The 72,089-nt window shown below is 41.0% G+C and overlaps 1 protein-coding gene across 1 annotated transcript; it reads right to left on the reverse strand.

The window, feature by feature from the left end:
• Window positions 1–11,631: 11,631 nt before the first annotated feature.
• LOC121402821 (protein kinase C eta type-like) lies at window positions 11,632–12,940 on the reverse strand. Its single transcript, XM_041589563.1, has 3 exons — window positions 12,485–12,940; window positions 12,203–12,376; window positions 11,632–11,932 (listed from the first exon to the last, which is right to left on the reverse strand). Exons 1-3 carry the CDS (start codon window positions 12,523–12,525, stop codon window positions 11,866–11,868), a joined length of 282 nt encoding a protein of 93 aa, XP_041445497.1. The 5' UTR covers window positions 12,526–12,940; the 3' UTR covers window positions 11,632–11,865.
• Window positions 12,941–72,089: the final 59,149 nt, after the last annotated feature.

Consider the following 72,089-nt stretch of genomic DNA (forward strand, 5'->3'; position numbering starts at 1 on the left):
ATAGAGGGGATATATAGAGAAAGTTGTGAGAGGAGAACAGAAAGTGGGGCAGACACTTTGGTACTGAGAGAAATGGTGTGAGAGAAGCAAATGGAAAAAAAAGAGCAGAAAGGGAATAGAGGGGAGGAGCATGTAGGAATATGTTAGATATAAAGATAAAATCCCAGGTGCTAAAAACTATTTTTAAGTTTGTTAGGATGGCAGAAAATGCTAAGCCTGTAACAGTGAGGCTAGCTTTTATTGAGAGAGACTAGCTTCCAGAAGTGTAAGTGTAGGTCCTAACTGTAGGGAAAACTGCTTGCTTCTATTGATGACTGGAGTTTCTCGCCAGGTTTACCTGCAAATAAAAAAAAAAAAGACTCCTACAGGTGCAAAGCAAAAGTTTTATGGTAAAAATAAAATATGCCATGAAAGTAAAACCGACATTGCATATGAAAAGCAAAACGGGACTTTTGCTCCTGACACTTCCAATCCCCTGTTAAAGTCATTCCCAATTGAGGGCACTTGCCATAGCTATCTTACTGGGATTTGGCCAGGTTCTTCTGAATAAATCTAGATCCAATTCATACTATTGAGTTGGAGTTAGAGGTAGAACAATAATAATTCTCAGAGACTGACAAAAAGTGTTATTAAAGAGTGAAATTACTTAAAAAAGATAAGGTTCTAAACCACGAGATAGAGCTGAGTAAATTTTTGGTGCTCTTATGGAGACAACGTTACCATTCGAGGAGGCTTGGTGAGATAACTTTATTTCTCATTATTTAGGAATAGAGGCTAAGTTTACATAACCACTGCTACGCTTTGGCCGCTACTTCCATCTACGTTATGTTTTCTGTTCTCTACTTGCGACGGAACTTATAAATACTGTCTCCATCCATATGGGAACTCCTCGGTATTTTCGCACTTTCCCCGCGTTGGAAATGGAGGGGATACCAAAGTCTTCCGAGGCGGACTTTGAGATACCATCACCCCCATACTAGCCCCAAAGACTTATCCTTTGCGGGCATTATTGTTGATTGACTCACCCATTGAAGAGACTTTTTTCTTCCCCTATCGGGTCTGGGGAGTCACCTAGTTGGCTTAATAAGTGTTTTTCATTCTATTTTGTGTTCTAATCATTTTCCAATTGTAATTTTGTTATTTTACTATGACCTCTACCTCTAATTCTCTCTCTTTCCCTTCCCCAACCCCAATGGAACTCTCGCCTTGTGGAAGCTCCAGCCATGATAACAGCTTGTTTGATATAGATAGACCTCCGCCTAAACCTGATGTAGTCGACTTTAAAATAGCTACTTTAAACTGCAAAGGCCTCAATACTCCGGTTAAAAGACGAGTGGCGTGCCATGATCTGTTAAAAACTGGGGCACAAATGCTGGTGATAACGGAAACGCATCTGGTTAGAAGTAAGGAACCAAATTACTGGCACAAGAATATTGATAAAAAATTTTTCTCTTCAGCTAAAAGTAAAACCAGAGGAGTCGGGGTGTTGCTCCATAAATGCTGCCCGTTTGAGATCACGGAACGCCATTCGGACGCCGAAGGCCGAATTCTTATACTAGTAGGCAAAATCAATGCTATGGCACTCACATTGGTAGCTATCTACGCTCCCAATGAGCGACAATCAGATTTTTTTAATACCTTAGAAACTCTCATAGATAAACATAGGAAAGGTGAACTTGTTGTGGCTGGAGATTTCAACTCGGTGCTTATCCCCACATTGGACAAATCCAAAACCCCTCCTGGCAATCCCATACCTAGAGCTACTAAAAGTCTTTGTAAGTTGAATAAGGCCCAGTCACTTCTGGATACCTGGAGAGTCTTAAATCCAGATTCTAGAGATTACACATTCTACTCCACTCCCCACGACTCTTATAGTAGAATTGACCTTATTTTAGCATCCAAAATGCTTATAGATAAATTGAAACAAACTGAGATTATCCCGTGCGTTTGGTCAGACCATGACATAATGCTCTCTGCTTTCCAACTTGGAATCCCTAAACCAAAAGGGGAGTGGAGATTAAACGAACACCTTTTAAATAATTCTGAGGTTATCCAGGAACTGACTGTAGCAATTCCACAATATTTTTTCGAAAATGATAATGGAGAAGTGACTAAAGAGACAATCTGGGCTGCCCATAAAACAGTGATCAGGGGGATACTTATAAAACACGCCTCTTATCTCCGCAAACAGAGGGAATCCAAAATTAAACAACTTCTGAAGGAAATTATTCTACTAGAATCCTCCCACAAGATTAATCAGGACTCTCTCACGTTGGAAACACTAATTTCCAAAAAGGGAGAACTTAAGCAGATTCTAATAGAGAAAGCTGAAAAATCCTTAACATATACTAAACGTATGTTCTACGAGAAAGGGAACAAAGCAGATTCGATGCTGGCGAGACTTCTGACCAAAAAGACCTCATCAACAATAATTAGGTCAATCAAAAACTCAAAAGGGAAAATTCTCTATAAAACAGAGGAGGTTCTGGGAGAATTTGCACAATATTATTCTAAGCTCTATGACAGAAATAAAACGTCTAAAACAATTGATAATTTAGACAAAATTAAAAAATATTTAGCGCATTGTCGTCTGCCTAAATTGACAATAGAGGACTCACAAAAATTGCAAAGTGATATCACAGGGGACGAAATATCTGAAGCTATCAAACAGAGTAAGGCGAGGAAGGCTCCAGGCCCAGATGGGTTTTCTATGCATTACTATAAAAAATTTTTGAAGGAATTACTCCCGCATATGACATCCTTGTTTAACAATTTGCTACAAAACAAAGGGCAACTTCCTCCGGATATGCTCAGAGCTAATATAACAGTTCTCCCAAAGCCTCCAAAAGACCCAATGTTCTGTCAAAATTACCGCCCCATATCCCTTATTAACAACGATGTCAAATTGTATGCAAAAATTTTGGCTAATAGGCTGGCTGGAGTTCTGCCAACGTTGATACATCCAGATCAGGTTGGGTTTGTCTTAGGCAGGGATGCAGCAGATAACATCAGACGGATGGCACACCTCCTCCACCATGTCGAGAGCCTACATATCCCCAGCATATTCCTGTCACTAGATGCGGAGAAGGCTTTCGACATGGTGGACTGGACCTTTCTACAGGCTGTCTTGGACACTGCAGGTTGCACCGTCCACTTTAGGGAAGCAATCATGTCTTTATACAATGGACCTACGGCTAGGGTTTACAACACGGGACATTATTCGGAATCCTTTGCGATTAAAAATGGAACGAGACAGGGGTGCCCGTTGTCCCCCTTGCTCTTTGCCTTATGCATGGAACCCTTAGCCCAAAGAATTAGATTGAATTCAGATATATCAGGAATCACAATAGGCAAAGACACCTATAAAATTGCTCTCTTTGCGGACGATACCTTGCTTTCTCTTACTCAACCACAAACATCCCTACCGAACCTGTTTAATGAGATCAATAAATGTGCCTCCTGCTCAGGATTTAAAGTTAATAATACTAAATCTGAGGCACTAGCAATATCCCTGCCTAGGCCTATCCAAAAACTTTTAGAATTGAATTTCTCGTTTAAGTGGCAAGGGAAAGCGTTAAAATATTTGGGGATTCACCTAACTCCAAGGTTGGCAGACCTTTATACACAAAACTATCTTCCAATGATTAAAAATCTTATCTCAATATTGCACTCCTGGCATAAGAAGCAGATCTCTTGGTTGGGCCGACTACACTCTATTAAAATGGTAATATTGCCTAAGATTCTCTATCTTTTTCGTACACTCCCTATACCGATAGTTAACGCAGACATAGATTTACTACAGAATGAAATGTACCGTTTCTTTTGGAATGATAAACACCCTAGAGTGGCTAGACAGATCCTCACACAGGCTACCTCACAGGGGGGGCTGAATTTCCCTTGCCTTCGCCATTACTGGAATGCGGCCCAGTTGTCTCAATTGGTTAAAGGTCACTGCTCACCAGACGCTGTCCGATGGGCCTCCTTAGAAACCCAAATATTGTCGCCTCAATCTCCTAAGACTTACTTGTGGGTCCCACGGGAAGCTAGACCCCCCGTGGCTCTTACAAATCCAATTTTAAAGCATTCCATCAATCTTTGGGATAAAATGAGACTTAAATATAAAGAAGTCCTCTGCTCAAATCCATCTCCTTTTACTCCATTGTTTCATAACCCCGCTTTCCCTCCAGGCCAAGATCCGAAATCTTTTGGATGGTGGCTAGACAACGATTTTCTAGACTTTCATAGTATGACCCCTCTGGGGAGTATCTTATCATGGGACTCTCTTCGGAATAACCGCAACATTCCTCTTCGGGAACATTACAAATACTTGCAAATCAGTCATTTTATAAGATCGCAAATGGGGAAAAATCCCAAACCTAAAACACTTTTTGAATATCTGTGTACACATCCTTATAACAAGGGCCAAATATCCTGGATATATGCTAAACTCAGAGCCTATGGCGTACCTGAAAAAAACAAACACATGGAACGCTGGGAAAAACGACTCCATGCAGTTCAAGACATTAAAAAATGGGAATTCACATTAGATCATATAAGGAAAGCATCCATCAACACAGTCATTAAAGAAAACGCATACAAGGTACTGTATGACTGGTACCTGACCCCAGCAAAGTTACACAAAATATATGGATCCGACCCTACCTGTTTTAGGGGTTGTAAAACAACTGGAGACGAACTGCACATATGGTGGGAATGCCCACAAATTTCCAACGTGTGGAAAGAGATATTTGCTCTTCTGAGTACCTTATTTGGTAAGGAGATTTGTCCAGATCCTTGGTTAGCACTCCTCACCTTTAAACCGGATTCCCTTACCAAAAAGGAATACAAATTATGCTCGCAGATATGCCTGGCTACAAGGTGTGCTATAGCACATAGATGGAAAGAGGGCGTCCCGACATTTGTGGAAATAAAAAGGAGAATATGGTGGGTGTCCTCGATGGAAAGACTTACTGCACTGGTCCATCAAAAACTAGACTTATTTACTGCAATCTGGGCCCCTTGGCTCACATGGTGTGACACTCAAAATTTACCGAATCCTGCGAACACAGACACCGGAGCCGCATGTTTTTGAAAAATGTCTTGTTTTATTTTCAGAATAGTTTGATATACTACTCAGGTGGTTTTTGTAATGTGTTTCAACGGCGAGAGTTCCCACTTTCCCCCCCCTTTGTACCCCCCTTCCTCCTGTTTTTCCTTCTTATTTCATATAATGTTTCTTTTTCTTCTTCTTTGATATTTCTTACTGTTATGAAAACAGCAGACTGAAATGTACATGCAAAATCTACTCAGATAATGTGATATTGTCGGCATTACAAAAGTATAACACTGCATGTTACCTACATATGGAAGATATCTTTGTCTGCTTAATAAATAAAAAGTTGAAAAAAAAAAAAAGATAAGGTTCAACGCTTCACTTAATTCCCAGCGTCTGGTGCCAGAGAATAATACTAGTGCTTAGCTAGTGGTTATCAGTGAATTATCCAGCCCGTGACAAAATGTACAAGTAAAAATTACCAATTAGTGATGAGCGGAATTTTTTGGCAAGTTTCGCCATGAAAATAACTTCCAAAGACTCCAATGGGGGGAAAAAATATTGCCGTGTGTCAAATAAATATTGTCGCCCATAGACTTCAATGCATTTCTGCAATTTTTTGCCGCTTTGCAAATTTTTGGCAAAGCGAAATGGGTCAGATTTACCCATCAATATTACTAACGCGCATTCTTTTTCCAAATTTGAAACCCAAAATTAGCTTTCTTTTTCCAAATTTGAAACCCAGTACAGGTATGGAATTTGTGATCCGGAAACCCGCTATGCAGAAAGCTCCGAGTTACGGAAAGGCCATCTCCCATAGTCTACATTTAATCCAAATAATCCAAATTTTTTCTCTGTAATAATAAAACAGTACCTTGTACTTTATCCAAACTAACATATAATTAATCCTTGTTGGAGACAAAACCAGCCAATTGGGTTTATTTAATGTTCACATGATTTTTCTAGTAGATTTAGGGGCAGATTTATCAAGGGTCGAATTTTGAAGTTAAAAATACTATTTCGATGGTCGAAGTATCCAAATAATTACTTTGCATTTCGAATTTTTTTACTTCGAAAATTTCCTCGAATTCACTTCGACCCTTGATAAATCTGCCCCTTAAGGTATGAAAATCCAAATTATGGAAAGATCCATTATCCGGACAACCCCAGGTCCCAAGCATTCTGAATAACAGGTCCCATACCTGTATATGTATTTAAACGTTCAAATTTGCAATCTTCACCCTTTTTTCTATTCAGTATGTCACAACCATTTTGTAAACTACATCCATTTTTAAGGATAGCACAAATACTCTTAATGAAAGTGATTAAACTAACTGTCTAGTTTTACAATCTGTGTGAGCTCTTCAGAACCTGTGGGTAAGTTCCTGACACAAATGACATCTTCATGGTGAGTGTGGGGTGAAGGGAGTTATACCTGTTTTGGGATCATTAAAGCATCTCTTAAACTGAAAGGCCGATTAATATGAACAGTCATTTTTATGCTAGTATAAACCCAGCTTGGATGTTCAGTAGGTCCATCATATTTTTTATAGGGAGGCATACAAAATTATTTTGACTATAATTCTGCCTTGTTCATTTTATTATTTATGGGCATAGCTTCATATGGTAGTGTGGTTCTCAAGCAACATTTGTAATAAACTGTCTGTTTGATAAAGATAACTCTTAACGCTGGTAATGTATTTCTTTATTTATTTTGCACTCTGCTCTTTTTCTTTAGCCTTTGTAGGATGACTTCTTGGCAGGGCTGGAACTAGGGTAGGCAGAGTAGGCATGTGCCTAGGGCACAAAGCTGGGTGGACGTTAGGCACTTACCTTCTTTGCCCCTAGCCCTGTTCCCTTTTTGTGAATGCGCACACGTCTTTTGGGTGCTGAGACCGGCCAGGTTACTTAGGGCGTCTGTCTGCCCTGGCGCTGCTTAGTAGAAAGAGGGTATTACAGTCTCTAGCAGTGCTATCCAACTGGCCAGATGCGCCCCGCCACCCCCCCCTTGTGTGGCCCATCACATGAAAGTCTGCCATTTGTCATTCATATTTAATATATTTAAATATATTGCAATATATGGACAAACAATCCCTGTTTTGTTTGAAGGGTAAGGCATTTTAGTAGCTTACGGACAAAATGTTTCAATATCCATAATATATTGATCATGGGTTGAGTGCAGAGGACCTTTTGTATTTGTCTTTGAATTTTATGGTAACAGCCTCATTGTAGCCCTGCTTAATGTTTTGAAAAATTAGTGGTGAGCACAACTTTCCCTTCTCACAATACCAGACCCTAAAGACTCTCTCTTCTGTATTCTCCTTATGATTACATGCTATCTTTATGCCACACGACACCAAATGTTATATTCTAACTACCCCTTTTTATCAGAAATAGTTTGCATTCATCTCATCACCTTTCACTGACTGGTTTCTAAGGCAAATGGGACCGTTGCAACAACACAGCAGCTTCTAAACAGATTGGCAGATTCTAAACTCAATTGGTATTGGGTTTATTGGCTTCACACTTCCATTTGCCTTTCCCTGTACATATTAACCTGGCTTTTTTAAGGAACAACCAACCCTTTATACCCAGCCCCTTAATACCCAGAATAAAGACAAACACACAGAGAGGCTTTGTGGTTAATCTGTGTAAATCACAGCTTTATTGATGGAATAAATTAGGCTTTTTGATCCTGAGGAAGGCAAAAACCCTCGGAAGCTCGGCCAATATGCTTCACTAGAGGGAAAAATTCCTTCCTGACTCCTTATCGGCAATCGGATTTGCTCCCAGGATCAATGCCACATTTAATCAAGGCAAACAGGGTGAGGGACATAGAAAGGAGTATGGCAGCATATACATGAGCGCCTTTAAGCTACTAGGTGAACACTGCATTTCATTCCATTTTACTAGACCCGAGGCAGTCTGCAGACCCGGCTTCTGCAGTCTGACGGATGGAGTGAAAGGGAATGCAAGGGCTACAGAGTGGCTTAAGGGTGCACCTATATATATAAAGCCATGTTTTGAATAAAAGGGGAGGCACCACTGGTGGAATTGTGGTAGAAGGAAAAGAAGCAAAGGGGAATATGGGAGCATATACATGAGCACCGTTAAGCTGCTAGGTGAATGCTGCATTCTTCTTCATTCTATTAGACCCCCCAGGCATCCTGCAGAACCCGGCTTCTACAGTCTGAGAGATGGTATGAAAAGGAATGCAGGGTCTACTGAGCGGCATAAATGTGCTTATGTGTATTCAACCATATCCCTGTCCCCAGTATGTACTGCTTGCCCCTTCTGGCAGCTGTGATTCAGATGTTTGTGTGTGCGTGTGTATGTAAAGATGTATATATATATATAACATGTTTTAACGTTTTTAACTATTTACAAGAAAAATTATAGAAGAGGAGTAGGTAAGGGTGATAAATGGTGAGGGATATATTCTTATTTAACAATATGTACATAATGGCAGCCTACTGCCTCAAAAATGTGCCACTCTGTAGGAGGCATTGCCAAAAGTCCAGTTCCCGGTTGCTGGTAGGTTGATGTCTATAGACCTGGAAAAGGAGAAACAGTAAATTTGTGGAGCAGCCACTAACTTGATCCCTTTATCCTGCCTTCCATGTTCCAGGCTGTGTTGGATTCTTGTTCTTTTACATCATTAGCCTGGCAAGATGATGTCTGTTATTCCTTCTTGGACTCCCATCTTCTATTTGCAGCTAACATGCTGCATAAGCAAAGTCATAGAAAGCGTCTGAGATTTCTTCTGCCATTTCAGCACAGATGCCTTTGGGTGGAGTTATATTGGGAGCCAGCTTTGTAAATCTCTCATCAAAATATTTCAGGTCCTCTGCGAGGACAACTTTCCCTTCTCACAATACCAGACCCTAAAGACTCTCTCTTCTGTATTCTCCTTATGATTACATGCTATCTTTATGCCACACGACACCAAATGTTATATTCTAACTACCCCTTTTTATCAGAAATAGTTTGCATTCATCTCATCACCTTTCACTGACTGGTTTCTAAGGCAAATGGGACCGTTGCAACAACACAGCAGCTTCTAAACAGATTGGCAGATTCTAAACTCAATTGGTATTGGGTTTATTGGCTTCACACTTCCATTTGCCTTTCCCTGTACATATTAACCTGGCTTTTTTAAGGAACAACCAACCCTTTATACCCAGCCCCTTAATACCCAGAATAAAGACAAACACACACAGAGGCTTTGTGGTTAATCTGTGTAAATCACAGCTTTATTGATGGAATAAATTAGGCTTTTTGATCCTGAGGAAGGCAAAAACCCTCGGAAGCTCGGCCAATATGCTTCACTAGAGGGAAAAATTCCTTCCTGACTCCTTATCGGCAATCGGATTTGCTCCCAGGATCAATGCCACATTTAATCAAGGCAAACAGGGTGAGGGACATAGAAAGGAGTATGGCAGCATATACATGAGCGCCTTTAAGCTACTAGGTGAACACTGCATTTCATTCCATTTTACTAGACCCGAGGCAGTCTGCAGACCCGGCTTCTGCAGTCTGACGGATGGAGTGAAAGGGAATGCAAGGGCTACAGAGTGGCTTAAGGGTGCACCTATATATATATAAAGCCATGTTTTGAATAAAAGGGGAGGCACCACTGGTGGAATTGTGGTAGAAGGAAAAGAAGCAAAGGGGAATATGGGAGCATATACATGAGCACCGTTAAGCTGCTAGGTGAATGCTGCATTCTTCTTCATTCTATTAGACCCCCCAGGCATCCTGCAGAACCCGGCTTCTACAGTCTGAGAGATGGTATGAAAAGGAATGCAGGGTCTACTGAGCGGCATAAATGTGCTTATGTGTATTCAACCATATCCCTGTCCCCAGTATGTACTGCTTGCCCCTTCTGGCAGCTGTGATTCAGATGTTTGTGTGTGCGTGTGTATGTAAAGATGTGTATATATATATATAACATGTTTTAACGTTTTTAACTATTTACAAGAAAAATTATAGAAGAGGAGTAGGTAAGGGTGATAAATGGTGAGGGATATATTCTTATTTAACAATATGTACATAATGGCAGCCTACTGCCTCAAAAATGTGCCACTCTGTAGGAGGCATTGCCAAAAGTCCAGTTCCCGGTTGCTGGTAGGTTGATGTCTATAGACCTGGAAAAGGAGAAACAGTAAATTTGTGGAGCAGCCACTAACTTGATCCCTTTATCCTGCCTTCCATGTTCCAGGCTGTGTTGGATTCTTGTTCTTTTACATCATTAGCCTGGCAAGATGATGTCTGTTATTCCTTCTTGGACTCCCATCTTCTATTTGCAGCTAACATGCTGCATAAGCAAAGTCATAGAAAGCGTCTGAGATTTCTTCTGCCATTTCAGCACAGATGCCTTTGGGTGGAGTTATATTGGGAGCCAGCTTTGTAAATCTCTCATCAAAATATTTCAGGTCCTCCGGACCTTTTAGTTGTGGAACAAAAGGGGGCTGTGCTTTCTGCTCCAACATAGCATTCCAGTCGAAATCCTGCAACGTAGACAATAAGAAATGTAATTCAGAGGCACTTAATGTTGAATTATTATCCCAGGCATGATATTGCTTAATGTTAATGTGAAACTGGGGAGATGACTCTTCATTGCTAGACAAGGTGGGACCGTAGCCGCAAACTTTCTATACAGCTATTATCTGTGCGTACAGCACAATAGATCCTAGAATATTTGTCACTGTAATGACAAATGAAAGGCGAAATATTGGTAATGATAAATTGAAACTTACTTTGAAGAAAGGATGTGCCGCGACATCAAAAGCCCCATCCACAGCAGAGCCCAGCCGATCTTCTACATTCTTTTCTAAGAGCTAAAAAGAGAAAAGTGGTGTTACCCACACAGGAGTGTTCTGCCTATATGGGATAATAAGTCACAATTAGCTGATCTGAATCTATTGATGTTACTGGGACAACTTACCTCTGATATTAGGCTTCTTGCATCTGTGTGCAGGGTTGGTGGGTACACTGGTTCCTGTTCCATAATTGAATCAAATAGACATTCCTGGTCTTTTCCAGTGAAGGGTCTCTAGAAGACAGAACATCAGCATTTTTATAGCAGAATGGATACAGTAGTGGTTAAGTGATGCATATGTGCAAAGTACTGGTGTCATTGAGTTTGCAATGTGTTTGATCCCTGCGTCGCTGTTACTTTTATAAGCAGAGAAAATAATGAAAGATGAGAGTCTCTGGCACTTCCAGAAAGATCTTATTTTTACTGTATTTTACATTTTCATTCAAACTACTAATTGAGCTCTCTGCTTACCTTCCCTAGGAGCATCTCGTATAAGATCACCCCCAAAGCCCACCAGTCCACAGCCTTGGTGTAATGCTCTCCGTTGACAACTTCTGGAGCCATATAGGCAGGGCTTCCTACTGCGCCACTGATGCTGCCGTTGGGTGCAAGTCCTAAAACACGAGAGGAAAGGTAAGTAAAGTGAAGGCCGTCACAGCTGATTTATAAATAGTAACACATACTGACCACAGAACTGGGCACAACAGAACTACTGTTCCAGTCAGATCAGTTCATTTGGAAATGAACATTTCTAAAGTGCATTTATGGTATAGAAACTGTGGATTATAAGGTAAACTTACCATCTATGCTGAGGCCGAAATCTGCAATTTTGACATAACCTCGGCTGTCTACGAGGAGGTTGTCAGGCTTCATGTCTCTGTAATAAATACAAAAGAATGTTATGTAATATCTTGTTCTGTATGTGCCAGAACAATGTATTTCCTGCTAGTCAGCTGAAGACGTAAGCTGTGAAACCAACACTTTTTTTTGCTTACCTGTGTATAATGCCTTTTTCATGTAACTCCTCCAAACCCAGTGTAATACAGGCTGCGTAGAACCTACAAAATAATCAAAATACAAAGTCATTAAACGTTTATCCAGTAGTTTAGTCAGTTGGCTAAATAACGAGATAATGTATGATTTCGCAACAACTTTGTTCTGCCAATCCTATCACCTGAGCAGCCCACAAATGAAGCTTTGAGTGGGAATAGCCATGTACTTCCTTCTGTGACAACTCTGGGCAATATTAATGGTTCTGCTCTGGTGAAATGATTGTCTTACGTCAAATGCCCCCATGTGAACCCCACTGAAAGTACAGTCCTGCTTACCTAGCCCTCGGTATGTCAAAAGTTCTAGCCTTCTGCAAGTGGGTCCTTACACTGCCACCGGCAGCAAACTCCATTACAAAGAAGAGCATATTCTTTGTATGGAAAGTGGCGTATAAATTGACAGTATAAAGGCTCTCCTTGGTGATTTGCATGACGCGTTTCTCTGTCAAGATTCTGAAAAATAAAATCATGGAAATGTGGCATTAGCATTTATTAAAGAACAAATTACAGTAGAACACGGTGCAAAATTGTTGGAATTATGATCATTCCCTGAGAACTGACCCATCAATGTCATCAGAGGTGTAGATCTTCTCTTTGGCCATGGCTTTTACAGCACAATATTTCTTTGTGGTATTGTGCTGAATAAGGAGAACCTGGAATGAGAGAAAGCATTTAGTTAGCCTAAATGAGAAAATAAATGTACCAATACTTCTAATGAACTGAGAAAATTACCTTTCCGAATCCACCTTTGCCTAGTAGGGCACAGCGGCGGAGGTCTTTCTGGCAAATACCGCTGAATTCCAGGTCTCTGAAAAGGAAATTGCAGATTTAGACCCACTTCATAAAACAGAATGTTCTTCCAGTGTTGTAAGCGTTTGCTGTTTCATCTTACATTGGTTCCTGTTCCTCATCCATCGGGGGCTCTGCTTCTTGATGTTCCTCTGGCTCCTTACTTGCTTCTGGAGCAGCACTGGGGCCATCAGGGGATGACTCCTTTGATGTTTCACATGGGGCTTCCTCTACATCTACAGACACCTCGCTATGAGTATAAAGGCAAAGTTAATGTCATTGCTTTTGGACATATTCATTTCCACAATTTTAGTGTCACATACAAATAGTAGAAGTTATTGGTACAGGGTAAAAAGGAATTTCATAAGTACCAATTGGCAGAAAAAGATCTTTTCTATGTAAAAGAATATGTATCATACCGTATGTCTTCTTTTTCTTCCAGCTCTAGTACCGGATGTTCTGTACTTGGGCTGAGCTCTTCAGCAGGGTCAACTGGCATTTCAAGAGATGCTTCTCCCTCCTCGCTGGACTGCACATTATCTGTTGGTACGTCACTATAAGGATAATTAAATTTTAAGTTTAATTTCTTTTAATACATCTTTTTTAAGTTGGAATCTTAGGTTTTTTATCCCTGTTAGTACCATATGTATGAAGGGGAAATTAGCAGCACTACAGAAGGAAAGTAAAGTAAAAAAAAAAAAAGGCCTTATAGCTATATATAAGATTTGGACTCCCACATGGACCTTACCATTTGTCCTCAGTCTCAGATACCTCAGCATGAGGTGTGTCTTCTTCTGACTGGGAAGTCATGCCATCTGCAGGCTTCTCACTTATATTATAAAAGAAAGAACAATTATTAGTTGTTACCGTCATAACATTATCTGTATCAGAAGAAAAAGTTTGGGAAGGCTTAAAACATTCCACATACCTGTTGGAGATCAGCTCCACCTCGGTGGTATCAGGAACTGGTTCCTCTTCAGAAATGGAAAGCTGAATCTGTAGACAAACCAATCTACTTACGTGTGAAGAAGAGTCACTGGAGCACTGTGACATCTCTTGCACTTCAGCTGCAGTGGCCTCCTGCGCTGCTGGGAGTTTGTCACTATGATATGAAGTGACAGGGCCACTTGAGGGACTCTCCAGATTGTCAGTAACATCTGCAAAAGTGAAAGGCCATTTTATTTATTTATCCCAACTCAGTGTGATGTTTCCCTGTAATAATATTTCTGAATTTTGACACCCTGCTATGTTCAGCGATACCCATGGAGTGACAGCAGGAGTCAAATCAAAACAAACTTCCATATCTCACCTGGGCTCTCCTCATTGTCTCTCAGGGCAAGCGCCTCATCCGGTTTCTGAAGGGCAGATTTAAGGCTTTTAAGCTTCTTCTCTGACTCCTTCCAGATCTTGTTTGCTTGAGCTAAGATCTTCCTGCCGCTCGTCGATTCGTCGAGTCTATCAGCCCCAGCTGTCTGGATCTTCCTAACCAGATGTTCTCGTAAATCCAGGGAATTTGGCCTTGACCAGTGATGAGCTTGGTCAAGTGATGAATAAGAATCGTCCTGTAAAGGTGAAACAAAACCCGTGAGAAACCCATAAACATTTAAGTAATGGGGCATGGCTACCTGGTCTATGTGAGCGGACGTTCTCTTGAGGGGCTCCGCTGCTCCCGATCCTTTTTCTCATGTTATTTGCCTAACTACCTGCTGAACAGGGGGCTTTTGGATGTCTTTTTGCTTGGCTGTCTTAAGTCTACAATATGGGGCAAAAAAACCACGGAAACTGCTGCTAAGTTGAGAAAGTTCTCCGCATCGCACCCTTTCCTCAGACTAGTCACCTTCCGAGGGCCCTGCCGTTAATCCGGAAGCTTCCTTAACAGATTTGCTAATGGAAATTAAGGCCAACAGGGATATTTCGACAACTCTTATTATGGCGAAAACAGAGGAGTTGACGGTGGAGTGCTTCCATATTAAAGCAAGATATGCAAAGGCTGCGTGAACGCACTGTGGAAGCTGAGCAGCGTATTAACGCATTGGAGAATGTCTGCAATCCTCTTCCACAGCAGTTACAGGATTTACGGCGTACCGTTTCGCAGTGGCAGGCTAAGGCTGATGATTTAGAGAACGGCCTAAGGCGTAATAATGTGCGGCTAGTCGGCTTTCCGGAACGGGCAGAGGGTGACGACGCTGAGCGCTTTGTGGAGGAATGGCTCAGAGAAACTTTTGCGGTAAACAATCTCTCCTCTACTTTTATAATAGAGAGGGTGCATCGTATTCCTATGAAGGCCCCTATCCCGGGGGCCCCTCCTAGAGCCCTGATAGCCCATATCCTGAATGCCAAGGATAGGGATACAATACTTTCAATAGCCATAGTTAAAGGGCAACTACTATATGAGAACACAAAAATTGTAATTTACCCTGACTTCTCGCTTAAAGTACAAAAACAACGGGCCAAATTCCAGGAAGTCAAGCGAAAGCTTCTGGATCAAAAAATAGTTTATTCTATGCTCTACCCAGCGTGCCTCAGGGTTCAGGCGAATGGAACTACGCATTTCTTTACTTCGCCACAAGATGCTTCTGCGTGGCTGGAAGCAGCAAATGTTTAAAGCATTTCTATATCGGCAGGTTGAATGGAGTGATGCCCACCTGCTACATGTTTATACAACTTGTTTTAGAAAGCCTAGTTGCTCAATTGGATCGCCATAATTTCCTTTAAAAGTTATTATATCAGCTGATGAACGGTTCCACGTATGTGCTACCTTGTGGGCAGATGTCTAAGCAGAACTGCTTCATACTTTGCTACGTACATGGAAGCTTCTCTATGATAAAGCCTGAAATTTGTTATAGAGATCTGTGCTTATTTTGCCAGCATTTGCTATGGTCTACTTGCCCCACAAGTTATTGGGTTTCCTTGTCTTTTCTACGTCCATGACCGATTGTTATTCTGACTATGGATCCCTTGTGGTATATGGGGACTTGTTTGGACTGGTCAGTGAGCTGGGAAAAGCAGCTTAAATTTGTTTTTTTTTATTATTTAGCTATTGCTATATATGTGTTGGGTCCAATGAGTATTCACAATGCTGATACTGTATGTATATATTGGGTGATGTGTGTATCTATATGGTTCTGGTTATAGTGGCGGAGCCCCACCCCTCACGATTCTACCTCCTCGACGCCATTTACGGTGTCCCTACCCAGATTTGCCTCCCCATTGCTTAATACAACATTATTGTTGCTACTGTTGGGTTCTAGGGTTTAATTCTGCTCAAAGTTGGGTCTGAGCGGAAAGGGTGGTAATGTTTTCCGTCATTTTGGCGGTTAGCATGGGATGGGCTGTAAATAGTTCTGTAATTTTTTTCTCAGGTAGCTCAGGCAACAGACACGTAATGGTCATGAAACTTCACGGGAACAATATAGATTATGGCTAAACCCCTTTCAATTTCAACATGGAATGTTCGGGGCCTTAATGACTGTGTGAAACGAAAGCTAGTGTTAGATTTGTCAAAAAAAAGACATCAGAGGTAATTATGTTACAAGAAACTCACCTGTTAGGGAGTAAAGTGTTAACTCTAAAAAGACCGTGGGTTGGTTGGGCCTTTCATTCCTCCTTTTCAACATATACGGGGGGAGTAACTACACTTATCAGAAAGTCAGCGAATTTTCGACTGATTTCTGTACATTCAGATCCACAAGGGCATTTTGTTTTTATTCACTGCTATCTCAACATGAAGGAAACTATTTTGGCTAATATTTATCTTCCACCACCCTATTCTGACAAATGTATTATTCAACTAATGTCTTATGTAGCAGATTATCCAAGGGCCCAAGTAATAGCCTCTGGTGATTTTAACACTGTATTGGATGATTGTATGGATAGACAGCGTATCCGGGGTACAATCCAGTAGATTAGATCCACTAACCTCTCTATGTAAATGTCTACTATGGGCCTTCAAGAAGCATTGAGGCATATACACCCACAAGAAAGGGGGTTTTCCTGTTTTTCAGCCTCTCATATGTCCCTATGATATGGCTTTTGTCTCTAGTGATTTACTGCCTAACATCCATACGGCATTTACCTCCCAAGAGGAATTTCAGACCATGCCCCATTGCAAGTGATTTGGGATAATGGGACCCCTTTGCATTCTCAGATTCAGTCATGGTCCTTTAATCCTATTTGGTTGGAAATTATAAATAATAATGAGGGATTAGAATTTAGAATAGAGTAATTTTTTCATCATAATTTAACTACAGATAATATTGAAATAGCTTGGGATACCTTTAAGGCCTACTTTCGAGGCCTACTACATTCTGAAATCACTGCAATTAAAAAAGCTTCTGCACGGGATGAAACTAATTTAGAGCAGCGAGTTTGTCAATTGACTGTACAGAGTCATATTGATCCTAGCCCACAGAACTTCCAACTTTTAAGACAGGCTGAAACTGAGTATAATTCCCTGTTGCAACAAAAAGCTAAGAGAGGTTTATTGTTTAATAGAGCAAATTATTTTGAACATAGTGAAAGAGCAGGCAAGTTACTTGCTTATCTCTCTAAAACGCATGACCTTTGAACTTTATGATGATCATGGCCAGCTCATCACACAGACTAGTCTAATTAAAGAGACCTTCGCTAATTTCTATAAAACCCTATATATGTCCAAATTGCAAAACAGTGCACAGCAAGTTTCACAATTTCTGAACGAGGCCCAGCTCCCTCAGCTCTCAGAAGAACTAAATCTTTCTTTAGGTCAGGATATTTCTGAGCTGGAAGTATATGAGGCCATTAAGCTCTTTCCCTCCCATAAGGCTCCCGGACCTGATGGTCTCCCTATGAAAGATTCCATAAAGCTCTAGTCCCCCATCTGCCGAAACCTTTTAATAAAGCCATAGCTACAGGTCTTTTGCCACCTTCCTTATATAATTCTACAATAGTGCTGCTTACTAAACCAGGCAAGGACAATAAATACTGTGATGCCTATAGACCCATTTCCCTGCTGACAGCAGATATAAAAATCTTTGCCAAGTTATTAGCGCTCAGGTTAGGACGGATCATTTTAAATTTGGTGCATGAAGATGCAAATTCAGACAACTGATATGGGCTAATTCTCGGTGTAGATTGAAATTAGTAACTTTAATGAGATCTAAGACCAATGCCGGGATATCCTTTCCTGAAATGTTTTTGTATTATTTGTCAGCTCAACTGTCTCATTTCAGTACTTGGCTAGATAACACACACCACCAAACTCTAAAAGATATATGGGCATTACTAACTGGTAAGGAGGACCAGCCTATAGTTTGGATGTTACAAAAAGTACCCAAAAATGTGAAACAGTTACCTGTTCATCCCATGATTCGTTATATGTCCCGGGTATGGTTAATGGCACTACAAATTACTAAAGAGCAACATACAGATGAAAGTTTGGTCTGATAAAGGCATTTTTACAATAGGGGAAATATGGTCTGAACGGGGCATCTTTACGTTTAGAGACAACAGTCTACCGGATTGCCAGGAAATCGGTGGTTTCAACATTTGGGAGTGCGACAAGCCCTTATGGCTACGCATCATTTAAAGGTCAATGAGAATAAGCTGCTCACCTATTTAAATAGATCATCCACTAGGGGCTTAATTTCCAGTTTATATGCAGTGTTATTGCAGGCTAGTAATGATGCCCCATTGGAAACTCTTCTGCTTAACTGGGAAACAGCAGTGGATATTATTCTAGATGAGGAATGGCAAGAGGCCCTTGAGTCTCCTCAAATAGTCTTTGTATGTTATAAATTGAGAATGGTTCAATTATATGTCCTACATAGGGCGTATCTTACTCCAGTAAGATTGCACTTGATAAGCCCTGCTATACCTGAGGTCTGTAATAGGTGCGTTGTGGAAAGGCACGTTAGTACATATGTTATGAGAATGTAATGTTATTAAACCTTATTGGGCTGAAGTTTTTAATCATCTAGATAATATTTCAGGGGTTGTCATTCCTAGAACATCTAAGGTCTGCTTACAGAATATCCTGGGTCGTACGGTCTCTAATCAGTATACCAGAATATTTATTCAAGAATCTCTCTTCTTGGCTAAAAAACTTATAACCCAAAATTGGAAAAGTAGAACCCAGAAATTCAAGTATGGATAAATATCATACAGGATACTTGTAATTTTGAACGTATAATTTACTTTAAAAGGGGTTCTCCAGATAAGTTCTATAAAATATGGGATAAATGGGTTGATACATTTTCCCAAATTCAAACTGTTAATGCTTAGTGAATAATTGGCTATTTTATTCAGCCTTTCATTGTTATATGAATAGGATGCTAGTGGTGGGTATTCTGTTGGGTGTGCAGTGAATTGCTCTTAATAACAAAGGTGTGCAACAGGAGCATATTTAATATTGACTATAATTTTGTGTTTTATATGTTTGTAAACATCTGTAATACTGAATACGAAACACTTTTTTTGTGACTGCTGTGCAGTCTAAAATGTCATTCGTGTCATCATCTAATTTGTAATTTGCCAATAAAAGCTACCTGAATTAAAAAAAAAACAAAAACATTTCATCCCCATGTATCCCATTGACACACAAACTGCAGTGTCTGTATAGAATACTTATTATCCTCGTAATATTGCTCCTTCCCCCCATTCCTCTTAAGCAGTAACCTAAGACTGCCACATGTTGCTTCTTATATATTCACATACCCACCAACTAAATATAACAGTTATTGTAAGTTACACGTGTATCCCCAATGCAGCCTCCTCCCAATGCTCAAAACATTCAATGAAAGGCTTAATATTTCCATCACACTTACCATATCAAAACACTGAGTTTTGCAGGGAAAAGCGCCCATTTTCACTCCTACATGGAAAAAAAAGAGATGTTTATATTTAGGAATTATAAAGAAATTAATTCTAAACAGCACAAATAACTCAGGAAAGAATGAGTGATAAAAGGAATCCTCTAATAAAAAATATATTATTGTACATCACTTTAGGGCTGTGGAACATGGGGGCATTTGTTCCCTTACTAAACCATGGATTTGTCGGCAAACCGACCTAAACACCAAAAGGGCAAAGGCAGAAGGCAGTTTCCAGCGATATTGGTGGATCACCTCATGTGGAAGATACAGCATATTCCACATGTTAGTAAAGGGAAAAACATTATTGAGAAATTTGCTGCCTGGCAGCACAGATTTCCTCATGTACCTTTAATTTAGCCTTAGAACAATAACGACAAGGCTTATAAGGGAATAGGTTCCAGATCCAAGTACCTCTAAGGTGATGGCAAGGTGAAATGTCCTCTCTTGTGGGCAGCAAAGCCTCCAAAAATAACATTCCCCATTTCTATTAGTCACATGTGATTTGGGTTAGAAAGCAGTGTAAAGAGTACAAAATAGGTGTTCAGTAGGGACATAGGTGTCAGGCTATATTAGGGGAATAAGGTCAATATGGGGAATTAGGTAGCATAAAAGAACCCTGAAAGCAAAGTTTTAAGATTACCTCTTAAGTGAAGTTCTTCAGATGACAGAAGATGAGCAAAAAAAACCCAAAAGCCCGAGATGTTTTGGCTTTTGGCTAAAATACAGGGGCCGGCACAAGGCCGGGGAACCCCGGAGGGTCTCCCTCTTTAAATTGTGGCTCTCCTTATATGTGTTCACAGACAAATGTAAAAATCTGAATTAAGGAGATGCCAGAAAAAAAACCATCCAAAATCGCTGATAAATTGCAAAAAAATAAGCAATCCACACACTGTAGCAATCTGTATAGGGAAGAGAATAAATTGACAAATTAACTAATAATTAGAGATAATGCATGTAGCACTTATTTCCTATAAAATACAGAGGAAGGCAGAGATCTGGTCATTTTACCCTAAACTCAATCTTTGTGTCATTCCCAGCAGGTACTGGCCCTCAGTTTATACAATATAGTACCTCATAGCAGCCAATCAAAAATGAACATTGGTACAGTGAGAGTGAAGTACATCAAGAGTCAAGTCAAGAGTGAGTTTGTCATTTCATCCATATACGTTTGTACATTACACAGTGAAACGAAACAACATTCCTCTAGGACCATGTTGCTACATAAGATCACTGTCCAGGTGCAGATTGCCCAGTGTTCACCCCTACCCCCCTGCTATAGGAAACATTTAGCAATTAAATATTATTATTCATTAGTATTCAATACCATGTACCTTGTTGCCCCCCTCCCCCCCCCCACACACACACATATATGGAAGATTTGAAGGGAAAGGGCATGCGAGAAATTGTTATTCTGTAAAAGGAAAAAATATTGCTATGTATTCTATTAAATTCAGTTGCAAGGTTGGTATATCAGAACAGGGCAGATACCCAGGGACAAAACTCTACAAAATTCTAAGGAGCCTGTTAATACTGGGCATAAAAATAAAATATTTATGGGGAGGCACGGGGGTCCCCAAATGTTATCTGTTTATGGACTCCAAGTGGGAAAAGTGTATATTTGCTGTCAGCATAACTGCATAACTGCCAAATCCTGGGTCTGTGTCTCCCAACCAGATTAAAGGCATCTCATAAGCCCATTTTAGGGGAAAATTCTATAAAATCTGTGATCGGAGCAACACTCGTTCGTCTGGGAGGGCATAACCCAACTATTTCCCCTTTATTTCTCTAAAATATGACTTATTTGGCAAAAAAATGTCTCAGAGGGAAAGTACACTCACCACCCTGCCAACCAACGGACTAAACCAACTGTCAATCCTTAGGTGTAATTCACCTCTCATCCTTGCTCTTAAATTATGAGACTTATTAATACAAGTTATTGTGTAAAAGGAAAAAGCATTGCTATTTATTCCATTTAATTCAGTTACATGTGAAGGTTGGTACATAAGAGCAGGGCAGAGGGACAAAACTCTAAGGAGCTTGTCAATACTGGGCATAAAAATAAATGATTTTATCCATTTTAGAGGAAAATTCTCCAAATTGCCTAAAATCAGTGAGAGTATCAATACCTGTTAGCCTGGGACCCATCACCAAACTGTTTTCCCTCTTTTTTATAGCTAAAATGAGCATTATTTGACAAAAAATCTCAGAGGAAATATACACTTACCTCTCGCTGCAATGCCAACCAACGGACTAAACCAACTGTCAAACCCCTAGTTGTTAAGTCACCTCTGTTCCCTGCTCTTAAAGGGGAAGTGTACCCTGTTGATGAGTGGGGTTTATATGGCAGTTATTTCTGTTTAGATGTGCAGTATATACAAAGGTTATTATTTAAGCAGAGCATTGCTTTTTATTTATGGCCTATTGAGTCAGTGCAGTTACTGTGCTGCCATATCTGTAGGGTCCTTTCATTCATCAGCCATGGATTCAATCACTGTGCGCTGGGGAGACTCTTTAATCAGACAGCAGACCCCTGGGGACACAGGAAAGTACAGAGGCCATGGGAGAGATTAGTTTGTGAACCTTCCTTCATCTTTATCCCCAAACACTGTTTCTATGACTATGATCTATAAGAATTTATGCCGGTCAAGATTAATATGTATATAGTATGATATATTCTGCAGCTCATAACAGAGATTATACATCATTCCCATCAGTTCCTGCCCCAGTAGAGCTTACAATGTAATGTCCCTGTCACATTCACACATGCAACTCACTAAAGTCCAGTGACTTGCTAATTGTAATGGAAACTTTTCATTTTAAAGAAATCCCTAAATGTATTGATTACATGTAAATTATTACATCAGGGATGGGCTCTTTAATGCAATGCTGTAAAATTTCAACTGTAGAATTTCAACTCCCAGCATCCCCACTGGAATATCTCACTTGAAGCCCATGATTGAATTACTGGTATTACTAAGCAATTCCTGTACTTGTCTCTCTGTAACTCACTGCTGCTATATGTTTTCCTTGCAGCCTCAAAGAAGCCTCTGCTCCCCACGCCCAATGACAACAGGGTATGTATATTGTTATCTACTGCCCCACGTTCTGCAACACTTACAGCTTTCCCAACTCCAAGGTATCTCTATTCATCTATCTGTTTGTCCGTCTATCCAGTAAAACAGTAGAGCATCCCAGACAAATATTTCCTGTCCTAGAAGCACATCTTCAGCTTTATCCCCAAACTTATTATAGGAGAAACAAACCCTTAATGAAAAAAAAACCCCCAACCCTACATAGACCTCCAACCCCCCCAGACTAGCTGCCCCCCTGGGCTAATTCCCCTAACTCTTTACTTACCCCTCCATGCAGATTCTGTCCAGCGGAGTTCACGGGTGCCATCTTTTTCTCTTCAGTAATCTTCGTAATGAGACTGGTGAAATGGTGCATGCACAGTTGGAGCAAATTTCTGTTTGGCGACAACTGCGCATGCGCCGAAACTCATGAAAATTGGTGAATTGCTGGTCTCATTCCAACGATTACTGAAGCAGCTGAAGATGGTGCCTGTAAACTCCGCTGGAAAGAATCTGCACGGAGGGGTAAGTAAAGAGTAAGGGGCATTTGCCAGGGGGGCAGATAGGCTGGGGGGAGGGGGGTCTATGTAGGGTAGGGTTTTTTTTTATTAAGGGTTTGTTTCTTTTCTTTAACGACCACCAGCATAATGGAACACAGTGCCGCACTGGGCCGGCCGAACCATGTTCTCCTGATCGGGCACCCCCTTAAGAAAAACTTTTGTTGCTGCTTTCCTCTACACAAGCATGCTGTGCAAAGGCATTCGCGCAGGCCCACGCCACACCGGCGTTCGCGCAGAGGGAAGCCGGGAGGGGGCCCCCCATGACTGCCTGGAGGGGTCTTCATGTGGCAGTCCCGGTGGGCCCCCATTACTCCAGTCTGACCCTGAATCTGCATGTCAATGTTTATCTAGTTTTCTTTTGTTCTCTTGTCTGTTAGCCTGTATCTGTCTCTCTTCCTTTAGTGTGTATATGCCGGCTGATGAATTCTGAAGTGAGGGTCAGTGTTAAGCCCAGATCTCTGTTCTGGTGGATCAGTCTAATGTTACATTTCTTTTGTCTCTCCTTTAGGAGTGTAGGTGTAGGAGATGTTCAGCGAGGGCAAAATATGGTTAGAAAATCTTTTCAACTAGAAGCTGTGGAGAAAACCTTAGCAGGACTGAGGCTCTTCAAACCCAAGATGTCTTCCGAAAGGGGGTACATGCAGATGAACAACGGCTGGCAAAAGGAATGAGAGATTAGTTTTATATACACTATTAATGTAATGAAATAAAACAGTCACAGATATTCTGGTCCAATACAATAGTGACTTTATAACTCAGCCTGCAGCCTTGTGCCTTTATATTGTCACAGAACCCTTCAATGACCTCTAATATTCTTATATTTTACAGTTGGGGGGAAATTATCCTTTATAGTACATGTGATACATTATCCCTTGTGATACCCAGAGTTCCCTGTATAACACAGCCTGCAGCCTTGTGCTTTAATATGGTCACAGTACCCTTCAGTGACTGTATCTCCTCCATATTACCTTAAAAATGTGGGATACCCAGGTGCTACTGTACTACAATTCCCATGTATTATGAAAAATAAAAGCTTGATGGGAGTTGTAGTCAAGCAGCATCAGGGATTGATTCTGCCATACTGTTCATAAACCCTTTCCCTCAACTCATACCGAATTCAATTCTGAATTCTAGTGGCTATTCAGCATCCTTTCTGAATTGTGTCTTGTAAAGGGAGATACCTATGCTGCCATTGGTTCAGGTTATCTCTGTACAGGCTATAGGCAAATGTGAGGGGCTTTTTTTGCCTAATTAAGCTTAATACAGGGAGATATCATTGCTGGCATCCTTTGATGGTATCTTTATGTTTGAGCTAAAAAGAGAATCAGGAATGACAAAAAATATAGATACAAAATATAGTAAAAATGTACAAAAAACCCACATACAGATATATTATGCTTCCTACACAGATGATGGCAGGTGTCTGGATGCTGAAACTTTTTAACATGTAGTAAACTTGATATCCATAATTTGGGAGAATAGCCACAGATAGGGATGGGCAAATATTTTCGCCTTGTTTCGACGCGGAAATTACGCCTATAGACTTGTATGGAGTCATGCGTCCAGTCCAAAAAAAAAAAGCCACGCGTTAAAAAAATTTCACCGTGCGTTACAACATTTTTTTGACACCCACAGACTTTATGGGCGTTGGAGACATTTCGTGAGCGTCGATTTTTTAACAAAATTGGTCAAATTCGCCCATCCCTAACCACAGATATATTATGCTTCCCACACAGACAATGGCAGGTGTCTGGATGCTGAAATTTTTTAACATTTAGTAAACTTCAACAGGGTGATACTTGTTGTTGGTGCTGATAGCTCAATGTAGATAAGAACAGCCAATGTGCTGATAGCTCAATCATTACCCAGTATGATCTATTTTTATTGGTAATGCCACCAGTCAGTTTCATCAGCTGCATACCAAGGCCAGTACCTCTCAAAACAAATATAAATATCAGTATTGTGACCGGAAGGCCTACTTACTCATATTTAATAAGCCCTCACTAAATACTGGCGTCAACAACATTTACATTGAATAGAATAATTTATCGTACATCAAACAATAAATGTGTATATTGAATTTATATGACTTTTTCCTGTCTTAAAGGAGGTCACAGGAAACTACACACTATGTGGCCAAACTGTTCTGAAATAAGCTTGTAGGCCAATAGGTTAAATATTTTGAAGCTCGGTCCATGCATGGCCAGATTCAGCCAGTGATTGGTAGTAGTGGGGGTATATACTGCAGAGCTTCATAGGCAGCTCTTCTTCACTTCCAGCTGTGTCAATCATTTGGCTTGTCCTCCAGAACAAATGGAGCAATGTAAGGTGGCCATACATGTATGTGACTACTCATATGGTATCTGTCCTGTCCTCTGGCCTGAAGAGTATCACCCACTGAATGGACACCTTATATGTCAATATCTACATGGAATCTATGTTACAGCAGTGGGAGACAAATGACAAAGGAGACTTTTTTTTACACATCTCATGGCTACATTATTCAGCAATTCTGTAATGATTCAGAGAATAAATATTTTAGGGCGATATGGGCTTAATGCAATTAAGAGCTTTGAATTTGAGCATCACACTGAAAAAATCCCAAACAGTTAATGCTTCTGGTACTGTATTAAGACTAACATAAGTATATGATACTCAGACTAAACCTTATTATGGTCCATGGATTACAAAACTGCCACACAGAATTGCATAGGATTGCAGTTAATATGATAAAGACTAAATTAGCATAAACATTTGCCTAAAATATTTCACACATAGTGGCCATTAAAGGAGATCAAATGTCCTGTTAAAGGGGTGGTTCACCTTCAAACAACTAGTTGTTTTCAGATAGATCACCAGAAATAATGACTTTTTCCAATGACTTTCTATTTTCTATGTGTCACCGTTTTTTTCTAATATTGAAGTGTCAAGTGTCTTTTTTCAGCATCTGAACAGCCCTGGGAGGGGGGGTCACCGACCCTATAAACTGTTCTACATGGATACATTTAGTTGATACATTTATTATCTTTGTCCCTGCTGAACAGAATCTCTGGGTTTCATTACAAGCAGCTATTAGAATTGATACAATAGTTGCTAATACTCCAGAGATGCTGCTGAGAAATGTATCAACTGAATGTTGCAAAATGTTAACAGTTTAGAGTCTGCAACAGAATTACTGCGCTGCCAGACTCTAACACCAGAGACAGGGACATTCAATTTTAAACTTAGATTCTGGAAAAACAGTAAAAAAATAAATAATGGAAAGTAATTGAAAAAAGTCTTTATTTCTGGGGAACAATCTTAAACCGTGTTTGGAAGGTGAACAACCCCTTTAAGTTCACATGAGTATCCTAGACAACAAGTCTTACCCCAGCCGGCCTTCAGACTGGATCCCACCAGCCGCAGCTCTAGGATCCCCTGGGCCGTCCTCACAGTTTATAAACCACTGCCATAGAATATCTTTGGGTCCAAGTGTATTGCAGGTGGTCAGAAACCAATATGGGACCTACCAAATCAGATCACACTTCTGTGTCAAAAAGCCCTTAGGTAGTAATATCATGGAGTTTTTTGTATTGATCACAAAGAAGGTAAATGAAGCCTAAAAGTAGCCAAAAATACCAGTTCTATTAAAGGACTTTGTATGAAAAGGCAAGTAATGACATAGAAACATTACAGGCTTTTCTCAAAGGCCTTGTTTCTCCTGTAATCAACAAAAACCTTTCAGTGTTGATACAAACAACACACTCACCTGGCCCCAGGACTTTATTTATAAACATATCACACTTTGTAATATTTGATACCTGCAAATCTTAGGCAAGTTTGAAGAATCACAGAGCACAAAATCTTTTCATTGGTTCAGGAGGCGTTTATTACTTTTTATGTAGCAGCAGAAATAGGTCAAAAAGTGCAACCACTTAACATTCTTTTTATGGTTTCCCAATATCATTTCTTATTTCCGCTCAGGGTCATACAGAGACTTCATGGCCCCTGTCAATAAATACTGAGCAGTTTTATTAAAAAAAGTTAAAAGAAGAGCTCTCTCTGCAATGTATAATTCTGTAACATATAAATATATTCTACATCCTCTTTTTCCAGTCACCGCAGCTCTACAGAGTTTGTGATCACGGTCGCATCACACTGTGCAACAGGCTCCAAACCTTCAAGTCAAGAGAGCAGGTCCAAGAGTAAAGTCATTGATAAAGGACAAGAACATCCAGGCGCTACGTTTCCCAGAAAGATACAGATGTAATTCTCTCCATGTACTAATAAGGCACCATAGGAGATCTGTATAGGAATAATCATCACCGACTCCTCCGTTTCCTGGAATGCAACTAGAAATGTCCGAATGTTGCAGTAGGTTAGCATCTAGTAGCTGTACAGCATTTTGGAATGTGCTGTTGGTCTCCCAGGCACAAGAAAATACATGAAGTCAATTACAGTAAGTGGTACATGTAGTGCATGCCTGACTTGCTTTTTAGTCAATGTATAGAGGCTGATTGTTCAAGCTCAGGGTCAAATCCTGTCCTGATGTGATATACAAGTCCATCGTAATGAAGGTGCTCAGCTACGGCTCCGCTCCAGGATTCTGCGTCTGTTTCCTTAGGCTGAGTCTCATGCACCGTGGACAGCTGGTGGAGTTTTCATAATAACAGTCCCTAAAAGGAAAAGAAAAAAATATCTTCAGCAAAATGAAAGGTTAAACACACTAGTCTCAAACTATGTACCGTCTATAAGTACAGTTGTGTTATCATTTAGTGCTACCGGTTATATGAAGCTGTAGACACAAGTATATCATGTGTGTGTCTACAGCTCTGGAAGACCCAAGGTCACGAGGATCTACAGTTGACTGTATGCCTTTCAATGAATTACTAATCCTGCTTCTCCCACAAATTAAACAGATGCTGTATATTTACTAGATGCCACAGTAATCTTTATATTGTTCTTTGTTGATGAAAACATGGGCAGTGTGGCTTAGACTTAGAAGTTAATGCTATGATTATGTGTGCCAAGTTTAGACTATAGGGCTCATTTACAATGCCCAACACAATGAACCATTTTCTGCAGTATGCCCACTGCATGGGTATTGTGCAAATAGCTATAGGCCTATGAACTCTTTTTCAGGGACCTGCCTTTCCTAAAACTGTATTGGTGAAGGGCAGGTGGGGTGGCCGCCCCCGCTTCTAGCTTGCATGTCATTTAGAAGCGTGAAGTACTGAGCTGCAGGAGGCACAGGCTGCATTGGGTCAGATCCATACCGAGCTCTTGCAATTGCACCCCTAGGGGTCATAACCCCTATATATTGCAACATATATTGCATGTGCCTTAAAGGAACAGTTCAGTGTGAAAATAAAAACTGGGTGAAGAGATAGGCTGTGCAAAATAAAAAATGTTTCTAATATAGTTAGTTAGCCAAAAATGTAATGTATAAAGGCTGGACTGACTGGATCCCTAACATAATAGCCAGAACACAACTTCCTGCTTTTGATTAGGGGTTAGTCTCTGAAACGTTTATGATTAAGGGAGACATTGATGATGTTACTCTACTGATGTAATAAACATGCAGGGATTTGTCCCGCTTCACTTGCCGTTTTTTGTTTGGTAAATTGTGTTGCACATCATACTTTGCCAGGATCATGTATGTGCTCAAGTTCTTCTACTGCTCAGTAGTAGCTAGTGCTTGCACTTGTGTTTGTAAATGAACCCATTCTCAACAAATGCCATTCTTGGAGTTGTACTTCTGCAACTGAACTGACAAATCTTGCCTTTCCCTATCCTACATTATTTTCTATTTCACTATATGCCAGTGCTTTGAGCTTTTGCACATACAACTGAAAACATGTTGTATCAGTCCTTGATTCTTTCTACATTTCTCTTCTGTCTGGCACCTTTCATGTGATTTAAGCAGTAGGCATAATAATCAAATGTTCTGCTTATCAAGATTTCAAAATGCAGTGTATGAGTGGACAGTGGAGTTGCAGAGAGAGAGACTGTATTTATAAAAACACTGCCCAGTACAGCATAGCCCACAGTTAACTAGCATTAACTAACACTTTCATTCTTATATCTATTGCTGCAAAGACAAATATACGTAAGTAAAAGGTCTATATTTTCTCTGACCTGGAGAAGAAGCTGATATTCCATGGCTTCCTTGCATATGATGAAATATGGCTTCATCAGAAGAATGTCCTGACGCAGTTTCTGTGGTTGAGAAGGAAATTGTTACATAACAAAGAAGAGAGAAGACATTGCAGCTAAATTGGAGGGTTGAACTTGATGGACTGCTGTCTTCTTTCAAAGTAAATTAACTACCAATTATGTACAGTGTCACCCAAAGCTACTGATTCCAGCATGGAGCTCATTCTGTGTTGCCTTCTCACAGCTATAAAGTAGAGACATTATTCACACCTAAAGGAACAGTAACACCAAAAAATGAAAGGAATGACAATATAATGTACCGTTACCCTGCACTGGTGAAACTGGTGTGTTTGTTTCACAAACACAATTATAGTTTATATAAACAAGCTGCTGTGTAGCCATGGGGGCAGCCATTCATCTGTAAAAAAGGAGAAAAGGCACAGGATACACAGCAGATAACATATAAGTGCAGAAGAATTCCATTGTATACAAAAGAGCTTGTATGTTATCTGCTGTGTATCCTGTGCCTTTTCTCCTTTTTTACAGCTTGAATGGCTGCCCCCATGGCTACACAGCAGCTTGTTTATATAAACTATAATAATGTTTCCGAAGCAAACACACCAGTTGCACCAGTGCAGCACAACAGTACATTACGGGCATGCTCACATGTTTTTATGCTGCGTTTTTGCAGGTGGTTTTTAAAAAAGACCGACCGCTGCGTAAATACACACAATCCTGGCAGCGTGTTTTCAAGCTTCCCAACAGCACACTATGCTAGTTTATTTACGCAGCGGTCAGTCTTTTTATAAACGGTTCGCAAAAACGCAAAAAAAAAGTGCCCATGCCTTACATGTTAATTATTTAAAAATAACTATTTTTTCCTAGTCACCCATGGCAGCCATTCACCAATGGCAGCCATTCACCAATGGGTTAAATCCACTCACCAGGCCAATGGACAGGATCCTCCCCAAGCAATTAAAAGCGCCCGCCCCCTTATACTCACTGTCTTTTTTTCCTGTCCACGGGCTGATGGTGCAGGTGGATGATTCCCAGCAGTAAGGGGGCTCTCTGCTCTCTCTCTCGGTTCCCCCTTACAGTAGCTGAAGTCCCAGTAGCTCCCCCTGAGTTGGGGTTAGCAAGGGAGGGACCAGGCGTTTGCGTGGAGGCATCCTGTGTCCAGCCGTACCTCCCGTAGTATGCGGGTTAGGGAGGCGAAGGAGGTGTTGCGCAGTGTGGCGCCGAAACCGGAAGTGACGTCACAACTACCGCGAGAGTTTCCTACACTAGGCTGGATGCGGAGCGCTGTATGGGCGGAAGTACCTCAGGCGCCATTTTGGATTCTGGCAGCATGGCGAACCGGAAGTGGGGGTTTTCGCGCCTGAGATGCGCCAAACAGTATTTTAGTGCGTTCAGGTAGGCAGGGATGCCCTTCTTTAAAAAGTTTCTTTGCTACTTGTGATGCTGGGTCCTGCAGGAACCTGTTTATTCTGCTGATACAGCACCTCTATGGAGTCGGGAATGCCGGGCAAACCACCTCACCCCAAAGGGAAAAGGTGAGACGTGTCCTAATGCCTGTGTGCTAAGAGAGAGAGAGAATTGTGCAGGAGGTTAATATTTGTTTTTTCTATATAATTACACAGCCTTCCTGCCACTGAGAAGAAAGATAAAACGCCAGAAAAGGCTACATCAGTTCAAGCTCCAGGTGAACCAGGAGTGTCAGCTTCTCTTGAAAATCAAGCTTTTGCTGAATCTTTGGCTGCGGTCATTAAGCAAGCGGTGGTGCAAGGTTTTCAGGAAGTAGCAACTTCTAAAAAGAGGGCAAGACATGGTTACTCCAGACAAATAGATTCCCTTTCTGAGGTTTCAGAGGGAGAACTTTCGGAAGATTCAGAATTAGATTCTCCTTTAGGTTCGGAAGAAGGGGAGATTGACATGGAGGAGGACTCCAATTTTGATCTGGCAGTGATCGAGCCTCTGATAAAAGCAGTTAGGCAGACGCTGACCTTCCCCATGGAACCTGCCAAATTATCTTCAGCTGATAAGTTGTTCCCGTCTCTGAAGAAGAGGTCGGTATGCTTTCCAGTTCACGCCTCAATTAAAGATATTATTATGGCAGAATGGAAAAAAACAGAAAAAAGACCTCAGACTGCAGGAAAATTTCTTAAGAAATATCCATTTGCAGAAGAGGATTCGAAATTTTGGGATTCATCCCCTAAGGTGGATGCAGCGGTTGTGAGACTGGCAAGAAAGACCACCTTACCGGTGGATGATGCGGCAGCTTTCAGAGAACCGATGGAGAAAAAGATTGAATTTAATCTTAAAAAATCTTTTGGAGCAGCCTGTAGACCGGCAGTGGCACTCACTTCAGTTTCGCGAGCCTTAAAACTGTGGCTAGCTGAGGTAGAAGAAGCAATCTCGTCTAATGTAAAAAGACCTAAAGTGTTGGAAATGCTGGCTGACTGTAAGTTGGCGGTTGATTTTATGTCAGAAGCTTCTATTGATCTAGTCCACTTTATGGCAAGATCTATGGCACTATCGGTGGCAGCAAGGAGAGCGTTGTGGCTTAAACCCTGGGCAGCAGATGCAGCCTCAAAATCCAACTTATGCCAACTGCCATTTGAGGGAGAAATGTTGTTTGGAGAGAGATTGGATACAATCATCAAGAAAGTATCTGGAGGAAAAAGTGTGTTCCTTCCTCAGGAAGGAAGAAACAAAAGGATGAGGTTTGATACATCTTTTCACAGAGAGAAGGAGAGATCATTTAGAACATCCAAACAATATAAGCCAGGGAAAGAATTTAACAGACAGTCGTCCTGGAGATCGGGCCGTCAAAGCTCAAGAGGCAATTTCAGGAGATCGAGAGGTTTCTCCACCTCAGGCTCAACGGCTCAGCAGCAATGAGGGTGTCTTGGCTCAGACGAAAGTAGGAGGCAGATTGGCGCTATTCGCTCAGGTCTGGGCCAGAAACATTCAGGATCGCTGGGTATGCGATACAATAGAAAGAGGTTTTTGTTTAGAGTTTTCAAAAATTCCCAAAGAAGATTATTTTGTAACTTCATCTTTGCAGGAGTCAGAAGAAGCGCAAGGTCTGTTCCAGGAGTACATGGATCAGCTATTTGCTTCCGAGGCAATAGAAGTCGTTCCTCCTTTCGAACAAAGAAGGGGGTTTTATTCAAGATTGTTCCTAGTAAAGAAGGCTTCAGGCGCTATGAGGCCAGTATTAGACATGAGGAGGCTAAACAAATTTCTACAAAAAAAGAAATTCAAGATGGAGTCCCTAGCATCAGTGATACAGGCGATCTCGGTTGGGGATTGGTTTACCAACATCGACTTGAAGGATGCGTATTTTCATGTGCCAATTTGTCAGGACCACAGAAAGTTTCTGAGGTTCGAAGTGGGAGGGGTACATGTGCAATTCAAATGTCTCCCATTTGGCCTATCGCTAGAGCTACACGGCTGGATAGTGAATTTGGAAAAGAGCAGTCTAGTTCCATCAAAGTCTCTCGTCTTTTTAGGGGCTCTTTTCCAGACACAAAGGAATTTGGTAAGTCTTCCTCTTCTAAAACAAAGGAAGATTATTCAGGCGATAGAAGACTTCAGAAGTCAGGAAGTAGTCTCAGTGCGCCAGTGTTTGAAGATCATGGGATTGATGTCCTCAACGATCCAGATCGTAAAATGGTCAAGGTGGCATTCAAGACCATTACAAAATTTTGTGCTCAGGAAAGTGAAAAATCCTCAAGAAAACCTACGAGAAAAATTGACTCTGTCTGAAGAATTAAAAAACGTCCTAAATTGGTGGTGTGTTCCAGAGAATTTGGGAAGAGGTACCCCACTAGAGGAGCCAGACTGGATAACAATTACAACAGATGCATCAGGAGTCGGCTGGGGAGCCTACATAGGAGATGTATGCGTTCAAGGTTCTTGGGAGTCACGTCTCCTCAAATGTCATAGAGTTAAAGGCAATAAAAGAGGCGCTTTTAGCCTTGGCAGACCATCTGAAAGGAAGAAGTGTAAAGGTGTTTTCCGACAATACCACAGCAGTGGCCTATGTGCAGAAGCAAGGAGGTACAAGAAGCCTGGTCTTGTCGGAGGAAGTAAAACCAATTTTTCAGTGGGCAGAGTCTTGCCTAGAAAATATCACTGCAGTACATCTTCCAGGAATAGAAAACCAAAAAGCAGATTTTCTAAGTCGAAGTCGCGTGGATCCGGGAGAGTGGAGTCTTCACGACGATATCTTTCAAGATCTGGTAGATACTTGGGGAGTACCGGATATAGATGCCATGGCTACCATTCACAACAGGAAGTGCAGAAGGTTTTTTTCCAGATTCCCATGCACAGAAGCAGAAGCCGTAGATGGTCTAAGGCAGGACTGGTCAAGAGAACTTATCTTTGTGTTCCCTCCAATTCCCCTGGTCTGGAAGGTCCTAAAGAAAATAGAGCGAGAAAAGGCCAATGCTATAGTAATAGCACCATACTGGCCAAGAAGACCTTGGTTTCCTCTTCTACACAGACTGTCCTTAGGACAGCCCAAGCAGATTCCGAGGTTCCCAGGTTGGTTGTCCCAGGGACTAGTTCAGTTTCACAAGGAAGATCACCTTTGCTTGACGGCCTGGAGTTTGAGAGGGGGAGACTGAGAAAACTAGTGTGCAAAGAGAAGTTAGTAGATTTTCTGTTGAATGCAAGGAAAAGATCTACATCTACACAATACTATAAGATCTGGGAGACATTTGTGAGATCTATGGTGGCAGAAGGGCGAGACCCAGGTTGTCCTTCAGCATCTATGGTGGTCGATTTTTTGTTCGCTGGATATGAGAGAGGCCTTCATTTAAGTACCCTCAAAGTGCAGGTGTCGGCTATTTCAGCACTCTCAGGAAAAACTTGGGCGGTAGATCCGTTGGTCCTGAGATTCTTCAATGCCTTTAAGAGGGTAAAACCACGGATCCGAAGCTTTTCGCCTCCCTGGGATCTTCCGTTTGTCCTAGACAGTTTGACGAAGCCACCTTTTGAGCCTTTAGAGGACGTTTCCTTATGGAATCTTACACTTAAGGTTGTTTTTCTAGTTGCCGTGACGTCAGCATGCAGAGTGGGCGAGCTGGCAGCATTATCAGCTCTGGAGCCATTCACTGTAATTTATGAAAACAAAGTGGTTTTGAGACCTACTTTCAAATTTCTTCCAAAAGTGATATCTGACTTCCATATGGATTTAGAAGTTACACTTCCTTCATTTTGTCCCTCGCCAAAGTCAGAAAAGGAGAGACAATGGCATAAACTGGATTTGGTCAGAGCCCTCACAATATACCTGGATAGAACAAAATCATGGAGAAAGTCGGATCATTTGTTTGTGATTCCTGGCGGTTTCAGAAAGGGGAAAACTCCATCTAAGAAGACGTTGAGTTCTTGGATAGTGGCAGCAATTGCGAAGACGTACAATGCAGCTGGCAAAAAGGTTCCCCGGGGATTGAAAGCCCATTCCACCCGAGCTTTAGCAAGTTCCTGGGCGATGGAGGCCAAGGCATCGCCAGAAGCGATTTGCAGGGCGGCGAGATGGTCCTCCATCAATACATTTATTAAGCATTATAGATTGGATGTTCTTTCCTCCCAGGAAACAAAATTTGGGAGAAAGATTTTGCAGTCTGTTGCGAATATTTCAAAATAAAGTGTGTTATGTTACTGCATTATGTGTCAAGTGTCAAGTCCCTCCCTGTAGCTTTGGTAGTTCCCATTGGTGAATGGCTGCCATGGGTGACTAGGAAAACAGGAAATTTTTTATTACTTACCGTAATTTCTGTTTCCTGGTCACTTTCCATGGCAGCATTCACCAAAAACTACCCACCCCTTGTTTTTGTGTGAGCTGTTCAACTAAGACAGTGAGTATAAGGGGGCGGGCGCTTTTAATTGCTTGGGAAGGATCCTGTCCATTGGCCTGGTGAGTGGATTTAACCCATTGGTGAATGGCTGCCATTGGTGAATGCTGCCATGGAAAGTGACCAGGAAACAGAAATTACGGTAAGTAATAAAAAATTTCCTGTTTTTTGGTTATACTGTTCCTTTAACAAGCCACAATCACAACATCACATGCTTGTTTTTAAGGGACTGTTCAGAGTCCTCACACTCCATAAATTGCCTTCAGTTCAGAAGATCAGTTGCAGGCATAAACCAAATCAATATTTTTTTGATTCAAAAATCCCAAATAGTGGATTCAATGCATCCCTAAAATAAATACATTACACATGTCTAAATACATAAATACATACACAGTCTGTAAAAAAGATTCTGTTTTCAGTTGTCAGGCACTTTAAAGCCCAACCTCTGCAAAAGTTTGGCTAAACACAAGAGATGCTTTTCTAGTTAACCAGTTCATATGATGGACACACTCTGTACTAAAACGTAACTTTTATTTACAATTGCTAAAAACACACTGTCATACACTACTAAACTGCCTCATAAGTAGACCGTATTCATAAAACAACAATTAGTTAAAAATACATTGAGTGGACCGGCGGTGTTCAGTTATTATGGCCAGATTAAATATACTGTATATTGCTGCTTTAATAGCTAATTATATAACCGGGTGTTAATCACTTAGCCCTCCCTTCCAAACGTTCCCTGGTAGTGCTACCGCCTGTCTATACAGAGAACAAGTGGGAGCTTCACACCCACCATCTACCTTTGCCACCCGTCATAGATCGGTAGTAAGAAATATACTATATAGTAGTAAAAAAGTTTCAACCACAGCTCAGTCGCTGAAATAAGTCACCATCAACACCCTTTCCCTGCCTTCCATTCCATGCCCCTGAAGAAGCCGAGGTATCGGTGCAAAATGGTGGGCGGCGGGTGATTAGCTCCCACTTGCTCCCCACGTAGATAGGTAGAATTCACAGGGGAACGAATGGAAGGGAGGGAAAGGGTGTTGATGTCTAGGGATGAGCGAATTTGACCCAATTCGTTTCGACAAAAATTCGCCACCGGCGAAATGTCGCAGACGCCCATTAAAGTCTATGGGCGTCAAAAAAAATTTGTCGCACAGTGAAATTGTTTTGACGCGCGTCTTTTTTTTTGACGCACGTCGCCATACAAGTCTATGGGCGTCATTTTTTCGGCAAAACGAGGCGAAAAAATTCGCCCATCCCTATTGATGTCCCTAAACAGCTAGAGCTAGTCCTCAGAACCCCTCTCATTAGTAAGGACAGGGTGGGCTGTTTGGAGGGCTTGACGGCCCTTGTTTCTCGCCAGTGAGCTTTGGCTTTCACAAGCCAAAACTGGCCCCCTCCACCTTTACGCCCTAGGCACGTGCCTCTTCTGCCTACTGCTAGTTCCGGCCCTGTGATTGCTTCTCATTCTTGAGTTCCAAACAGAATGTTTAAGCCTTAGAATGTTTGTATAGGTGAATTCCACTGCCTGTGACTTCAGTAACAAAGGGTTCAAGCTCATGGGAAAAGGTGTGTGTATTAAAGTGTTTGCAACAGTGTGTGCCCATGATTCCAGTTTGATCCATACTCATTAAAGTGACCCATCAACTCTTTATTACAGCAACGGAATTTTTCAACTTCTCCACCCTCTGACTTGCTGTACTTGTTTAGGTGAGAACATGGTGGTGGCATGTCAGTGCAGACATGTTTAGCAGGTACATCACTCAGCGGTTTGAGTGTGCAGACAGCAAACATTCCACTATAGAGCACATTTTTAGTTTTCTCAGTAGCATAGGGCACTCGTGGTACTCTTCCCTACAGGCCATGCAAGAGTAAACTCAAAATCCCTCCTTGGTTTTGATGAGGACCAGAAAGAGATTTGCTGCACAGGAGATGCTGGTCAATCCGCATTTGCTCACTATTTGAAGTCTTGCTCTGTTATGTTGGGTGAGTGATTTCTACCTCAGTGTATCAATGATATTATTATGAGCATTTTGCATGTAAAATAATTTCCAATTTATAATTATATTTCAACTCAAGGCCCATGATTCAACCCCCTATTACTTACTAAACACTATACTAGAGACTGTAAGGGGCTGTAAGAGGAAGGCTTGTACAATATCACTATTGTTCTACAAAGACAAGCAGCACCTCAACACAGACACTCTCCTGACCACCTTGAAGCATTGGTGCAACAAAGGAAACCTACTTTAGGGACAGTAGAGACAACTGGGTGAGATGTTTTTTGGAAATGTTAGTACAGTATAGACACAAGCATATAAGAAGAGATGATTTGAGGTTCTGTAATCCAAAAACAGACTGATACCTTATGAGAGAGGGCAGGCCCTGACTGGCAATCTATGAATTCTGGCAAATGCCTGAGGAGCTGCTGGAAAATGCCATAGAGGCCATTTAATGAACAGCAACGCTTACCCTGGTGGTCCAATGGCCTTCCCTGGTGCTCTAGTGGTTAGCAGGGACGCACGCAGCAGCTCTGGCATGGACGCCCGCCACGTGCTTCCTGCCTCCTTCAGTACTGGTTCCCCTATGGCGTGCGCACCAGCTCGCTTCTTGGTTTATGCGCCGGCATGATGACGTCAAGCGTAAGGGTGCGAATTTCAAAAGTATAAAAGGGGAATTCAATGTGCATATGATTGCCCGTTTTTAGGTTCTATTTGTTATTTCCTGTGGTGTCCTGCTATTGTGAATTCTAACTGATATTCTGGTTTTGACCCTTGCTCTGTCTATTTATTACTCTGATCCTGCCTGTCTGTGACTACTCTGACCTTTCCAATCCTGAACCTTAGCCTGTCCTCCGACTATTCTACGTTCTCCAATCCAGATTCTGGCCTGTCTGATGATTCTCTGCTTGTGCTACGCCCGGCCTGCCTGTTCCTGGTGGTTTTCTTCCTTCCAGTATCCTGGTGAGACGATCGTGCCCCTTTGCTAGTCTAGAACCGTTTAGCTTTGGTCCTCTCTCAATTAAGACCTGGCGGCATCTGATAAGCCGAGGGCTCCTCCCGAGGTGAAAGGCGGCGGTTAAAGGCAGAAGTGAGAGCCGAGACCAGGGAGCTTAGCTTGGGTTCTGGATATAGGGTGCCGAACGTGACAGGCCACTATTCATTGGGGTGTTTGGGCTTCTGTTCATGTTCCTGGGCCTATATTGAATCCTAGTCCAGGCCTGAGAGTGGGTCAGGAAAGTGACATAGTGAAGCAGCCTGTTAATCCTTGCATTAATAGAAACTGAAAACATATTTCTATAGACTTTTATTCAGCAGCTGTTAAGTTTGAAGTTTCAGCAGTATAGGGTCCACATTACCCTAGAAACCATGCATTGATTTGAATAAGAGACGGGAATATGAATATAGGAGAGGCCTGAATAGAAAGATGAGTAATAAAAAGTAGCAATAACAATAAATGTGTAGCCTTACAGAGCATTAAAGTGACCCCCATTTAAATTCTAGAAAGAGTCCGAAGTAGGGAAATAATTAAAAAACTATAAAAAATAAATAATGAAGACCAATTTAAAAATTGCTTAGAATTGGCCATTCTGTAACATAGTAAAAGTTAATATAAATGTGCAGTGATGTATCTACTGTCTAAGAACCCCACAGTAAGTTTAGGCTGCTTTGCTCTAGGCCCCCAATTGCGTCCCTTTTAACAAATCTCTGGCCACAGACGTTGAGATTTTTTGACTGATTTTCATGTGCTCAGACAAACCAATCTGTCAAATTATCGTGAGGTTAGCTGGTACCAAACGATCGTGCATCTAACGATTTTGGTCCGACATCGGTCAGAAAATCTATCGGTCAGGTTAAAAAAATTTCATTGGTTACAGGGAAATGTATCCATTGTCCAATTATTTGCAGGGCCAAGCAGAGAGCTACCCACAGATTCCTAGCTTCAACTAGACGATATTGCTTGAAATCTTGGTCTTTTTTGTTGATGGACAAATTGTGCGTTTAAACGATCGTTTCAGGTCCTACATAAGTCCTACCAAAAGATCTTTTAAAAAAAACTTGACATCTCTGGCCACCTTTAGAGAAACTACTCTAATCAGCACCACCATCTCGCTATGTGTTCTGTGGGTAAATAGAAGTAAATAAAAGACAGCCGTCTGGGCTGGTCATTCAAAATGCAGAAAGAGTCACAGTCTGGAGACAGAAGGCAAATCATACATTTATTAATTGCTCACAAATATCAGTGTCAAACATTTACATAATGATAAATAACTGAAGTATTCTGAAAGTTTAGGTGCCTGAGATTCTCTCATAGATAGTAGAACAGGTCCTGCTATTTTCCCTTCCAAATAAAAAAAACAATTCGATGAATAGATGCTAAATAATCATTACACACAAATAAAGAGATTGATGTGCTACATAGGGGACTATAGAGGAAAAACGTGCCAGTATAATTCTAATAATGTCAGTAACAGCATTGGGCACAATGGTTTCTGATGCAGTTTTAAGTCTGAATTTCAGCCGACAGTGGGTCTTTGTAAGTGGTGTCTATGCCATAGTCTGTGTAAACCGAATTAGTGAAAACAAAGAAAAGGTAACGTTATATCTGAAGAAATGGAGCCTGGAGCGTTACTCCGCAGAAACCGGTGTGTCCGAGTATTCCGCTCTGGCCGAGGCAAAACAGACAATCCAAATGAAGGGGTACGGACTCAACCGGAGAAAATCCACATCGGAACCAATATTATAAAACTTAAATAGCTTTATTGAAGTATTGATTAAAATCACAAATAGCGGGCAGGGGGAAGCGTAGCTCGACCCGTTTCATGACCTCTGGGTCACTTCATCAGAAGCAGAATTAGTAAAAAAGGCCACATCTGGTGGGTGATGCTTGAAATGACTGGGTGTGCTGCACTCTTGGGGAATTCCTGCACAAAGTCTTTGCCCTGCTCCAAGCTCAGGATCAGTAGGGGATCCAGTGTGGCTCATATTGTGGGGAAAATATAATAAAAACATAATAAAACAACATAAAGTGGCACATACATATGACCCATGCAGCTAGATGCCTGTCTCACGTTCCAGATGTCTGTTTGGCTGATTCCTACAAAACATCACTCCCCTTTGTTTGTGCTGCCCATTTTTCTCTGGCAGCAAAATATCAGATTCCCAGAATAATCCGTTAAATCGATTCATGGGTGGCCAAATTGGGCAAAGCTCTTTTCATTTGTCATCCTCACAGGTCTTTCTTTGTATACCAAGATGACCATTTCCATATTCTCCACCACCAGTTCCTCTCTTAAAGGGGCTGTTCACCTTTAAATTACCTTTAAGTATGATATAGAGAGTGATATTCTGAGAAAATTTGCAATTGGTTTTCATTTTTTATTATTTGTGGTTTTTAAGTTTAGATTTTTAATCAGCAGCTCCCTGGTTTGCAATCTCAGCAATCCAATTGCTAGGGTCCATATTGCCCTAGCAACCATGCACTGATTTAAAAATGAGACTGGGATATGAATAGGAGAGGCTTTAATAGAAAGATGGGGAATAAAAAGTAGGAATAACAATACAATTGTAGGTTGTAGCCTAAAAAGCATTGGTTTTTAGATGGGGTCCGTGAGCCCCCTTTGAAAAGGCAAATAGCTCAAAAACTATAAAATACAAAAAATGAAGACCAATTGCAAAGTTACTAGGATTTTGACATTCTATAACATACTATAAGTTACAGCAAAGGTGAACCATCCCTTTAACTCCTTATTTACTTCATTTTGGGATTCCATTAGAAACCAATAAAAACCCACTAATATTAGTGATATCTATTGACACTTGCAAAGTTCAGTAGAGTGTTAGTGCATTCCACTGCTTGGCAATACAAGTGTTAACTGATTCAGTCTGTTCTGTGTTGTCTGTCGGGAGTGCTCTTCGGCACTGAACAAAATTAGCAGTAGTGTAACTATAGTGAGCCAGGCTCCCTCGCTAAAATCAAGATTTCCAGGGTCCTCACACCACAGCACCCCACCTCCCTCCAGTAAGTGGCAGGAGGCAGCATCCAGGGGAGCAGGAACCAGACAGCAGAACCTGCAGCCACCCAAACTTCCCCCCTTAGTTGTGCAGTCTGCTGAATGGTAGCGATGCCACTGTGATCAAGGAGATGTTTTTTAAAATGAAAATACTGCGTGTGCTTTCTGGGGGGAGGGGGGTCGCCGACCCTGTAAACTGTTCTAAATTGATACATTTGGTTGATAAATTTGTTACCTTTGGCCCTGCTGAGCAGCTGTAAGAATTGATACAATAGTTGCTAATACTCCAGGGTTGCTGCTGAAAATGTATTGTTGCAAAATTGTAGCAGTTTAGAGTCTGCTCCTGAATTACTGAACTGCCAGACTGAAACACCAGAGACAGGAACATTCAACTTTAAACTTAGATTTTGCAAAAGCAGTGAAAATGGAAAGTAATTGAAAAAAGTCTTTATTTCTGGGGAACAATCTGAAATCAGTTGAAAAAAAGTGTCTGGAAGGTGAACAACCACTTTGTCTTATTATTTGTCAGCAGCAATATATGTGTCCTGGCTGTCATCTGGGGTCTGGCTAGGGCCCTAACACATGGCAGCTGGGGTTTTCTCCCTCCCATGCAGACAGAGCAATATCAGGGTCCCTATGGTGCTTGCGAAGGGCCCCACTGTGCTTGTCACTGCAGCACCAATCATTTCGATATATGGAACCCTTATAGTTTTTTCATGCTGGCCCTGCCAGATCATACTGTACAGTCACATGCCTGCTGCTTCTCCTGTCTCTCTCTAGTAATCAATACAGTGTTTTAATTGTTTATGCCACATTTAATACTAAAGCTGGTTGGAGTTATCACATGGTGTCCTTCAGTCTGTGGAATCAGGTATGTTTGTGTAAATAAAATAAATTTATATTTCTGTCTAGAAGTTCAGATAATGTTTGTGTACCTTTTTTTACATACAACCAACCACTGTTGGACTGGCCCACCGGGATACCAGCAAAACTCCCAGTGGGCCCAGGTGTCAGTGGGTCTCTTGCTTCTAAACATGTGGTTATTGGCCATTCCCTATTCCTTTATGGGAACAAAGAGGCTTAAAATTGAAGACTAGGAGAATAAAGAGGTTGAGAGACGGAGAGAAGGAATAATGGTTTGGAAAGTGGGCCCTAAGCCTAAGGTTTTCTGGTGGGCCCCTGGCATTCCAGTACAAGACTGAACCCAACTGAATGAAAGCATGTAAAAAAAGGGGGGGGTATATTTTCTCTTTAAATTCCCATTCCTACATAACATAGGACCAACCCCAGTACAATCAAACCCTATGTTCATGTGATAACTAAACATAACATCATTTTCAATTACAAACAGTGATCTACTTACAATACTAAGGCATCATTGCATAATAAATACTTCCATGAATACTTCTCACTTTATAGCAACAGTGGGTTTAGGCAGAAGTCAGACAAACTTTGAGAAACTAACCATCAGTAATATTTTGTAAGCAAAGAGGAGAACAAAGTTTAAGCCTTGTCCTGCCAGCAATCTGGCCAAGTTAGCTGGCCTTTGGGAAACCTACATTGCTAGGCAATCCTTCTTCCCCATAGTGTAAGCAAATCCTGCGGTTGCAGGGGGGACCAGGAGGTATAGGGGCCCATAAGGCCCTAATTCATATACAATGTCAAAAAACCTTTAGTAAGTTGGGGACCTGAAAAATAATTTGCTGTCGAGCCCAGTAAAATCTAGTTATGCCACTGCATATATCATTGCCAGGAAAAAAAGCAAACGTAAGGTAAACAAATATAAAGAAGAAATATCGAGATACAAGGAAAGCAATAACCTCTCAAACATACAAGTCTTTTGCATTATTATATAGCTTTGCAAATTGCTCCTTTTATGACATCATTTTCTGTTGGCATCACTAATGTGTGGGGGTAGAAAATGTTTGGACCCACACAGACCTAACCCAGCATAACCCAATACAGGTCATCTTGTTGTGATGACTTATATACGTGTGCCTGCCCTTCTCTGATGGCACTGGAAGAGGTGGGCAAGTATATGCAGTAAATAACAATGGATCTTGTTATCATGTCAATATTTGGGGTTGAGACATGGTGAGGATGGTCAGGAAGGGTCTGGGCTGGTGGCTAATAATGTTGGACTGGGGTGTTCAGGGCCCACTGGTGCTGCCACCTCGAGAGTCCTGAACCACAGCCATGGAAGCCACAGACACTGGCACAAATCCCCCTGCCCAATGTACATCTCCAAGTTGCACCACTAACTTTCTTGCCACTGCCTGTGGCCTCCACAATCAGATCTCCCTGCAGGCCAAGTAGCAGGTCTGGTTTAACTGGGCCCACCAGGTGGTGACGAATAAGACCCATCATCCACCTGCGACCTGCTGCAGACATTTAGTCAGCCTGATGTGCCCAAAAGAATTAAATGGAGTCTGTACCTATTAAATGGCACGTGTTTGTAATCACACCTTCAATAAAACTGGCAACACCCACATTGGCAACAGGTACAGACTCCATTTTCTTCTTTCGGGCACAAGAGTTGTACTGGCGGACGAAGAGACCAGAAGGTACCTGCAAAAACCCACACTTTTATTCCAAATGTTTGGTCAGCCTGAACCTGCCTAACCTGTAGGTTTTGGGCCAAGCCACATGCATCACATAATACACATAAGACATATTCATTCTTAGTTTTGCTATTGCTGCTAGTGCTGGCAGGTCTTCAGGAAAGGGAATGCTGTGGGCTGTAGTCTGACCTGGGCACCAAAGCAGAGCTCTGAAGATATACTGTGAGAGCATTCAGCAGTGAGTATACTGGTTTAGAAAGATTAGGGATAATAACCATGTTCCCAACTGAAGGCACCAGGACATTTTATTGGGTAAATGACATTTTTGAATTTACATGTATTTCCCCTAGATCTCTAATGTTCCCTGATCTAGAAGGTATTGGACTAAGTATAACCAGGTTGTGGGTTATGCCATGGAAATTCTAAATAACAGCTTTACAGGACTGACTGTGGCTTTTATTATTGGGGTTGTTACAATTATTTCTTGGGACCTTCCTGACAGTTTACACATTGATTGTGATGGGGAGCAGCTCATAGGCGCTACCACTTCTGCTGCAGCAGTTCCAAACTAAGCCTCGTTTGTTAATGTTCCAACAAGGTATGTGATACATAAATCCATTCATTTCCCGAGCTTTCCTTCCTTAGCTAAAGTCGCCGCTTTGTGTCATGTCCAGCAGGTGGCGCTGTGACTTCACCAGTGTGTGCGCTTCCTAATTCCTCCCGAGTAGGTGTGTTCTGTAATCAGACCGGGTGGATTGTGTACTGAGAAAAGACAGTTCCGGGAGATTTTTGATACATGTGTAGTTTACGCGGATGGCTTCCACACATGGGGATGTAGCTCTGACGCCTCTCCAGAGAGCCATGAAGCTGGCGAACCGAGCAATTCAACTGGACACCAGAAACTGGGTGAGATGGGAAAGCGAAAGTGGATAGTTCCGGGGGTGGGGAGGAATAGTCCCGATCGTGAAGCATAATGACAGGAGCCATAAAAATGTCAACTTTGATGTCTGTAGTGTCAGTGACCGCTGTGGATCCCTGTTGTCTCCTGTATGTCTCTGTAGAAATGGAATATTTGGTACATCCAGCCCTTATGTAGTCACGCTCCTGTTTATTGTGCTCCTGACTTGTGGATGAGGTGCTAGAATGTGCCTGGCCCTGTGCTATTCCATGCAGAGTGTTTGCTATTATTTTAATACATTGCATGGGTCACCAATTGCTTCTCTGCTGCTGGAAATTGGTAGGATTGCCACTTGTCATCTAATGCCATGTTAGCCATGCCAGTGCACTTCCACACCTTATGTCATGTAACCATTTAGTAACAGAAACCCCACGACTGGATCAGTATCATCCTAATGTCACAGTTGTTGCTCATTTCGACTAAAGCCCTCATAGAAGCCAAGCTCCCCTTTATCTGAACAGAGTTTAACAACATCTAGAATATGAAATAATTATTCACCGCCACAGATTCCAGGTGAATCGTAGCCTCACTTTAACTTGCCTTCATGCTGAGCGTTACCTGTCACTACTCCAGGCCTCACAATTGGGAACCCTAATAACAAGCGTTTAGTTGACATTTCTCTGTCCAGTAAGAATAATACCTGATGCTCTTATGGATCTGGATTGTGAGCTCTGTTAGCCCACTCCTCTGATGGGTGAAGCTGTTTTTCTGTGATAGGTGTACTTGTACTTTTTCCAGAAATCAAGGCAATTCTTCCTATGGATTTCCATAGGGCGATTTCTCTTAATATACACTATGCCAACCATTGGATAGCGTTGGTCACAGATATGTCATTGGATCTTTTCTTTTTGTTAAATACATGACCAAATATAATAGTTTTTGTTTTATTTGTTTAGCTAGTGTTTCTTCATCTACTTTTAGGACTTGTTTAAAAATCAGATGATGGTTTAGGTCACATTCATGTAAAAATATTGATATATTGAAGGGTTCACAAATTTTGAAGCACAACTGTAGCTGAGATTAAATGAAGCCTAAAAAAGTGGCCTAGCCAACCAGTTATAAATGTATGTATATGTATTTTGGTTAAATACTACAATTAAAATTATGGTGGCAGTGGTCTCAATTTAATATTTTGCACATCTGGACATTCAAGAGACACTGGTTTACTTGAAAGCCAAATAAAAATAGTGGCTTGACAGTGATGGGTGGGTTGAGCTAATGTTAACTTTTTGAAATAGAAAAATTACATTTTCTGTAACTGAAGTGTAGGCAGCATTAAACCATAGCAACCAGTAAAGTCATTTGGATTTTTCTACTACCCCACATTTTCTGTACCTGGGCAACCCATTTTCTTGTCAAAAAAGAAAAATATATCTTCTTAATTGCAGTACAGGTATGGGATTCATTATCCAGAAACCCGTTGTCCGGAAAGCTGCGAATAATGGTAAGGCCATCTTTCATAGACTCCATTTGATCCAATAATCCAAATTTTTTAAAATGACTGATTTTATCTGTAATAAAACAGTACCTTATACTTGGATACAATTAATCCTTACTGGGAACAAAACAAGCTCTATTGGGTTTATTTAATGTTTATATGATTTTCTAGTGATGTATGGTATGAAGATCCAAATTACGGAAAAATCCATTATCCAGAAAACCCCAGGTCCCAAGCATTCTGGATAACAGCCCCATACCTGCAAAAGATTTTTTTCTATACCTTTTGTGTATGTTAATTAATGTGAAAACTGCATCACAAAAAGTGATGTACGTCTAAACATCTTGTCTGTCTTTCAAGCAACTCGTATATTTTTTGCACTTGCTTCCTTGCTTTACAATGTTTTTTGCAATGATATCCTCATCTTCAAAATATACTTTCTCCCATTATTTTTGAAGTTGTGATCATCAAAGTTATACGTGGTTTATTCGTTTTTTTCCTTTTGCTGCTTAGGGAGCCTATGTGGAATACATAAGGAGTGTCAATTATATGCCCCTAATTTTTTACTCACCCCTCCGTGCAGATTGTGGCCTCAGAGTTCACGGCAGCCATCTTCTTCTTCTCTAGTAATCTTCGCATCTTGACGGCATATTGGGCGCATGTGCAGTTGGAGTAAATTTCCGATCCCGAACAACTGCGCATGTGCCGAAAGTAACGAAAACTTGCGAAAAACTTCAGAAAAAGAAAGAAGATGGCTGCCGTGAACTCCGAGGCCAGAATCTGCACAGAGGGGTGAGTAAAAAATTAGGGGCATTTGCCCGGGGGGGGCAGTTAGGCTGGGGGAAGAGGGAGGGGGTCTACCCAGGGTAGGGTGGAGGGTTTTTTTATTACAGGTTGAATTCTCCTTTAAGTAAAGAAGTAAGGTAGAAATATTACAAATTATGTTTTGAGCTTTTGCACCAGCCCAAGGCAACCACAGCCCTTTCGCAGGGAAGATCTGTGTCTCCAAAGATGTCTCAGTAGCTCGCCATCTTCTTTTCTGCTGATTCACTTACTGAGCTTAGGGACTGGCTCACAATATACAGTACACATAGAATAGAAATGTCACAATATAAGGCTGATTAGTAATTAATACAGATAATTACTACATGGCAGCACAGAAACCAGTGCAACTAGCATGATAATTTAATAATCAGCTCTGTAGCATCAGCTTATATTACAGGTCAACCTCATTTTCTGCTTGATAATTTGTGACGACCCCTAAGCTTAGCTTCTCAACAGCTGCTCAGAGCCCACTGAGCATGTGAGTGTCACAGACACTTTCCAAGTTGGTGACCCCCTGTGACAAGTTTGAAGTTCTGGATCATTGCTGCTATTGAGCAGCTGAAACTTTAGGCTGATGCAATAAGGTCATTATATGAAATATGTCATTTTTAGGCTTTAGTTCTGCTTTAAAGCCTCAGATAATTCTATTACCTGTATGAACCCCTCCCATAACCCTTGTGTGACTGTTTTGTTAACAAAAGGCCATGATGTATTGGCATTATCTGGAAATCGAATTATCTGCCTTGCAAGGACTAAACATGGAGTAGCTTCAATTTACTGAAGAAACAGAAAAACATAGATCTTCTGTTATTAAACCAACAGGCAAAAATTATGTTCAGAATCAGCTCTATTCCTTGAATCAATGTTAAAATTGGTGTATACGGTTTCTTTAAATTTCTAAATGAACAGTCTGCAGTTCATGTTACTGTGTCTGACTCCTGTAGAAGAGAACTTCACAATGCTCCTGAATGATCTCTCTTCTTCCAACGCAAAGATGACATCTGATCATATTCACTTCAGTGCAGGACAGGAGATCTGAACACCTATGCAGAAAAGGCATCTGTGCTTATTGACTGCCATCCAAAGAGGGCAACTGAACTTACTGATCACCCATTCAGAGAGGTTATCTGAACATACTGATCTCCAGTGTAGTGTAGGACATTTAAACTTAAATATTGGCACATACTCCTGCAATAGTCCCATGTGTTCTTTTAATGGGTTGTTTAAATGAACATTTAGTATGACGTAGAGACAATGTAACTGCAAGAGGATGTCATAATATGTACATCGTAGGAACTGCCATGCTGCACTACCCATAAATGTGATCACTTTAGGGAAGGAAAGCCTGATAAATCTGTTGAACTGCATAAAACATGATTTTTTTTATCTGACAGCTGGCAGTGGCCTACTGAGTTTAGATTCCCAAAAGATGCTGAAACTGGCAGAGCAGTGTCTTAAAAGGGCTCACACCACAGCAGAAAAGTTGGGTGAATATGATTATCTTCAGTGAGACTTTTATTTACATTTTATATTTTATTATTCAATTAAATAACTTAGAAAGCTTAAAAGTTGGAAACCTTGCCATGCATTGCAACATATTGTATAGGAAATGGCATATACATGGGTCATTGTATTGTCAAGTGGTGACTCTTGCCTGAAATTATGTATGGGTCGGGTCAGATCCCTTGCAAACAGTCATATTGTACTTTGTGGCCTGAACACATACGTTAAAATGTTAAATTTGTTGAATTCCGTCTTATCCTTTATAAAACTGGGTTTATCCGTGCCAAAATTAAACTGCATATGGATACTCTTGCTAGCACTCTGCAGTATGTTTCATTAGAGATAACCAGTGATTTGTACTGAACTGGAATTTTATACATTCTGATAAATCAACTTTGCGCTTAACAATTTGAACATTAAACACATTGCGCAAAGCTGGAATATAGTCTGTAAGATCATGAAGCTGCAGGGAATGCTTTCATTTGCATGCCAGTGCTATTCCCAAGTTGGAGATCTGTGGTTATCAAGTTTTTTTTAAAAAAAGAGAAACCAGTCTGTCTACAGGGCTTTTTATTGTCACAAAACCAAGTAAACCCAGAGCTAGCGTAGCACATTACCCACAATTACACCCAGAGTTGTGTTTACTTTTGCTTGCATTCACAGATTTAATCACCTCAACTCCTGAATGTCTACATAGCCTGGTGAGTTGGACCCACAGAAATGGAGGAGGCTGCTCCTTCCCACCTATACTGAAGAGGGTGAAGAGGTCTTCAGGTGAACACTGAAGGAACTCTACTCTTGCCTTCAATGACCTCTTTTTAAAAGTGCAGTGACCTCTCAGATGGGTGAGAGCATGCCCACACGTCTGACTGTTCTTGTCAGAATGCACCATGACAGTCAAGCGACTCACTGAGCTGCATGTGGAATCATAGTAAGGGCAGAGCTTTTTTCGCTGAGGAGTTTGCCAAGTGTTGCTTTCTTTCATACAGAGATTTTCAGAGCCAGGACGAAGAAGAAACCAGACAGCAGCCTTCCTCGGAAGTCTCCGTTGAACCATGCATAGACAAGAGGTAATTTTAGTGGTTTCCACTTGCTTGTGTTCTGTCATAATTCATGTAAATAAAGAGGCATTAGATCATTATTATGGTAGAATACCTGCATAAGCTCCATACCAGACAATAAAATAGCTCTATATCTGACCTTATTTGCCAACCATCAACTTAATGAGCATATGAAATATCAATGCATCACTAGAATTACTTTTATTTATCAAACCTGAGAGAGAGAAAAATTGTGTGAGTTGGGGGAGTATTTTATTGATATAAAGACTATATACGCTTTTTGTTACTGTGTGAAGAAAATTAAGAGTGAAAGGTGAGGGCTGTATAGCTCTGTTTGATAAATCTGGAACTGTCTTTGGATTCTCTACTCCAGGCAGGGACACTTGAATATTTGTGCTTGATATGTTAACAAGGTTTTTCTTTCATCCAATTGCAGGGAGGAACTGCCTACAAGTGTCCTTACCAAGGCTGCACAGCTGTATACAGAGGTTCTGACGATATGAAGGTAAAAGGGGGAAACCATTTGTCATACCAATGGAAAATGTTAAGTCTGTTAGCCTGTGTGTCAAATGTACTTGCAAATGACCATTTCACTGAAACAACAGAAACTTTCCTTCAAATACCTCCCAGCTTAAGCACCAAATGAAATGATTACAAACTCTTGTTTTATTCCCCCCATTCTACCCCACAGAAACACATTAAGGAACATCATGAGGAGGTGCGGGAGCGACCATGTCCACACCCTGGCTGCAACAAAGTATTTATGATAGACCAGTACCTACAGAGGCATGTCAAGCTCATTCACACAGGTAAGCAGAAATAGTGTCTCTGGTGAAATCCAAGCAGGATACCATTGATTCCTCCAGTGCTGCAGCAATGTTGGAACATGAGAATACATTCACTTTTATTTACAGAGGAGAGAAACCAAATTTGTGACCAGTGTAGACAAGCTTTCAAGCAACAGAAGCACCTCTCTGTGCACCAGGTGAGACACTCTGGTGCAAAACCTTTACAGCAAGTACAGTCACTCTTATCCCACTACTTAGAGAAAACACACAGGAACTAAACCTAAATCCAGGTACTCAATGAAAAGAAAATGTAATTCTACATAACTCAGATTCAGCTTAAAGAGTCATTTTGCATTTTAAGTTGTTTATAGCACACAGTTCTGCATTTAAATGTGAAGAGAACATGTCATTATTTTACCTGTACAGGGACTGGTGGTAGAACTGTGCAATTTGCTGTTGGGACAACAAAAAGAGAAGTTACAGTTGCAAGAGATTACACATAGCTGTTACTCACGTTAACTTACCTCATGTTAACTTACAATATTTTGCCCAACATAGATCACAAAAACACATGTAGTCCTTACATAGGATGTCTTTTATGAAAGCAGCCCTAAGGATAGATTTGTGGGTAGATTAGAAAACAGTTGATTTTACCTGAATTTCCATGTCTGCATTACATAAACTTAAATTAGCAACACACAAGGCAACTTATAAGACAGAGAATGAATAATTAGAACTGGCCAGTGTTTGCTGAATAAATTAAATGCATTGATGGGCATTACCTTCTGTCTTAAAATGACTGAAAAGCATGAACCAATCTGTGTCGGATTCATTGTCCAGCCCGCAAAAAAGCTCACAATGGCCCCTGGTAAGTAGAGATACCCAGCATACAGTTAAAGCCATAATTCATATGTAGTTGCCTAATGTCACACCTAAGGGGAAAAAAAAACTGAGTGGACAAAAGGTAAGCATGCGTGGCAAGAACTGCTCATTTGGTGAATTTTTTGCCCAATTTCGCCACCAATGTATTAAGCCGAATCAGGATGATCAGAATGTTTTTGCCTTATAACATCATCAGGTCATACTGCAAGCCAGCTCAACACAGACACTTTGCTCAGCTGCTGTTATGGTTCTCCCCATATTAACTGACTGATAATTGAGGCTTAGCTGGAAGAATAACCCATGCACATAGTGACCTTGTACATAATATTAATGAATTGAAAGTCAGCACTATCTCTGAACTTGCAGTGACAGAGATGGCAGAAGCCAGTGCTCAGAGTCTTGCCAATGCCTGAATGCCAATAGGAGTCAAAGAAAGGGAATATTTATAGAGGGAAAAAACACAAATAAGAATTTGTACAACCTTGCTGGTGGCAAACTGTTGCTTTAATACCAAAAGCTAAAGAAGCCACAAATAAGGTGCCCAGGTGATAAACCTCACAGTAGCACGAGACTTTGGGTGCAGCGAAATAACTGCAATTGGGACTTTATTACAACATATTTGTGGCTTTATACATTTGCTTGTAACACACTAGATAAAGGGCCCATGCAGCACAATCATGGTCTGTGTGTAATAAAGTGTTTCCTTAATTACAATCCTAAACTACAGACAAATAAGGAAAGACTTCTAAGTTTATTCAAAATCATACACAGTAGCCCCAAACACTGAAATCCACTAAATGCTGCTATATTTACTTTTTCTAGTTTAGATTTACTTGGGCTCATTACAAACATACCCCCAATCAGAAACATGTTCTCTGATCAGCAGGAATAATTCAAGCAAATATTTTATTCTCTACTTTATAAGGGTGAATTGTTCCACTCTCAGTAATGTTGCCACTCTATGGTTTCCAGTCTATACAAGAACAAGCTTTGGTGCCTACTGTCAACCGAGACACAGCTGTCGTACGTAAAGGACAGGCTCTCCATCTCTATCCCTCCTGAGATTCTACACTCTTTCCCTGGATCCACTCATCTTGGCTCAGCTGCACGTTACAGCCCACAGGTCTAAATTTCTTCTGGGACCGCCAACCTAGGAACACTTCTCTTCTGCTCCCTTGCGTTTCGCTTCATCCCTGGTCTTCAGCCCCAGAGCTACAGTATCAGCGCCACCATCAACCCGGTAAGCACCATAACAGTAAGGCGGGAAACAGGTTTGTGTGCCTATTTATTGTAATATTAATATTGGCTGTAATACTCCAAACTTTATTGGAAACTGGGGATATCTTTTTTGTGCAGAATACCTTGTGTCAGTAAATAGTGTTTGAAGAGCAGAAGGGAAAGTGTGGTAAAACAGGAATACTGAAAAGAGAATAGGCGATAAAAAAGGGATGCTGATGACAGATCAAAGGTATTAAACATCAACTTACCCCTCTATGTGTGGTTGAACTGATTCAATGAAACTGACTACATATAGCAGTTGTCCCATCTTAAATATCTAGAGGTGGGAATCACTCACCCCTTAAATCTCTTCTGTCTCTTCAATAACTATCCTCCCCCTGGAATAGGATAAAAAGATCCTCCAGTAATTGCCCATAATTATAAGTATTTATTAATGTTGTCAACATTTCGGCCTATTAAGAATGACAAGAGGTATTAAACATCACCCTACCTAAACTGCTGCACCTCATACAGTTCCCATCTCTATTACCAGTAAAGATCTGGAGGCCATGCAGGAAACTTTAGCTTTGCCCAAAACTATGGTTCCCCTCGAGCATTCAGAGCCCCCTGGGCAACGAGGCTGGGGGGCTGTCAAGTCGGATCTGCGACACGATTGTCGCAGATCCGACTTCAAAGTGGCAAACGCTGCTGCAAAAGCGCTGCTGCTCTCTGTCGCACATCTGCCCACACACTTCCTGCTCTGCAGTGACTCAGCAGAAACAATGTCCTGGCTGCCTCCTTTGTTTCCAGTGATCCTCCTGCTACAAAAACGGTAAGTGCACGTTTTTTTACACACTTACCTGCACTTACACATACTTACAGTACATTTATACACTTACACAAACATTTTAGTAAAGAGTGGTATTTTTTATTTTAGCACACTTGGTCCCTTTTGTACACTTATTTACACTTATTTACATGTATTTGCACACTCAGACAACTTTTATTAGTGCAGAAATATGTATACACAAAAACTCACAAACAGGTGTTTTTTTTTTACTTATTCATTGTACCGTTTGTTTTGCCTAAAAACATGTTATTTTGACAGCATGACTATTGGATAATCGATTTCGGCCACTAATTACGCTGTTGGATCAATTATTTTGTTATTTCATTGATTTACGCTATTTTTGTGGTTTTATTGCAATTTTATCCATGTATTATTGTTTCTTATGCATCTTTAGTATAGTTTTGCTGTTTGGTGCTTTGGTATAGAAGGATTTATTTTACTTAGTTTGATTTGCCAGAATATATGCTTTCCAAAAATATATAGTTTTCTGGGGGTCTTTGTACAGTTTGGGGGTCTTACGGCACATAACGCACAGTTGGGGCTCTATTTTCTGCAGCTTAGTTGGCTAGCGGGAAAATTCATTTGCATGTTTTTCATTTGGGGGTCCGTACACACCACATACTTTGGTAAATCTATGCATATAGGGCATCAAACTATTCAGTAGACCTCTGACGTCCATATTTAGGGTGATTTTTCTTTATACGTAAAACATTGTGTGCGATAAATGCGGCAAACTGTAACAATTTTAGGCGATTTTCAGAAATGTTGTAAAAACCTCTACGTTTAGAAAAGCTTTCCAGTTTGGTGTAGAAAGACTTCTTTATCTTTGTTGGATTCATCAGAATGTGTACTTTCCAAAAATATATGGTTTTGGGGGGTCTTTGCTGTTAGGAGGGTCTTGAGACACATAATATGAAGTCAAGGGTCTATGTTCACAGAAGACGAATCAGCAGCGGAGAAAAATCATATGCACTATTTTCATTTGAGGTCCGCACATGCCAGCTGCCTTGGTATATCAATGCATATTGGGCATCAAACTCTTCAGTAGACCCTTGGCATAAGTATTTATGGTGTTTTACAATTGTATGTAAGAAATTAGGTGAGATAAATGCGGCCAATTGCAATATTTTTAGGCCATTTTCAGAAATGTAAAAACTGTTGCTTTTATCGCCAAATTTAGGAAAGGCTTGCAGCTTGGTGCTTTGGAGTAGAAAGACATGCATACCCAATTTGGATTTGCGGGAATGTGTACTTTCCGAAAATATATGGTTTTCTGGGGTGAATGTACTTTTTTCTACTTTTGCCCCCCCCCCCAAAACTATGTATATGTGTTGATTTTGCAGTACCTGAAATGACAGACCATATGGGTGTCTTCCTTTTGGGGCCCCTATATGCCACGTGTTTGGGTACACCTATACATATTGGGCATCAAACTGTTCAGAGGACCCTAGGCTTTCATATTTGGGGTAATTTCTCTCAATACCTAAAAGTATGTGGGTAATACGATGCTGCAGGGTAGAAATTCTGAGGTGATTTTTGGAAATGTCACCAAAATCACCAAATTTAGGAATGGTTTGCGGCTTGGCACTTTGGACTAGAAAGACATGCATACCCAATTTAGATTTGTGGGAATGTGTACTTTATGAAAATATATGGTTTTCTGGGGTGAACTTACTTTTCTCTACATTTGCCCCCCTCAAAACGATGTAAATGTGTTGATTTTGCAGTATCTGAAATGACTGACCATATGGGGGTCTTTGTTTTGGGGCCCCTATATGCCACATGCTTGTGTACACCAATACATATTGGGCATCAAACTGTTCAGAGGACCCTAGGCTTTCATATTTGGGGTGATTTCTCTTGATACCTTAAAGTATGTGGGTAATACGATGCTGCAGGGTAGACATTTTGAGGTGATTTTTTGGAAATGTCACCAAAATCACCAAATTTAGGAATGGTTTGCAGCTTGGTGCTTTGGAGTACAAAGACATGCATACCCAATTTAGATTTGTAGCAATGTGTACTTTCCGAAAATATATGGTGTTCTGGGGCGACATTCTCTAACTTTGCCCCCCTCAAAACGATGTAATCGTGTTGATTTTGCAGTATCTGAAATGACAGACCATATGGGGCTCTTCCTTTTGGGGCCCATATATGCCACGTGCTTGGGTACACCTATACATATTGTGCATCAAACTGTTCAGATTACCCTAAGCTTTCATATTTGGGGTGATTTATCTTGATACCTAACAGTATGTGGGTAATACGATGCTGCAGGCTGGAAATTTTTAGGTGATTTCAGAAAATGGCACCAAAATTGCCAAATTTAGGAAGGGTTTGCGGCTTAGTGCTTTGGAGTAGAAAGACATGCATACCCAATTTGGATTCGGGGGAATGGGTACTTTTCGAAAATATATGGTTTTCTGGGGTGAACGTACTTTTTTCTAACTTTGCCGCCCCCCCCCCCAATATCTGGAATTACAGAACTGATAGCTCAAATGAGGCGTCTACATTTTAGGGCCCCTATATACCACATGCTTAGGTAAACCTATTCATATTGGGCATCAAACTGTTCAGTGGACCCCAGGCTTTCATATTCTGGGGGTTTTACATTGATACCTAATGATGTGTGGGAGATATGATGCTGTAGAGCTTTGAAGGTCATTTTTCAAAAAATTCACCAATTTCTATAAAACATTATAACTTTAGGAAACAATTGCAACTTGGTAGTTTGGAGTGCAAACATATATTTACCCATTTTTGATTCACCAGAATCTGTTCTTTCTAATAATGGGTAGTTTTCTAGGGTAAACCTACTGTTAGTGGAATGTTTGGCCTTGAAATCAGAAGTATGCCGTTTAGGGAGCGGTGCTTTGGAAATTTGGTAGTGTACTGCTTGTAGATTTTGAGCTATACAAGTGAGAAATCTCCATAAAACTATACATATTTGGTATTGCCGTGTTCAGGAGACATAGACCTTTCCAAATCGGCTGTGTTCTCGTTAAATAAAATAAATGATATTTCTGATATGTGATTGTTCTTTGTGAAACATGATTTTTTTTTCATTTTATTAGACACTTAGAAGCCTATATTTTTTTACAGAAGTAGAATTACACCAAAATTCTTGCATATTTTGAAAGTTCAGGTTGTCCTGAAAAAAACAATATATTGTTTTCCTGGGTAAACTAAAAGACCACCCCAGGAAAGGCCCTTAAAGTGAAAGAGTGCAAAATATCTAAAAACTGCTTGGCAGTAGATGTTTGCATCTAGGACAAAACGGCTGGCAGGGAAAGTAATATGATCAGTGAGAAAGTAACCAGTATATTGTCACAACAAATTCTTAGGAATGTGGCAGCTAAGGGCCAATTGCATTTCTTGTTTGCTGAGGTACAGACATACCATTGCCAGGAGTTATGATTATCATGGCACAACTACGTTTCACATGGAAGGCGACAAATTCACTTTAATGTTCTAGAAATTACAGGCAGGACAGGAATAAACAAGTCTTTAGGGGGATATATTTTTACTTTAGCGATGCCGAAGTAAGAATCAAAAGACTCAAAATTTTCAAATATAATTGGCTATATTTTTGTTTTATTCACATAGGGATACAGACTGGTGAAATCGTAATAGTGAATGTGTTCACCGGGGCCACTTTATGGTAGAGCTTTATAGCATTTGTGCGGCCACCATAGAGGGCATCACAGGGTGACAAAGGTTGGGGAAACTGTAGCCTTTGCTGTAGGTCCTTGTCAGATTCCAACATAGCATGCCATTCGTGTTCCCAGAGTTCACGGACCTCAAAGCCTTTTGTTTTTATAAAAATTCATCTTGATTTTGTGTTTTTTGGTTCAGTTGACTGAAATAAGTGCCAGTTACCCGATTAAAGTCATCTTCACAATAACAAACACGGCATCCATGGTAAAAGCAACCTTGAAATTCAAAGGCTATATGTTTGCCATTAACAAAAGCATAACCGGCCAGGCATGTTGTATAGAGATCCCCTCTTTGTACGCAATGTACATTGACCACTGTATTGCCGGTGTTGAGAAACGTTTATGTTTCTTATTGTAATTGTCAGGGATTAAGACTGCAATACAGTTTTTGGGTAAAAACTTTAACCTGTACATTGCCATACACACAGAGGCTAAGGTGGTGTACTCAAAAGGGTCGATTGTGTACGTAATTACCTCCGGCTCATCATTCGAGTTATATTTAGTGACTGTTTTATCTGTCGTGTTTATAATGTTTTCTCTATAGCAGGCACAAGCCTCCTTCAGAATTTTAGAATTCTGAATGCAGTATTTTTTAAGTTGCAATTGAAAATGGAATTTACAGCTGTGGTTTTGCTTGTACCATGTAATGAATTCAGCCTTCTCATCAGGCGTCATATAATCAGCCCCATAAAATTCTATGGCTGGCATGGCACCTATATAGCCCTGATTTTCACCCGTGTTAAAATAATGTGGAAAGAAGCCTTTACTTCCACTCTGTCCATACACCTAATGCTGCAGGTAATTTACTAAGTCTCATGGGTAGGAAATTGAAAGAATCTATAAATGTAATACCCAAGTCAGCCACTGTAACGCACAGCAATTTACCACCCTGAGATAGTAGGTCTATTTGAATACACTCTTTTAGAAGGCTAATGTTTACACAGGTGTGACAATGGTTGCTATGGTTACACTCATTGTGATGCTATACACAAGAGAGATAATGTCTGGTTGCCATGGTTATGCTCTTTGTGATGTCATACACAGAAAAGCCAAACAATGGTTGCTACGGTTACTCTCATTGTGATGTCATACACAAGAGAGAAACACCTGTGAGAAAAACACGTGAAGGTCATTACACAGATTGGTAGCGGTGGAGTAAGAAGCTATCTTCAACTCTGTCGCTATTTGGATCTTTCCTTTCTTTTTCATAACTGAATTTACTTATAACTTATTTATTTATTGATTATTTATCATTTATTTATAACTTATTTATTTATTATTATTTATCATTTATTTATAACTTATTTATTTATTATTATTTATCATTTATTTATAACTTATTTATTTATTATTATTCATTTATTTATAACTTATTTATTATTATTTATCATTTATTTATAACTTATTTATTTATTATTATTTATCATTTATTTACAACTTATTTATTTATCATTTATTTATAACTGAATTTATTGTTACTTGAAGAATATTATCATGGAAAAACAAGAGGAAAATTTTAAGATTGATATAGAAGAAGAAAAAACGGACAAAGAAGATATGTATTCATGTAGGAGGAGGATCAGCAGGGTAATGATTACACTAATCATTGGGCTCCTTGCTACCTGCTATTACATATTTGTGGTGGAGCTGTGCATATTTACTGTTCCATCACAAGAGCTAAAGGCAACCTTCCTGGTGATTTTCCACATTTTGTTCCTCCTGTGCATGTGGAGTTATCTTCGGGTTGTTATAACGCCTCCTGCCGTCCCTCCTGAAACATTCCGCCTATCGGAGTCTGACAAGCAGCTGTATCTGAGTGAGGAGAGGCCAGAAGTGCAGGAGCAAATCCTCAGCCGTGCGGCCAAAAATTTGCCTTTATATTATAATGTAGATTCAAAAACACCAATTAAGTACTGTAGAAAATGCCAATTCATAAAGCCAGACAGGTGCCATCATTGTACAGTGTGTGACATCTGTATACTGAAACTGGATCATCATTGCGTATTTCTAAACAACTGCGTGGGATTTTCCAACTACAAGTTCTTCCTCCTGTTCCTGCTCTATGTACCCCTATTGCTTATATTCACTAGTGCAGTGTCCCTTTATTGCTCCATACTGTTCTGGACTGATCAACTGCCAAACATGGATTCCAAAGGCTCAGCCATTGCGCTGTTCTGCATGAGTACATTGTCCTGTATAATCTTTTGTTATCGGTATATTTATGACCATTACTCACTGGTTTTAACGAATGAAACTCTTTTAGAGTTTAATGAAGGCTTACATTGTGAGTATAATCCCTATGATTTGGGCTACAGAAAGAACTGGAGACAAGTGTTTGGCAATAAAAAGAGATATTGGTTCATCCCAATCTTCAGCAGCTTAGGAGATGGCTCCTCATTCCCACTGGGTGATGCCACAAAGGACATAGAGAAAAATGGGGCTATTGACTGCCAAACCCCTAAATGAGTCACAAAAACAACTCTCAGAAGTGAAAACCATGCAGAAAAGTTCATGGCGCTTGAATTTCATGCAGAATTTTAGTTCCACATTGAAGAGAGAGAAAAGCTGGAACTTATCAAGATGTGTTAAGAGTATTTAGAAAGAAGTGAAGTTCGTAGGCTTTAACTCATAGCGTCACAGCATCACAAATTATCAACTTTGCTACATATTCTACATCTTGTTACAGAAACCCTTTGTAATTGTTATTGAAATAAATATTTATATTTCTCTAATATTGTTGCATCATTTGTCATTTTTGCACCTTTAGGGGGCAGCACCTCAGATAACGAGGGTGAAAAACTACACCAATTACATTTGCACTTACCAAAATAATAGAAACAGATCCAGTTAAAGGTCTAAACTTCATAATGGCATAGCGGCTCATTTAGCCTCTTAGTAATGTAGATTTCATTACTCCCTATATCTTTCCCTGTACAATAATGCAGCACATGTCAGCTTTGCAGCCAATAGAAAAGCACTTCATTTTGAAAAATATTTGACAAAATATTAGCCACACACCAGATAATGCATTTACCAGCCCAAATTATTGACACTTAACTCTTAATTCCCATCAGCAAATCTTCATTAAAATCTGCCCATGTTGGCACTGGCTTTACGACTCCTTTGCACCACAATATTTGCATTTTGCATACGCAGTGCACCATCGGGGGTTTAGGTCACGCTGGGCAGCTTTGAGGATCTTTTTGAGGGGGCCCTACAATGTTTCCCTTCAAACATATGTGAAATATAAACGAATACAATGTAAAAAGGGTATAAAACACACCCTATTTTAAAATATAAGGGTTAGGGATGGGTGAATTTTTTCCCATTGTTTTGCCATGGAAATGACACCCATAGACTCGTATGGCGTCGCACGCCAAAAAAAAATGTCGCCCATAGACTTTAATGGTGTGTCGCCAACATTGCGCCGGAGGCAAATTTTTGGTGAAACGAAATGGGCCAAATTCACCCAAGCCTAATAAGGGTATTAAAAGTAACTGAGGAGTCCCATAACCATGTAAAGGTGCAAGGCTGCAGGCCGAGTTATACAGGGAACTCTGAGTATCACCCATGTATTATAAGGGTTAATGTACCCCTTACTGTAAATGATAAGGATATTAAAAGTCACTGAGGGGTTCTGTGACCATATGCAGGGGTGCCCAGGACGTCGATTGCGGTCTACCAGTTGATCCCCATCATTTTCCTGGTAGACCGTGACCTGCCCGACGTTTCCACCGTACTTCCTGGTTGTGACGTCCGAAGTCTCGCGATAGCATAATGCTGCAGTCCAGCCGCCATCTTTATTTTACCGACGCGGGTGAGAGCTGCAGAACCCGCTCCGGACAGCCCCACTCACAGTCTTTGGTGGAACATTCCCTTTCTCCTCTGAGCAGCAAGGGCTGGCTGAGAGAGGAGAATGGAGAGCAGGCAGGCAGAGAACGGGCAGGCAGTGAGCATAGGAGAAGGGAATGCGGGGCTGGCTGAGATCAGAGGAGAAGGCGGGGGCGGAGAGCAGAGTCAAGCATGGACATGGAAGGAAGGGAGGGTGAGATATTGAGCAGCAAGCACGTCAGACACAGAAGGTAGGGCTATGCAACTAACACGGACACAGAAGAGGGGCTGACAGCAACAAACATGGACACAGAAGGGGAGCTGACAGCAACAAGCAGTGACACAGAAGGAGGGCTGACAGCAACAAACAGGGACACAGAAAGGGGGCTGACAGCAACAAGCAATGACACAGAAGGGGGGCTGACAGCAACAACCAGGGACACAGATGGAGGGCTGAGCTGAGCAACAAGCAGGGACACGGAAGGAGGGCTGACAGTAACAAGCAGTGACACAGAAGGGGGGCTGACAGCAACAAGCAGTGACACAGAAGGAGGGCTGACAGCAACAAGCAGGGACACAGAAGGAGGGCTGACAGCAACAAGCAGTGACACAGAAGGAGGGCTGACAGCAACAAACAGGGACACAGAAGGGGGGCTGACAGCAACAAGCAGTGACACAGAAGGGGGGCTGACTGCAACAACCAGGGACACAGATGGAGGGCTGAGCTGAGCAACAAGCAGGGACACGGAAAGAGGGCTGACAGTAACAAGCAGTGACACAGAAGGGGGGCTGACAGCAACAAGCACTGAGGGGAAGAGAGGGATGAGCAGCAAACATGGAGGGAAAGGGAGTGTGTTTAAACTTTCATAACCAGCCAAATTTTGTAAACTTAATATGGTAATTAGGAGGTGTGGTCAAAAAATGGGCGTGGTCAAAAAATCGCCGCACGTTACCAAGGTAGATCTTCTTATGGGGGCCAGGTGTCAAGAGTAGATCCCAGTGTATCAAAGTCTGGGCACCCCTGATATAAAGGCACAAGGCTTCATGCTGAGTTATACAGGGAACTCTGAGTATCACTCATGTATAAGGGCTAATGTACTTCCTACTGTAAATTATAAGGATATTAGAAGTCACTGAGGGGTTCTGTGACCATATAAAGGCACAAGGCTGCAGGCTGAGTTATACAGGGAACTCTGAGTATCACTCATGTATTATAAGGGATAATGTGCCCCCTACTATAAATGATAAGGATATTAGAAGTCACTGAGGGGTTCTGTGACCATATAAAGGCACAAAGCTGCAGGCTGAGTTATACAGGGAACTGTTGTTATCACTCATGTATTATAAGGGATAATGTACCCCCTACTATAAATGATAAGGGTATTAGAATTCACTGAGGAGTTCTGTGACCATATAAAGGCACAAAGCTGCAGGCTGAGTTATACAGGGAACTCTGGTTATCACTCATGTATTATAAGGGATAATGTGCCCCCTACTATAAATGATAAGGATATTAGAAGTCACTGAGGGGTTCTGTGACCATATAAAGGCACAAAGCTGCAGGCTGAGTTATACAGGGAACTGTTGTTATCACTCATGTATTATAAGGGATAATGTACCCCCTACTATAAATGATAAGGGTATTAGAATTCACTGAGGAGTTCTGTGACCATATAAAGGCACAAAGCTGCGGGCTGAGTTATACAGGGAACTCTGGTTATCACTCATGTATTATAAGGGATAATGTGCCCCCTACTATAAATGATAAGGATATTAGAAGTCACTGAGTGGTTCTGTGACCATATAAAGGCACAAAGCTGCAGGCTGAGTTATACAGGGAACTCTGGTTATCACTCATGTATTATAAGGGATAATATGCCCCCTACTATAAATGATAAGGATATTAGAATTCACTGAAGGGTTCTGTGACCATATAAAGGCACAAGGCTGCAGGCTGAGTTATACAGGGAACTCTGGTTATCACTCATGTATTATAAGGGTTCAGCAGGTTAGTCCGCACCTGCACCTGCTACATAATGAATGAAATGAAAAAAAAAAATGAAATGTGTTTCAAAAAGGTTCACAAGTAATTGGCAAAGCAGTCATAGTGTCTTGTGCATTTCAAAAAGTTTCACACTGTTTTAGAGGGATAAAAACAATCCTTGTTTTTTTCAGTTTCACATTGACAGAGCAGTCCTATAGTCTTGTTTTCTCATGTCCATTTTTTACCTTGGAATGTGTTCATTTAAAAAAACAAACATTTCAGTAGTCATCTGTGGGGTTGTCTTATAAGTGTATTACAGGCTTTTATCTTTTTTCTGGCTTTATTGATGGCATTCTTAGCTGTCCTGTTGTCTTTATCAGATTCATAATGTACTGGGGATGAAGCTGCTGAAGAGGACTTGCTGGCGCAATATGGATATTTTCCAATGTGTCCTTTCAGGCCTGCGATCCAAAGAATGTGGTGAGTTGTACAGAGTGCTGTTTTAGTTTGCTTTTTGCCGTTGCCCAATATCCTGGGGTTCTTCACAAGCTGTGTAGCTTGATGTTTACTGTTCTCCCCCCCCCCCCCAGAGATTGGTATTAGAGTTTATCTGTGGGGGCTTTACTGAAGAGCTTCTGTCCACATGCTGTGTCTGGCCACATTTCCCCATAAACTCCCTTTAACTTAGAGATGGGTAAAAAATATACTCTGGAATAGGAACTTGTAGCAACAATCAGGTTTTGGTATATGGCAGTTAGCCATATATCGGCTGACCCTGAATGGTATCTGACTGATAAGGGAACCCATACGAGGGGCCATATACATATATAGAGTACTACACTTACAAACTAAGAAGCACATTGAGTTGTGGCCCAACATGTTCATTGAATGTCCTGACTTCCTCAGGGAAATATCAAAGTGCACACAAAAGTAATTTTTATTTTCATATGCACCTGAGGAGGCTGGACATACAAAGAAACACATTAAGCCACTCCCTTGATGAGTTTAATGTACATCTAAGCTTGTAAGTGCATTACTTTTATTGAATAAAATATCACTGATTTTACTGTATAGGAGCGTACCCAGGCCCGGATTTGTGGAAAGGCCACCTAGGCCCGGGTCTAGGGCGGCAGGATTTTAGGGGGGCGGCATGCTGCCCAACCACACCCACATTTGTTCAAAACACTGGGGATGAGCAGTAGATACAATCATTTTTTAAATTTCCCCATTTATCCAGTGCAGATGATGAAAATTTGCATGAATAAAGGGGTGGGGACAGGGGCGACGAATGGCAGTGGGCCTAGGGGTGCCCTTTATGTAAATCCGGCCCTGAGCGTACCCCTCTTTTCTTCTGTTTGTTTATAAATCCTAGTAGTATGACCAACTACATTTGAGGTGGCTGTGCCCTGTACTGAAAAAACTACTTTGGAATTTGAACTTAAATCTACCTTGAGCCATAGGTAGATCTCTGCGGATGATCAACCTGACTTACAATAACAATTTATTTAGAAACACTACTTTTAGTGCACTTATATAATAATTCTTTAAGATATTTGTATTGCTGCATTTGTTTGGCCCAACAGCCCAGATAACAGGAACAGTTGGAATGGAAGAGAAGCTGTAGCTTCAGCTCTCCTACATATGCCACATATGCTTCCTCATATGCACATGCACTATACACTGACAGACTGACTAACAAACTACTAACAAATATATATATAAGCACATCAAAGGCTCGCACTCACAGGTCTTACAAATGGAAATAAAGGTTTTATTTGGCAAAAAATAAGTAACGTTTCAGATAGTACACTAGCCTTTACCAAAGTGCTTAAACAAAATGCTGCAAACCATTCAAAGCCCCTGTGGTGGGAAAGGGAATTAAGTGATGTCACTGCACCTAACTGACAATTTTTTTTTATACAATACATGTTGAAAACAAAAACAAACAATAATAATAATAGATAAAGAATAATCAGAAGGAAATAATCATAGATGTAGCTATTAGTTAGCAATGAATAAAGAAATGTTGTAACAAAGATATCGTATTTAGCATATTAAGTAATCGTACTACAGGCATAGGATCCCTTATTCGAAAACCCGATATCCAGAAAGCTCGAATTACGGAATGGCTGTCTCCCATAGACTCAATTTTATCCAAATAATCCAAATTTTTAAAAATGATTTCCTTTTTCTCTGTAATAATAAAACAGTAGCTTGTACTTGATCCCAGCTAAGATATAATTAATCCTTATTGGAAGCAAAACTAGCCTATTGGGTTCATTTAATGTTTAAATGAATTTCCAGTAGAAGGCATGAAGTCCCAAACTATGGAAAGTTCCTTTATCCGGAAAACCCCAGGTCCCGAACATTCTGGATAACAGGTCCCATACCTGTACAATGTTTCAAAGAATGTTTTGTATAAAAAAGTCAGAACAAAGTTGTTAACAGAAGACAAACATATCACTGTGTATGGTTATTTAAACAATTAAATACATAGAGGTATTTTAAGTACACTGCTTATGAAGCCGTGACGTAGGAGCATTGCGGTATAACACCTAAACATCCATCAGGGAAATACCCGCTTTTAGGGTTGTTAGTAGGTGGGCGGTTATTAGAGAAGAACCGGGTAGTGAGAGACTAGTCTTAAATGGTATAAACTGTACCTTTGTCGAGATGTAAGCTTTAAAGTGCATATCATAGCGATATGGAGTCTGCCGTGTTTAGAAGTCGGTCTGAACATTCTGGAGCTGCGATGCCTGTGTAATTACTCTGTGTGGCCAGTAGATGGTGGAGATGGAGGGATATATGTGAAAAAATAAATTGGCAGCATAATAGGTTAACAGTTATTCGTTGCGTTACTATTGTAGAACATATCTTGGTGTACCTGAATGTGAGTGTGGAAAGGTGGAACCAGTGAGTAGTTGTCTGCAGGTTGTGCAGTCTGTGCATCGGTAGCATCCAGGGTGTAGGGCAGGGGTTTCCAAACCTTTTGCAACAAGGACCAGATTTGCTGAGGTGAAAATGTGTGGGGGGTGACCATTCAGCCTGACATCCATTCCGAGGTAGCTAGCTTGCGATCAGGACCATTCACTCCTGGAGATGGATGCGTACACTGCTCTTAGGAAGTGGAAAAGTGGAGTCTGTCCACGCCTCATTTAAACAAGGAATCGCATAGCAGTAATATTTGGGTACATGATTAGTGAAATGATCATCTATACTGCTGCCTGTGTGCTGAAGGTGTTTACAATAGACACGTACTGGCACGTAGTGATGCATCCATCTTTAGTATCTGTATCTGAGAGCGGTGCGTCACTACGTGCCAGTACGTGTCTATTTCTAACACCTTCAGCTCACAGGCAGCAGTATAGACCAAGTGGCAGATCATTTCACTAATGTGCCCAAATATTACAGATACACAATTCCTGATCGCACTATGCTGGCAGGCCACATTATTATTAATTTCATGACTGAGGCTGAGGGCTGGTGTAAATTTAAAAACGGGCCGCAATTGGCCCACGTGCCAAACAAGTGGAGGTAGCTTGAAGGAAGGTGGTAGTGTCTTATCCTTCTGTACAATCAACCAATAGTTGTGGATAGCTCTAGTGAAGGATCTGGTACTAGGTGAGTATGTGGTGAGGGAGTCCACATTACTTGTCGTTGTGTTGGTATTTAATAGGGTCAGTAACTCATTTTGTGTAAAACATGTAGCTCGCAGACGGCAATTAAGAAGTTTGTGTTGGGGGTGACCACATTCTTGGAACCGAACCATGTTCGTCTAGTTGTTGATGAAGTCTGCTCAGGTCCGTGTTGTTCCTTACAATCCAGATCATCTGGGAATATGGAATACTTTTAAGTAGATGTGGCGGGTGGCAAGACGTATGATGTAATAAAGTGTTTCTGTCAGTCTCCTTACGGTAAATGGTGGTGGTAAGCTGAGTGCCCTGTTTCATTTGCAGAATGTCCAGAAAAGGGAGTTCAGGAGTATCCACATGTGCTGTGAATTTGATTGTAGTACAAAGACCATATGCTCAGCATCCATTGTGCTGGATCAGAAGAGAATATGACTCCTACACCTGATTAAGTTTCCATAATTATATGCAGCTCAGGGTAAATACTTACCAGCTCTCCATAAGAGGATGCACATGCAGTCGGACAACAGTAATGCAACGAATAACTGTTAACCTATATTGCTACCAACTATTTTTCACATATATCCAGTGTCGGACTGGGATACCAGGGGCCCACCAGAAAACCTTAGAACATGGGCCCACTTTCCAAACTATTATTCATCCTCTCCTCACTTAACCTCTTTATTCTCCTAGTCTTTTATGTCTCCTTACTATACTCTATTCTTCCATTATCAAGCCTCTTTTATAGAGAATAGAGAATGACCATGAAATGGGCCAAATGGTTAGAAGCCAAAGGGCCCACTGACACCTGGGCCCACCGTGAGTTTTCCTGGTTTCCCGGTGGGCCAGTCCTATACTGCATATATCCCTCCATATGGGTTGCTGGGTCTAGTCGCTTAAAGGACCAGTAACATCAAAAAAAAATAAAAAAAATGTGTTAGTATACATTGAAAAATAAAGACCAACACAGACAGCCAGACAGCGCCGGGCAATACACGGGCCATTGCAAGCACGACAAGTTGCCGGTGGCCTCAGCTTCGTGAGCCGGGTTGGCCTTGTTTCTGGCCCTGCTGATGCCCACCAGTTGCGCCTCATCCACCAAGTAACAGTTGAGTTTCCTCCTCAGGCAGCATGATGGACTGCAGAGGCGGCCATGGGATCTTTCGATCTGTCCCTGCGCATTGCAGCTTCTCAGCGTCTCCACGTCGGGCCGCCTGCAAAATCCTCTCCAGGCTCATCGCTTTTTACGAGGAGATCTAAGTGCGCTGCTGCACCCCGGACTGTAAATCTGTTCTGAAGATTGTTGTTGCACACACAGAGCCAGACAGCGCTGGGCAATACACACAGAGCCAGAAAGTGCCGGGCAATACCTTAGCATAGCACTGGGAATTAGCACTTACCCCCGCAGCACCTACAAGCTCTACCTTCCTGCTGTCACCTTTGATACCTTTCTCCTGTGGCCCAAGATCAATCGGGTTCTCCGTACAAGTCTCGCATAACTCTCCCAGCGCAGGGCCTCAATGCGCCAATAGAAACACCGACACCGATTCAGTGGAGTAAATGCTTACAAGAGCCTGCGCTTAGCGAGAGTTATGCGGACTTGTACGGAGAACCCGATTGATCTTGGGCCACTGGAGAAAGGTGTCAAAGGTGACAGCAGGAAGGTAGAGCTTGTAGGTGCTGCGGGGGTAAGTGCTAATTCCCAGTGCTATGCTAATGTATTGCCCGGCGCTGTCTGGCTCTGTGCGTATTGCCCGGCGCTGTCTGGCACTGTGTGTATTGCCCGGCACTGTCTGGCTCTGTGTGTATTGCCCGGCGCTGTCTGGCTCTGTGTGTGCAACTACAATCTTCAGAACAGAGTTACAGTACTGGGTGCAGCAGCTCACTTCAATCTCCTTGTAAAAATCGGGCAGCACAGGAGGAGGGAGACGGGGCAGCTCAGTGCAGGGGCTGGGGGTTCGGGAAGAAAAAAACATGCCTCCATGCTGCACAGCGGCCAGGAGAGATAGCCAGGGAGGAGAAATCAACTGCTGCAGAATGGATGGTCGCCCTGTCACCTTTTCTCAAGAAGAACGGAAGTAGAGTTTCAGTAAGTTATTTTTTAATAAAGGCTTTGCAATTAAAAAGTTTAATTTGTGTTAGTCTTTATATTTCAATGTATTCTAACGAATTTTTTTAAAACATTTTTTTGATGTTACTGGTCCTTTAACAACGGACTAGAGCACTAACTGAGCATTAGATGCACCATCTACTGGCCACACAGAGTAATTACACAGGCATCGCAACACCAGGATGTTCAGACCGACTTCTAAACATGGCAGACTCCATATCGCTATGATATGCACTTTAAAGCTTACATCTCGACAAAGGTACAGTTTATACCATTTAAGACTAGCCTCTCACTACCCGGTCCTTCTCTAATAACCACCACCCTACTAACAACCCTAAAAGCGGGTATTTCCCTGATGGATGTTTAGGGTGTATACCGCATACTCCTATGGCTTCATACAGGGCCGGAACTAGGGGTAGCAGAAGAGGCACGTGCCTAGGGCGCAAAGGTTTTGGTGCTCCAGGCACATACCTCTTCTTCCGCCTTCCCCTAGCTCCGACCCTGGCAGTTCCTCCTCTTCGGCGCGTACCTGCTCTCTTCCGCCCACCACACGCTTGTGCGGCTTGAGTCTCCACAGCCGTAGCATCCTCTGTGTGCTTCCGTGCAAGCCCACGTACGCGCTTCCGTGCGTGCGCACCTATGCGCTTCCGCGCATGCGCACAAGCGCTTGAGGAGTGGGCAACGTACGCACTGGCTTCATACGCAGTGTACTTAAAATGCCTCTATCGTTGTATTAAATTGTTTAAATAACTATACACAGTTGATATGTTTGTCTTCTGTAACGAACTTGGTTCGACTTTTTTTGATACAAACATTGTAGTACGATTACTTAATATGCTAAATACGATGTTTCATGGTTTGGTTCCTGAAGACGGCCCGCGTGATGGAGCCGAAACGTTGAAATAAATGGTTTGATTTTTTCTTATGAAGTCCTTGGAGTGCTGTTATTTTTTGGTAATTTATTTATAATTGTTTCTGACCAGCACCTAGGTGGTTGTTTGCTTTAGATTGAGAGTGCACCTTCACAAGACTTGAGCTAGGCTGTTCTGCAAGGTTGTAAATAAAGTAACAATATTAAATAGAAACATTAGGTTTGGAGCCGTGCACCCAGCTGGCCAAGTACATCAGGCCCCGTCCCTCTGCAACCCAGTTCAGAACCCCTGCTCCAGTCTAGTGCACAAACCAGGCTATTCTAAAATTTAACTTTTAATAATTCCATTATACAAATGTATAAACTCATAAAGCATGAACCTCGTGACACCCCACAACCACACTGACAAATTCACTGCGTGTAAGCACACAGTGCTGGACCGTGTCCATAAAAAACAATTAATTAAACAACGCAAAGGTGGACAGATGGCAGGACCCTCGTAAGATCCTAGATTTAGGCTTAAATGGCACCTTGCTTGATAATCAAGTCAGTAGCAGATCGCAATGGACTGCCCCACTCCCTTCCAGTCCCACACAGAACGCCTGCCTGTCTACGTTGGGAGTAATAGGAGCTTCTCTCACCATCCTCCACCTATGCCGCCTTGCCCTATGCGTTTCGCCGCGTGAACGGCTTCCTCAGGGGGCAGTCCATTGCGATCTGATCTTTTTTTTCATGCTCTTTTTCCTTTTCTTGTCTTCTGTTATATTTTCAAGTCTTCTTATTTTCAAGTCTTCATTATTACTTTCACCATTTTCTCTATTTTTTCTCTATTTTTTTCTATCTTCTCCATTTAATCATTTATATTGGCATTGTATCGGTATAATTTTCTCTAAGTACTTTGGAGTGACTTGTTTCGTATAAGTAACCCTATTTTTGACATATAACTTTACTTACTTATTTATTTATCCACATATTCTTAACACAATGTATGAATATCTAGTTTTATATCTTTATACATATTATCCTGGTTCATAATAATAATATTGTCAATGTATTTATAGTATATTATATATCATTAATGAGTATTATACTATTTAGACATATCTCTATATTTCTTTATATCTTTATTCGGGATTTATGCAATTGTGACTACTATGTTTTTAACTAGATTGATACTCATCATCTGGTGCTTTTATCTAATTAATGAATATGCATAAATATGTTGTCAGCAGGGGGCGCTTTTGGCTTCTGATGAAGTGACCTTGTAGTCACGAAACGTGTGGGGCAGGGGCCTTGCACTTCTGGATTTTGTGATTTTAATGAGGTTCATTAATAAAGGAAAATATTTTATACAGTTCTCTCTACATGTTGACTTTATCCAAAGAAGTTTACCGACGTGTGCGCCTTCATTATAGAGTCTGCAGAGGGGCGGGGCCTGATGTACTTGGCCAGCTGGGTGCACGGCTCCAACCCTAATGTTTCTATTTAATATATATATATACAGATTGTATATTGAAAATAATTGACTATATCTTAATCGGGCCAACAACACTTGACTAATAACTGAGGGGAGCAACTCAGATACACCCCGATATTCAATCTCCTTTTTGAACGGTGGCTGCAGTGTCTGCAGTTCATCTTGCTCTTTTCTCACCGTTCCAATCTATGTGTTTTTAAATCATTTATATGTATTTTATGGGCACAGCCTAGCATCACTGAAATCTTTTTGGTCTCAGTGATGAGTTTTGTCTGTATAGCTGTGTGGATTTTGTAAAGTAACAAAAATAAAAGCTAAGTTTTAAGTGGCCAATTAACTGCAGCACCTGATCTGGTTAACTTGTGAACCACAGAGCGGATGCAATAGTTACATTGTATTCCACCCCATGGTTTCTCAATTGCTACATATGTTTACTAAAGTATATGATCCTAATAACTTGCCTTACACTTTTAATTTTGCGTTAGTCAAACAGGGGGCAGACCAATGTTATATCATTTAGTTCCCGCTCTGTAATCCAGTAAAGTCATGGCTTAGAGGTGCATGGACATCATTAGGTGCATGCTCAAACCAAAAGCATTTGGTAACTCTGCATGCCAGGGGCAAAAAACAAGTTCCCCTGTACAAAAATATTAATATTCCCGGATAATATTGTTAAGCCCCTGATACAAAAAAATGCCATATTTTAGTTTTATCAATAGGAGTTATCATTACTAAGCCAGGTTAAACAACTGCAAGCAGTAATGAAGGTATCAGTGTTTGCCATGAAGATATATATATACTGTTTAATTATAGTTAATGGCCCACACTGGGGAAAAGGGATATCACACTGGCAACAAAAAGCATGGAAATACCCATCTATATAGCATAGAATTTGAATTGCTGTGTCCTTACCAGTAGAATCACATTACCATAGGAGAATGCAGATATGAGTATTTTCAGGCAATAATACAATTTCACTGCCCAGTACCCGCTGACTTAAATGCTCTTTAATAAAAAGGTGTTTTTGAGTGTTTTGTCTCAAGGGTACTACATGACAAAAACTTTAGCCCCTTTTTGATAAAAAGCACAAATTAATATTGAATATCACCCATGGGTTCACCAGTCACTCTAATTTTGATTAAGCTGGGGGTGGTTACTTATGTAGTGTAAGATTT

Source organism: Xenopus laevis, chromosome 4L (assembly GCF_017654675.1).
Source record: "Xenopus laevis strain J_2021 chromosome 4L, Xenopus_laevis_v10.1, whole genome shotgun sequence".
In the NCBI taxonomy this organism is placed as follows: domain Eukaryota; kingdom Metazoa; phylum Chordata; class Amphibia; order Anura; family Pipidae; genus Xenopus; species Xenopus laevis.

Excerpts from the sequence above, each read along its gene's own strand:
- LOC121402821 (XM_041589563.1), bottom strand. The coding sequence starts at position 12,525 with ATGGCCAAAGAGAAGATCTACACCTCTGATGACATTGATGG. Across the intron at positions 12,377-12,484 it reads ACCTCTGATGACATTGATGG|AATCTTGACAGAGAAACGCG; the intron begins GTCAGTTCTCAG and ends TTTATTTTTCAG. Across the intron at positions 11,933-12,202 it reads TTTGACATACCGAGGGCTAG|GTTCTACGCAGCCTGTATTA; the intron begins GTAAGCAGGACT and ends ATTATTTTGTAG.